Consider the following 72,089-nt stretch of genomic DNA (forward strand, 5'->3'; position numbering starts at 1 on the left):
TTCTTTATTTTTTTTTGTCAACGCAGTTATTGTTTTGCAAGCGTCATTACATTTCATATTTTCGTACTTATTTTAGAGATTTTGGCAACTGTTTTTTTTTTTCTTCAATGTGCTTAGTGATTCTTCCAGTCCGAAGATATAGTGCATCGTGTGGCCACAACTTATCTGGCCGTTGAGTGCTTTATTCCGAGTGTGTCGGCCAGTTCTAGGAAGTCAAGGTTATGATCATCAAATGTTCCTATAATTCTTTTTCTGTCTTCTTGAGAAATACGTCTGTATCTAACTTGTGCTGTCATGACTGTAAGAAGATGAAGTTAATCTGTAGTATTGGTACATGTAGGCCTAAAATGACATGTATGAAAGAAAAGGGGCGTTACAGAACAACAAACTCGAGTTATATATGGTAAAAAATATGATACTTTTACTGCTTAACAGTGCGTGGATGAAACAAAAAGTCACATAGAAATACGCGTTTAAATGTTATCACCTTTTCAAAAGAGAAATAACATGACGTTAATTTGAATGAACATGTTAGGAATTTGACTGCCCATACGCGAAATTGAATGACTGAAATACCCCTTTCGGCCAGTGTTGGCGAATTTGAATGACTGAAGAGCACGTGCCAATTTGAATGCTCGTTTTACGAATTCGAAAGGCACATGTGCAAATTTCATTGATCGAAATGCTAAATTGAACGACCAACTTGCAATTTCGAATGACAGAATGTGCAGTGACGACGATTTTCGCTAAATTGAATGAACCTTTTATCAAATGGACTGACAAAAGTGAGAAATTGGCCGGGAAAACCTATACTAAAGAAGAATGATGAATGGAAAAGAAAATGTCACAAGACAGTAACGTGATCAAACGATTTTTTTTTTTATATACACACTAAGAAATACGGATTTAAATTTGAACCCCAAAATTGTCGCCATACAACCTTCTTCTTCTTCTTTTCCTCCCTCCGTTTATGTCGGAGATTGACGAGCGTGGATGGTTCATGAGGTTCATGAGGTCATTGAGTTTGGGTATAGGTTGTATTAGATAAGGTGGTCTTCAGAGTAGAGATGATTGGGATGTTGTACTGCATGGAGAAAGGAACGCCGCTCAAACCTTGTGTGGTCCAGGTTGAGGGTTTGACCAAGCAGTAAGAGTGTTTCATGATCAATACCTCGTGATATTGGTTGTGCAAGCGTGGATGGTAGAGAGGTGTTCAGGAGTAGGTACCTTCCTGTTTAGATTGGTGATATCAGGGGACAGGGTTGGAAAGATTGCAGTTCAATCGCTTAATATGGAGTTTGTATATAAAGTGAAGGAAGCATAGCAGGATTTTGTCATTGGCAGATCGACTGTGGGAGGTTAGAGTCATTATGGTAAGAGTGTGGTGCATGTAAACTGGAGCGCAGTCTGGGTGTTATTGGAAGGAAAGGGATATTCCAGCAGGCGCACTTTCTGTTCTGTTTAATAAGTCAATGGCGGATTCCAGTGGTGTGACGGCAGGTAGACACGTAGTGTACGGTGGTTTCATCTTCCTCATTGCATAGGATGCATGTGGGGTCCATCTGCTTCTTTATCTTGAGGAGTCTTGTTTGTAGTAGGTACATGACACATGTGGATGTTAAGAGTTGAGCTCTTGCTGTCAGGGCCTGACGGATGATATGGGATGGAGGATTTGTGGGGTAGAGAATCATCGGGTTAATGTGATTCCAGTGTGTCCAAAATTCAAGTGAGGGTATGAGGTTAATCTTTTTTTGTGAGGTCCTTATGTGTTGCTGTAGAGATCACATTTCTTATGAGGCGCTTCCAGCGGGGATATGGCATGAAACGGTTCATGAGGTCATTGAGTTTGGGTATAGGTTGTATTAGATAAGGTGGTCTTCAGAGTAGAGATGATTGGGGTGTTGCAGCTTACTGCATGGAGAAAGGAACGCCACTCAAACCTTGTGTGGTCCAGGTTGAGGGTTTGGCCAAGCAGTAAGAGTGTTTCATGATCAATACCTCGTGATATTGGTTGTAGGCCGGTGAGGAGATATATACTTTCATCTGCAGCAGACAGGGGTAGACCGATGATCCGTTTGAAAAGATGTGTTTGCGTCTGATCGAGTTTGGCTATCATGCTTTTTGTTAGGTGGTATATGGAAACTCCATAAAGCATGCGGGGGAGGCAGAAAGTATTCCATAAGTGTGCGGATAGTGTGGGAATAGGACCTACGGTGTGGGCTCCAACTCCAGAGAGGGCATAAAAGGTTTTGAGTCCTCAGTTTTGCAATATGTAAGATGTCTGTTACTGGGTCGAGCCGGGTTCTAGATTTCATAATTCCGAGATGCTCATGGGAGGTCTTCTGTACTATGGAAGTGCCGCTCATTGTCCATTGCATTTGACTGTCTGATCTTTTCCCGTTTGTTACCACTATTGCGCTCTTTGAGGGGTCAATCTTGTAGTGCCGCCTGTCTGCATACGTCTGTGTAACATTAAGCATCTCCTGAAGTTCGTTGGGTGAAGAGCTCAGTAATGCGACGTCGTCTGCCAAAATGATGACCCCTGAGTATCTGTTCAGGAAGGTGCATCCAAGATTTCTATTACGTAGTTCTTTGCTCAGGTCATCAATGAATAGGGTATATAGGGAGGGCGATAGGACTCCACCTTGTCGTACTCCCTGGGTGATATGGAAGGGTGGTGAGGTTCTCTCTTGCCAGAATACTCTGCTTGTCCTGCCATCATACATGTCTTGGACGATACTGTACGTGCTAACATCCAAGTGGGCAGCTCTGAGTTTTCCTAGAAGCCCCTCATAATCATGTCACACTTTGTCGAAGGGTTTTTCTACGTCAAGAAAGGCGATGAAGGTAGGTTTCTTTGCGGCATTGTTAATTTCGATGGGGAGTTCCAGGGAGAGAGAGGTAAGTTGACAGGAGAATCCCTTGCGAAATCCAAACTGAAGTTCATCCGATATGATCTGTGTTGTGAGCTGTCTTTCGAGGCGTGGCTTTATGCATTGTTCCAGGAGTTTGCTAAAGACGGAGGTGAGTGTGATTCTTCGGTAGTTTTTTATGGTCCATTGTGTCTTTATACCTTTCCCTTTATATGAGAAGGGAGGATGATGCCTTCCTTGAGGGATTGTGGGCAGAGTCCGTATCTGATGATGGCATTCAATACGCGGAGGTGGCAGAATGTATTCCATAAGACGTGTGCTGATATATGTGGGGATAAGACCTAAAGTGTGGGCTCTGACTCCAGAGAGGGCATAAAAGTTTTGAGCCCTTTTGCAGCTAGTGATAGTTTCTGTTGGGTCGAGCCGGGTTCAAGGTTTCATAATTCCGAGATGCTCATGGGAGGTCTTCTGTTCGATGGAAGTGCCGCTCATTGTCCATTGCATTTGGCTGTGTGATCTTTTCCCGTTTGTTACCACTATTGCACTCTTTGAGGGTCAATCTTGTGTCATCTGTCTGCATACGTCTGTGTAACATTTAGCATCTCCTGAAATTCGTTGGGTGAAGAGCTCAGTATAATGTTACGTCGTCTGCCAAAATGAAGATCCCTGAGTATCTGTTCAGGAATGGGCATCCAAGATTTCTATTACGTAGTTCTTTGATGAGGTCATCAATAAAGGGTATATAGGGAGGGCGATAGGACTCCACCTTGTCGTACTCCCTGGGTGATATGGAAGGGTGGTGAGGTTCTCTCTTGCCAGAATACTCTGCTTGTCCTGCCATCATAACATGTCTTGGAGGATATTGTACGTGCTAACATCCAAGTGGGCAGCTCTGAGTTTTCCTAGAAGCCCATCATGTCACACTTTGTCGAAGGGTTTTTCTGCGTCAAGAAAGGCGATGAAGGTAGGTTTCTTTGCGGCAATGTAAATTTCGATGGGGAGTTCCAGGGAGAGAGAGGTAAGTTGACAGGAGAATCCCTTGCGAAATCCAAACTGAAGTTCATCCGATATGATCTGTGTGAGCTGTCTTTCGAGGCGTGGCTTTATGCATTGTTCCAGGAGTTTGCTAAAGACGGAGGTGAGTGTGATTCTTCGGTAGTGTTTTAGGGTCCATTGTGTCTTTACCTTTCCCTTTATGAAAAGTCGAAAAGGGAGGATGATGCCTTCCTTGAGGGATCGTGGGCAGAGTCCGTATCTGATGATGGCATTCAACACGATTAATAGTACAGTAATCTCCGTGCGCCCATCCCCAGGTTTTTTTAAACCATCCCATAGGGTACAACTTTGCACCCCAGTAAGCAATTTGCACCCTTAGAGGTTTAAAGCTGCAGGGGTGCGAATTTTTACACACTGTTTTGTGTTAACCAAGGGTGCAAACATGCACCATAAACATCAATACACTGTGAATAAAAAAATTGGACCATGAGTACCAAGGTTTTACTCGTAAGATCAAACTTACACTCTGATGAGTATGTCTGCATATTTGTATAGGTGATAGGAATAAATTGTCTACTTGCAAAATAAAAGGTGCAAATGTGCACCCCAGGGTGCTGCTATATGGACTTGAATAGTGTGCAAATTTGAACCTTTGTTTCTTTTAGTGTGTACACTTATATCAGCAACCACTCACTTTTTTTGACCATGATAAAGAATCAACAAAATAGACATATTGTAAGAATTGAAAACGATCATGGTAGCAAGATCCACCCTGGGTCTCTAAATCAGCTGAGCTGTCCCAGCCACGAGAGCTTCCTATCAGTGCCGAATGTGCAGTTCCTCACAGTGCGCATGTGCATGAAGAGAGGCCAAAAGAGCCACGCGTCTTCTGGCCTCTCTCCTCCAATTACCGCAGCTCGCGGTCACAATGTTTGTGTATGATGCGTACACACACACACACACACACACACGTGCCTCGGTGTTATAGCACTGTCCCTCGCAGATTAAAAAAAAGAAGAAAGAAATGTAAATAGCAAACTTACAACACCACTGTAAAAATAAATTATTCGGGTCACACTAAACTTGAGTTGGTATGGATAAGAATAATACATGAAGTCACGTAAACGTATTATCTTGTACACTGATTAATAACCTAATTTATCCAATAAGTGCATTTCATTTTGAAAATTCCAAAATGATTGAGTTGTCACGATTTAGGCCTAGATAGGGTCTAATTCTTATAGGCCTACATAATTATCACGTGTTCAATGCGGGTCTTATTTCATTTTCCTCATGATGTGGTCTCTTCGAGAACCATATGAGAACAGGATTGTATTGTTAAAATTGATTTTCTGATAACTATACAATAAGCTTCTATCTTTTCCCCCTTTTTTATTCAATTCATTCCCAGAGCCTGAGAGCAGGGAGGTGCATAGAGATCTTGAAGTATGGCGACGGTAAGGTTAGGTGTTTGTTTTTTTCTAATAACACCCGGAAATGGGAGGGGAGAGAACTAACTGAGGACCTTTTTTGTCAGCTGAAGAAACCCGGAAGTGAACGGGGAGAGATGAGCTGAAAACCATTTTTTTTTTTTGCTTGTTAGCTTATGAAACCCGGAAGTGGGCCCACACACTTTTGAAAACACTGCGCCGGCCCTGCTTTCAGCTTAGAAAGATAGGAAATAAACAACAACAGAATGTAGTGATGGACAAACGTATAGGCCAACACACAACTCATGAAAATCATGTTAAATAGTGGACAAGATTTGAATGATAATAAAATGATGAAATTAATCAAACCGCCTGTACAAATTAGCTCTTACATGGACAGTGCATCACCACCTTAAAAAGTCGTTCACTCGCACCCAAAACATCAATATTTTTTCCTGTCGTCATAATGAATTAGAATGTTTGCAACAAAATAGGCCTATCATTGTGATAACGTAGCTGTGATCAGTTATGATAAGAGTGGTTTTTAGTCGCTGACTATGTCAGTCAAAAACGATTTTAAAGGACAAGTTCACCTTCATAGACATGTGGGTTGAGTACTATGCAGCAATATTAGAAGAACACATCAATGAGAGTTTGAGGAAAATTGGACAATCCCTTCAAAAGTCATGAATTTTTGAAGTTTCTGCTCACTCACGGCTGAATGAGAAAACTACTATAGCTTGTGATGTCACATGAGTACAACGGTATAAAGAAAGAATAAAGAAAATTCAACATATTTTCACTTTTCTCGCATAACAAAAGAACACTTGTTTTAATTCTCTCTTTCAGAAGGCAGCGGAACGATATTAGGCCTATACTTAACATATATGTCAGTGACAAGTCAAAGAAATGTGCACTTTAATAAAAAAAGTAAAGTTTTGTGAAATTCTCTTTTTATTTTCTTATTATAGTTGTATACGCATATGACATTAAACGCTGTAGTAGTCTTCTCATTCAGCAGTGACAACGCAGATACTTTAGAAATTCATAACTTTTGAACAGAATGTCCTATTTTCCCAAAACTTTCACTAATGTATTCTACTAATATTGCTGCATGCACTCAATCCACATGTCTATGAAGGTGGATATTGTCCTTTAATGAAATTAAAATTCTGCTTACAACCGATGTGTCCTCCAACTACACTTCGTATTACATATTGTAATCGCTTTCACTTGAAACTTTGTGAAAAAAAATAAAATGCAAATTTGGGAAGTCCCATCCCTTTACTTATAAAATTACAGATGTAGTTTTTATTGATCCTTTCACCATGCTGCTCGTTTATGTTGATTTTGCCATATTCATAAGTCCCTATTTTGTACATTTTCAGTTTCCTACCCATCAACAGGTCAAAGCATATACTAGTATGTATTTGGTATGCGCACATAATATCCAAATAAAAGGAATAGGGGTCTTATTGAGAATAGAGGTTAGGTGGGATGCGAGGCACATTCTTTTTCTTGTACTTTGCATGCAAAGTTTTGGATACAGATTATTCATTTTAAGAAAGTTGAAACGTCTCGGCAGCCGACGGATATGTTTCTTGCACCGGGGTTTTTCGGTTCGGATTTTGTAGTGGCGGTGCGCTGAAAAGCTGGTTTTGCCCATTTTCTTCTCTTCGTGATAGCGCCCTCAACGCCATTAGGAGGAAAATGATTCGGAAACAGAACAGTGGAACAGCCACAGAACCAAAACCCGCAACACGCCACGTGCAGCCTCCGATCGACAGCCTAAGTCGCCAGTACGTACATACGTTGTACGTACATCAAAGTACAGTGGTACAGTATCAACGTGTAACAGTGTGTGGTACCATATACTGCGAATGCTGTCAGCGAAGGCAAACAGAGTCTAACTCTTGACCTAGACTTCAGTCAGTACGGTACAGTACTGCGAAATGACTTTCAGATGAAACATTTCCCATTCGTTACCGCCTTCAGTGATGTGAATTTTGACACTTGAACCATTGAATTACCGGTATCTTTGCAGAATTATTGAAAAAAAAAAAATCGAGTTATCAGTCATCTAAATCATCATGGCTTCATTGCCATCAGAAACGACCAGCGCCAGCACGGCGGCCACGGGGAATGGCCGTAGGCGTAGTGATGTCGAAGGTGGAGCTGGAGGGTCAAGGGAAGAGGTGTTTCCTGGCTTTTCTACTGTCGACGACTTTGCGAAGGTAAGCTAGTCTAGATTCGTCTAGAGATTCGAGATCTAATCTGCTGACATGGTGGCAATGACTGATGAGTGATGTAGTGTACATAATTAAATGTATTAAGTCATAACTTGGTAAACAGTTACAAACTTGATGACAAACAAAAATACAATTTACAAATAACTGTTACTAGTTTCTATAAATTTACAGTTAGTCACAAAAACATTCAAAAACTGAAAGTCAGAAGTAAATTTGTCAACAGCGCAGCGATCAAATCAAGTTGATAGCAATGAACTGTGCTCGCAGATTCAGGACAGAAGTAAATTTGTCAACATTGATCAAGTTAACATCAACGTCAATGAATTGTGCTGGCTTTCATCTAACTGCGGAGCCCCAACGTGCAGCGTTGGGGCTGTGACGTTTTCGCATTCAGATCGAGGAGTTGTACAAAACGGTGCCGTTTCGGCGCTATATTTCCTTAATTTTTCAACAAAAACTACCTGGTACTAGGAATACTTACATGGGTCGATTAAACCTAAATAATAAATGATTAATTTCGGCGACTGTTTGATGCATTTCATCGCTTATGATGCAGAAAATGTTGTCTTATAACTCGAATATCTTCAGCTCACCGATGCTCACTGAAACTCACAATCACTCGCACAGCTCCCAGGCGCGCGCACAGCATGCATGCAGTGCAGTGCATTGACAGCATGCATAATGTGTACTAATGGATATAGCAGCAAGTCTCTCTACTACTGTTGCACTAGGGCAGGCTGCTTATTACTCCTAAAAAATGTAGAAAATTTTGCAGTTTCTAGATAAATGGGTGAGAAAAACCAAGTCGAAAAGGTAATGTATATTTCATTTTTTATTGTCACTGTGTTTATGATGGAAATTTAGCCGTGCTTTATTTGTGAAGTCGCCGTGAAAGTGGCAATGGAGTTATTCGTGATTTTTGCCCCTGCTCAGCTGCGACTCGCAACTGAGCAGGGGCAATTGCGAGGTAGCTGCCAGGACTGCGCCTTGTGGCGCGGTCTTCGGGGCTAGCTTTCATCTTGCTTGGGGGGGGGTATCTACTGTAAAATCACCTACATTTTTAACCTCAACTTGATTGATCCACAAAAAGGGTTTGATATTTTGTAGGCATATCATGGTGGCCATATCATAATTATTCAATCTGACAAAACTAGTTTGATCTATTTTCTCTTAATCACTAACATTACAGATCATATTTTGATATTCTTTTTTTAATCCAAAAGATCTGTCTAAGCTGCAGTCGCAGAGTTTAATAGCGATGGGGCAGTCCACAGATCATGACAAGGGGTTTGCTTGTGACTGCACACAGATTGGACTATTTTGAGCTTTAATTGACCTCATTGTCAGAATTAATCCAAAGTCCAATTGATAGTTTGGATTACATCAAAACATGATTTTAGAATTGTACAATGTATTCTCACATCATGTTTCATCAGTTTTTCTGCAATGCCACCTATTACAAATATATTCTTTGTGTGACATTCTGTTGAAACTATTGAGCACTGCATTTCGATTTCATCACCAGGTCGGAATGTCATATTCTTTCTACTTTCAAATTGTACCTTACTTTACTTTCGTGATCCTCATTGGCAGAAAGCGTTGGGAAAGTTGATGCTGGCTACGAGAGCAGCCAATGAACTACCTGCTGGAGGTGATGACTATGACTTCTACTCCAGCTACGAAGGCTTCAGACATTTCTGTAACTCACAAGGAGACCGTCTACTCAGAAAGTAATTCCACAGTCTGTGATTTTCTTTTCTTTTTTTGGATGTAATTAATAGCAACTCTGCTAAAGAATAAATGCTTCTTATAGCAAGAACCAATCAGGAAGCTGAATTCTTATCATTTTCATGCTAATTACCATTCCAGCAAGACTTGCCATTGGATCATAGCAACTTGTGGAAGCATTGTACATCTTTTTTTTAATGGACCCCAGGTGTTATAATTAGACTCATAATTGGTTTTGGCTTTTGTGTATTATTACCTTTCATATCTTATCACAGAAACTGTTGTAGAAACTCTTTTGGTTTACAGCAGTTACAGATGTACCTTGATAATTGATATGTCATGTTCTACTGGGATTCTGTACTTAATACTAATTGTGTACAAATAGTTACATCTCACCATAATTTCATTCTAGCACAACAGGTGTTGACATGAAATATCTTCTTTTTTTTGTCCTTCGTTGGGTTGAGCAAGTAAAAGTTCTGATAAAAGAAACAGTTTGTACGTGTATGGTACCTTTTATACACTTTAACAGTGCACTGCTTTCGTGCTTTCTTTATGCCTTTCCGTTAACATTCCCCAAAGTGATACAATGAAGAAAGGGTTTCATACTTTGCATCCAAATAAGCCGGCTGTCCCACAGCTGTGGCATTGTGGGACGGTGGTGTAGCGGTGCATAAATCAACATGTCTGTCTCCTTCCTCTTGTACCCTGACTTCAATCCTAGCTGAGGTGCAATGATATGACAGACACAGGAAGCACAAACTTTACACATGATACTGATCGATGGCTTTGATGGTTGTATGCATAACGTTGATATACATCTTGACTAGCTCAATCTTATCACTGTGGTATTATCACTGAATTATCATATTTTATGTTGTTATGTCATCAAGCTACTGCTGGAAGGAATTGTGTTGATCCTCTACAGAGTACAGTTGAACCTCTCGTATCCGGACAAGTCGGGACCGGGGCTCATCCGGATAAGGGATTTGGCCGGATATGGGAGACTCAATGCTTTATACATGTACATATACATACACATGTACTGATGTAGCCCATTGTAGTACCACATGTAGTAATGTGTATACTGCAACCTTTTCATTGTTACACTCAGTAACAGACCCCAAAATAGAGGTTCGTGTTTGCAAGAATGAAATCATTTTCTTTTATAAATTCTTGGGATGATTTACCTAAATAATTATTAAGAAATGTATCAAGTATATGTAATTCATGTGTGTTTGTGTAGGAGTTCTCAAGGAGTTGGGAATCCCCCTTTCCTCCCGTAATTATTAAGAAAAGATAAAAAAATCACGGCGAGATTGCGTCCGGATAATAGAGAGATCCGGATAAAGGGAGGCCGGATAATAGAGGTTCAACTGTATAATGGGACTAAAAATCTAGTACTTAGAGAACTGGTTAAAGGTAAAAGCTAGAGTTCCCATATTTGCGTGCAGAAACTGTCAATTATCTAGTAGACACACTGTATCTATAGATGCATTATAAAGCGATTTGCGACATAATGCTATGATTAAACTATTTCACTTGAAAAGGTAATAACAAAAAATTCAAAATATTGGCCAAAAAGGTACACAGACAGTATTGCGATCTCAGAGCATATCTCTCATGGTTGCTGTGTAATGTTTTATAAAATTAATTACAAATGGAGCCATATCAATATCCATCGATCCTTCACTTTAATGAATCATATGCAGCTTGTTGAGAAAGTACTACTGCTACGGCTTGATGGATCATTATTTTATGTTCCGCCTTCCCCCCACTGAATGGGGAGGACGCTCAAATGTAAAAATTATTTACTATGGTGGGAAACTGTTTTGCAATTTAAACACTTTTTATACGTGTATTAAAAATATTCCAAAACAAGTCCTTATCCTGACAAATTGCAACAGCCAGACAAGTTTCTTGGTAGACCTTTTCAGTACCATTGCAAGGAAATTCCAAAAGGTGGATGATGAATTTTGAGCCCTTCTGAGAATTGTGGTTTACCGTCAATGACATTCCTATTATGTGTGTGTATTTTTGTCATTGTGCCGTAGCATCCGGCAGCTAGCGGGCCAGCAGGGAGTGAAGGGAAGTCAGATTGGTATCAGTCGCACCTTGGAGCTGGAGGACCGAATGGATGCCCTGATTGAAACCAACGACACCCTCCTCGAGAGCGTGGTAAACAAAAATCGGGCAATATTGGATACTGTTTAGGCTTGCCACTGTTTGTAATTGTAACTGGAATAAGCCGTCTGAGCATTTCTTTGTTAGGACAAGGTCACAGTAATATTTCTCAGGACATTTTTCACAGGTATAACGGGTGACTGACAAGTTCAAAAATTCAATATGAATAGAAGATATAAACTTTAGATAAATCTCAGCGTACTGGTGGAAGAAATTCAATCGAAGTGTGCATGACATAATGTAGCCAAGAATGTTTTGTATTTTCTTTTGATACCAGTCATGGAAACAAAGAATTATTCAACACTAGCTTTGGATTTTACATATGATGTAAGATATTGTACAATAATTATAATGAGTTGTCTCATGTATTGGCATTCTTGAAGTTTGCAAAGTTACACTCTTTTGTGATCAGTGCCTTTTCTGTAGGGGGACAATAAATTAGTACAAAACCTAATCGAGCAGTGGCACCTACACGTAGATAAATATCTGCATTTATGTGTTGTCGTAAGGCTCCCCATACATAGGTCTGCCCTCCTCCAGCTGTGTCTGTGTGTGTGGATGAATGTATGAGGTTACAAACTATATGTACAGATACCTGAGAGTGGTCACTAGTTGCTCGTACAGCAAGGTTTATGGACTGAAAATCCCTTCCTCTTTCCTACTCCAACTTATATGTGGCTGGTATAGGCTGTCCTACTAAAGAAACAGGTCATATAATACAAGTAATTTTGTTATTGGGGGCATTTTTTTTTTCCAAAACACCAGTTGAAGCCTTGATCCATATATTCATAGAAAGGGCCATCACGTTGTGAATTTTGATGGTTATTAGACAGGAGCAACCATTGCCGCTGGCTCTTAGAAGCTGAAAAATTAGTGCTTCCACTAGGATTAGGCTTGAGAATCCAACATTTCCCCTTACTGTCACTATTCTGTTACAGCAAGGCACACAAGCCGTTATGTTAGCTTTCAGCTTGTGTGCTGCATAGATAAAAATGCTCCTGCACATTATATTTCACTGCACTATTATATTCTCATTTTCACTGTTTTAGTTTTGCTTTGATTACATCATGTACATGCTTTAATATTGCATGATTTTAAGAGGGTGTATTGCCATTCATCTACTAGTTCAGTCATATGTACATGTACTGCATCAATCCATGCTGCCATATCACATGTCTTTCGCTGTGATGATGACTTTTACCATGATGCACATAGAAGGACTGTCTCCCTCTTGTGTCTTGGCCAGTACAATGCCGTGAACACTATCAGGGACAGTGACATTACCAATCATCTCAACTTTCGGTTTTTTGCTCGTTGCATGAAATGATTGTTGCCATGACATTAGATATTTGCAGCCCAAGAATTTGTGATTTTGAGTGGAACAAGAAAGCAGGTAAAATGCTCAGTGATGCCATTCAGCAATTTCTTTTCCACACCCTCTCAATCTTTAGCATATGGTATAAGCCAGATATTTAGCCAGATTAATTTTTTTCGCGAATCGGGACTTCCCAATAATTTTGTGAGTGGTTGAATTTGTTATTGTGGAGTAAAGTCCTGAATGAAGGAATGTATGCATGCTTGTCACATTTATGTCAGGAATAAGGATAATACTTTCATATGTTTCTAATTTTGCGAATAGCACCAAGCTCTTGAAATTTGTGAAAATTAATACCTTGCGAAATATTTGGCATGCACAGTATGTTATCAGAAGATCCAACTTGGAATTTGTTTTTACTTGGAATTGTGTGATTCATCCATCCTTTTTTCTCTTTCTATACCTTTGAAATGACTTTTCTGTATCTTTGAGGCTACTTTATTGGGAGACAAACTGTGATCATTACAGTAACATTTTTTCTCACCACTTTCTCTCCTGTCATCTTTTTATTTCCTGAAGGGCGCCCTCTTGGACGAAGCAGCAGGCGTCAGCAAACCTCATCAAACTTTCCCCCCAGACCCAGTCAAGCCTCAGCTCGTTGTCACCAGCTGGAACCAAAAGGTGAGCCTTCCCTGCCCTCCGTGAATTAGTAAGCAGTATTTTAGAAACAGATGATATACTATTAGTTAGCAAATTCACTGTACAGGTTGAAGATCACCTTTAGCTTCTTTAACTCTTTATGTGCCATGTTCGCACATTCCACTCAGTCGACGGCGTGCCAACTTCGCAAATTCTGCTCAAATCCTCTAATCCGCTTAAACCGATCAATAAATTGCCTAATCCCGCAGTACAATGAATGCTTTTCTTGCACTTTTGTTCCTTTTACATACAGCTTGCATTCTATGTGGCGATTGACTATCAAGCGGTGTTCCAAACTAAATTTTCGTGTAAATTCTAAGTTTCTCTCACGGTTTCATGTGCAAAAGTCATGTCTTTACAGTATTGTGTAGCAACTGGTCATTGAAAAAATAAATACAAATAGATTTGTTATACACTTTATATCAAAGCAAAGCTTGGCATTCCTCTTCAACTTTGCTCACTATTATATCCAGCTTAACAGAAATTTGTAGAAGTTATATAGATTAGAAAACAGAATTCTTTTTCAAACCATGACTGCCTTTGTGTCTCAGAATAATGTGGTACACAGGGGGTTTCAACCATGGCAAATAAAGAGTTAAATCCGTCTACACCAAAACGTACATGTACGAAGAGGTATATAGGTACACATATGAAGAACTGCATTTTGTATATTAAATCTTTGCTGTTTCACATCCAAATGCACTTTTAAAGTATCTAGTTCAGTAGAATTGCATCAAATTTGGCTGTACAGCAACATTTAGTCTTGCCTATTTCTGCTTAAGTGCTACACTGCGTGTAATGTGTAGAATTCTTTATTGTTTTATGATAAAAGCAAGAATTTTCGCATTTTCTTGTGAGTTCTACAATTCAAGTTTTTTTTTTAAAAAACTACACATAGGCCTTGATACTTATCTAAATATAGAAGGGTATTTTAATTTTACCTCTTTATTTTGTGCTGACAGTCTCTAGAGTATTTCTTCAGTTTTTCACAGAAAAAAAATGTTTATGTATGCTGGATGTGTTTTTGTTGTCTTTCCCATTGTATATGACAAGTTAATATTTCATTTCACAGAAAGCAGATGAAAAGATGCAGAAATCAAAGAACTTTCGCCTGATGCATGCTAAGAACATCACACGCCCACAGCTCAAGTTTCAAGACAAAGTAGACAACTCCAATACACCCTTCATCCCCATCATCAGTCATAAACCCAACGCACTCAAGCCATTATCAGAAGGTGAGAATTTTTGATGTACATATTCAAGATTATCCTACTTGATTTGATAAGACAACATCCAATCCATAGCGTGGAAATGGCCTCGGCATGATAATTGTGTTTAACCCGTTGAGGACGAGCTGATTTTGTGACAACATGCATTTCCCATAGACCCCTGCCTGAGTATGCTTGGGACTTGTCCTCAACGGGATAATGAAATGCTTCAAAAATGTGTTCCTTTGTAATGGACGATAAGATGATTTGCAAGAAGACTCCTGTATTGAAAATAACATTTAATTGTAGCCCATGAATAGTGCATGATCAGTACATTACATGGGTCTATACCATGACCTGTTAGATGTAGAATTGTCAATGGCAATAATTACTGTTGCTTTAGCAGTGACTACCCCCCCCCCCCCCCCATCTGATTGGTTGCTTTGTTGAATGTTGCTACAGAAACTTCAGTTATTAAAACTCGAGTGATTTATAACATTTTATGAAATTACTCCATGTTTGTCTGTGCCTGTGATGTAAGGAAAGCATTTATTTGATAAAATGTTTTGGTAGTTCTGCATTATGTCAGAAGATACACACCCTGGAGCAAAAGCACAAGAATCGAGTCGTAGACTAAAAATTGTATCTGTCTGCTACTGAACAGAACGTAACATTCACATCAACAAGCATGAAGCCATTCCTACTCAAATTTCCACAAGTGATAGCAAAATGTCTTCAAATTAACACACATTATGCTTTATAAGGCATATACCTCTCTAATACATGTAATTATGATCTTATAATAATATATAAATTCATTCAAAATGCTATTGTACGTAAAACTTCTAGTTCTAAATGCTTTAAATAATGATGTTATGTTTATTTCTCTTTTAAGCTCTAGAATTGGAGAAAAAATCAACTGAGCAAGATGGTGCCAAACCTTCAAAGCAAGATGAAGAGACGCAAACAGACCTGTGAGTGTTACTTGTCTTAAAGGGAACCTCCACTTACATGTTTTAACTCTCTATGTGGCATGGTGCAAACCCCCTGTGTGCCACAGTATTCTGAGACAGCAATGTAATCAGGCTTCGGGAAAACATTCTGGTTTTCAAATCTATGTAACTTTTGTAGATTTTTGATCATGCTGGACATGTATATGAGCACAGTTGTCAAGAAAATGTGAAACTTTTCTTTTATGTAAGTTGTATGACAAATCTATGATTGTTTTTCTTTCAAATGACCAATAACTACGTTACTGTAGAGCCATGACTTTTGCACACAAAACAGTGACAGAAACTTAGAATTTACTTGCCAATCCAGTAGGGAACACCGCTTGATATTCAGTCACTATGAAATTTGCAGGCTACATGTGACAGGAATGGAACCGTGAGAAACACTTTCATGGTACTGTGGCCTTTGGCGACTTATCGATCGGTTTGGGCGGGTTTTTACATTCGAGCAGAATATGCGAACTTGGCACGCCGTTGACTATAAAGTCAGGCAAGGGAACGTGGCACATAAAGAGTTAAGTCAAATGGATAGGAGAGTGAAGAAGCCAAGTGATAATTGGTGGTACGTCGCAACAAGTGAATTCATTTTTTTTTTTTTTTTTTTTTTAAGATTCAAATAATAGTTGTTCTTATGTTGATTGACTAAGGACTTAATGTTGTCCTTGCTGCCTGCCAACCCAGGTACCCACATCCGTACCAATACGAGCTGGATCATTTTGAGCCTGACCCCACCCAACTGGAACCGGTGGAGAACCCTAGCTACCTCCCTCTTGAGGCCACACCCCTCACTCTTGTGAATGACTCTAAGACCCTAGGAGAATTGCTGCAAGATCTGAAGAAAGTCAAGGAATTTGCTGTGGACTTAGAGGTAAACCTATCAGGCAGTGGATTTGAAGTGGATGACCAATGCCATAGATTTGTTACTGATATTTCAAGTTAATGCTCTTTTCTATTTCCACCCTTCATCAGCTTGAAAACTTGACATAGCTTATATCTTTCATCAGTATGTTACTCACAAAGTTTGACATTGAATATTGCCCAGAATTCACAATGATCATTACAGATACTTTATTTTCTTTTAAGGTGAGATCCTAGCGTAACTTGACAATTTGTCTAATTGTCCACGTGAAATGGCAAAACAATCACACACCAAATAATCTTTCTGCCTACATCCACATGTACATCTTAGCATACGATAATGTGGCTTTTATTGTGATGTATCCAGCCCATCACACAGATCTGACTCAATTTCCAGGGTCCTGGCAAAGTCACATTCTTATAATTCAAACAAATTCCTTCTACACTACTTCCTGGTGTAAAGGTCAGACATATATTCATTTCTAATATCAGTTTTATTGTTTTGTGAGATGATTGTGTTCTTTGTGAATTTGGCACAACAGGAACAACACTAAAGTTATGGACATTATTACTGCAATTGCTATCAAATTTCAGCTGAATTTGTCACTGTTTAAATATATTCATGTTTCTGTGTCTTGGCTTTGCATCCAAATAAGCCGGCTGTCCCACAGCTGTGGCATTGTGGGACGGTGGTATAGCGGTGCATAAATCAACATGTCTGTCTCCTTCCTCTTGTACCCTGACTTCACTCCTAGCTGAGGTGCAATGATATGACAGATACATTTTTTTTTGTTTGTTTCTTTTTAAGTCCCATCATGGGCATTTCAATGTAATTGATATTGTACCAAAGTGATGATTTCACAGTGTTCTGTTATACACCTGTAGCTTGATTTTGAACAAGGTAGAAGTATCTGTATACTCGGTCAGGTAAGGTTGTTTAGAAGTAGTCTCAATGGCAGTGAATAGCTATGACATCACAATTTGTACTGTACACAAGTCCAGGCCCTTTTTGTTTGTTGATTGGGGCTGGGGGTGGGGGAATGAAGAGGTGGAAAAATTAATTATAGTTCTTCTTAACCTTTTCGTTCATCAAAATACTCCTCGAGAAACTCTTGTTATTCCATATAGTCAAAATAGATTAAGATTTGTATTTAGTTCCTATTTCATACCGTTTTCGCCTTTTGTTTGTTTGCCTTGCTTTATTGTTTGGAAACTGACATTTCTTGGACTTTGTTTTAGGGTCAATCCACGTCAAATCATCCAATTTTCAGAAAAGTTGTCACCCGACCCCCTCCGATTTTCTTTAAAATCGCACCAAATGTTCCCCAAAGTGTCTGACGGAAAATCCCAAAATATTTTGCCCCAAGGTCAATTGGTTGCTAAGATACAGCCTCACATAGCAACCAATGCGCATTCCAAAATATTGGTTAAAAGAAAATTATGCATTTTTGATCGATTGTGATAGCATAGATATTTATGCAAAAGTGTTCATTATCTGGAAATTGAGAGAACTTTATAGTCTTTGCAAGAAAAAGTGACTGTGACGCGAAATTGACTTTTCGTTAACGTGCATGAGGTCACCGAAAATGGTGTTAAATGTTAATTTTGAAAATTTCAATGCATATTTAGAGGCCAATATCTTCCACATTTCATCGCCTCAGGTTCTAAGATATTATGCTGTTGAAGGCTTTGACTTGCTCAGTAATTTTGAAAAAAATCAGCGGATTCATGCTCACCGTTTTTACGGAGAGCGCCCTCAGAGTTGACAAAAATGAAAAATGTGTCAAATTCAAGGTCACGGATCACCCTTCGTCCCACCTAGGAATGGCATCAATATTTGTGTATTCATAGACATTTACCTATATTATCTTGGGTTACCAAAGAAATTTTGCTACCGAAATGTTAATTGGTAAATTTCCCCCACTGAAAATGGTCGTAGACGGCCAAATTTCCATGTAATATCACATATTGGGTTTAGAGGACATTTCAAATGTCCATGCTTTCAAGATGAAAAACCGTAGCCCTGTGATATTTGCTGTAGGGGTAGTCTGTAATACCTACCTGTTGTGCGTGTAATTTGTAGTTAACAAATTTACAGCTATTTTTAGAAGCACTTCAAGGTCAAGGGTATAACATTCATGATCAAATTGACACTAAATCTGAAAGAAGAGCACAAATAGTTTAGAACCTTAATATGGTAGGCTGTCAGCTTTCATAATTCTTGAAATATTGCTCTGTGAAAAGTCATTAAAAACACATATTACATGCAGTGCAATGAGGAAAATAGAGCGACTTATTGTTTTTATCAAATTTTGGATTAAATTCCAAGGTCATTATTATGTAATAAAAGTGTTTTGTGGTATATATTACTAAAATAGGTATTACAGACTACCCCTACAGCAAACATCACAGGGCTATGGCTTTTCATCTTGAAAGCATGGACATTTGAAATGTCCTCTAAACCCAATATATGATATTACATGGAAATTTGGCCATTTATGACCATTTTCAGTGGGGTAAATTTACCATTTAGCATTTCGGTAGCAAAATTTCTTTTGTAACCCAAGATAATATAGGTAAATGTCCATGAATACACAAAAATTGATGCCATTCCTAGGTGGGACGAAGGGTGATCCGTGACCTTGAATTTGACACATTTTTCATTTTTGTCAACTCTGAGGGCGCTCTCCGTAAAAATGGTGAGCATGAATCCCCTGATTTTTTTCAAAATTACTGAGCAAGTCAAAGCCTTCAACAGCATAACATCTTAGAACCTGAGGTGATGAAATGTGGAAGATATTAGACTCTAAATATGCATTGAAATTTTCAAAATTAACATTTAACACCATTTTCGGTGACCTCATGCACGTTAACGAAAAGTCAATTTCGCGTCACAGTCACTTTTTCTTGCAAAGACTATAAAGTTCTCTCAATTTCCAGATAATGAACACTTTTGCATAAATATCCATGCTACCACAATCGATCAAAAATGCATAATTTTCTTTTAACTAATATTTTGGAATGCGCATTGGTTGCTATGTGAGGCTGTATCTTAGCAACCAATTGACCTTGGGGCAAAATATTTTGGGATTTTCCGTCGGACACTGGGGGGAACATTTGGTGCGATTTTAAAGAAAATCGGAGGGGGTCGGGTGACAAGCACTGGATGATTTGACATGGATTGACCCTTTAACCCTTTCTAGTCTCAGAAACAACATTTCTGTCGTTCTATGTTCTTTTTTAATGTCTACATTGTAATTCAATAATACTTTATCTACTGAAAAGTGAAGTATTTCTGTGTTACTGTGTTTAATGTTATGACAGATCTCTAGCTATATGTATTGATTGCGTTTCATTAGGAAGGAGAGTGACTTTTATTTCATTTGAACCCTATTTTGGTCATATATCAGCACTTAATTTGATTGCATACACATAATTACCAAAGTCTCTAAATCACAACACTCACAATTGTGTAATGGTCCTAAAATTGGCTACTTATTCTAAAATGCTACAGTTCACATTTCTTTCACAGATTGAAAAAAAGAATTGGAATTTCTTACCTGATCTTATGCAGATTGACTGAGGATGAACTAGTTTCAACAATTTCTTTTTTTTTTCTGTTATAGGATATGCATGAAAATTCAGTTCTACTACTCTGATGACAACAAAATTATAATTTCTACAGGAAAATTACCCTAGTACTCAATTTGTCAATACTAGAGAAGTCACTCTTCCATTTTTTTCTTTTTATTGATAGTTTTCTAGTAAACCTTCAGCTGTAGAAGATGTCTATTGCTTTTCTTCCTCCGTAGCACCATTCCTACCGGTCATACCAGGGATTTACCTGCCTGATGCAGATATCCACGGCCGATCAGGATTACATCGTTGACACCCTGGAGCTCAGGAGTGACCTCCACATCCTGAACGACGTCTTCACGGATCCAAAGATTGTTAAGGTATGCAAGCACTTTAGATTAGTTAAGTCTTTACAGTAGCAATGCAATGGGGTGGAGGCAATCCACCAAGCTTCTCTTAATAACATAAACAATTTTGTTCTTTGCTGGATTAGTCAAGTGATAGCATCATGACCAATCTCCGAACAGTATTTATGGAGACAATGTAATACAAATGGGCTTGGGATTTTTCAAATTCACGAAACTCTTCAGTTGAGTTGTTTTTATTGCACGTGATTGACAAATTGCCCTACATTGAATTTATGAGTGTTTTAGTAGTGGCCATGACAAAAGAAATTATGGCAAACGTTGTGCATACTCAAGTAGGATTCGAACCTACGACCTCCTGATCTTTGGACAGGTGTCTACCCATGAGACCATCAAGCTTCCACTCCACAACCAGTGCTGCTTTTATTCCTTGTAATTTACAATGAGTAACTGCATAATTATTCAAATTTATGGAAATTCTTGCATTGGGTTGTTTTTAATGCAACTGATGAACAAAATGCCTTACATAGATTTTTATGTTGATGTAGGTCAATTTGTTAATCAGTTGCAGGGCTTTTGGTTGTCTTCATTTCTAAGACTGTTGCTTCCCCCCAAAGGTTCTTCATGGGGCCAACATGGATATCCTATGGCTGCAGCGAGACCTGGGTCTCTACGTGGTCAACATGTTTGACACAGGTCAAGCCTCCAGGACACTGGGCTTCCCTCACCATGGATTGGCCACCCTGCTGGCCAGGTACTGTCAGGTGGAGGCTGACAAACAGTACCAGCTGGCTGACTGGAGGATCAGGTAAGACCTCGCTCCTTAAAACCACCCATAATGTCCTCAGAGAATTTTTTTTCTTTTATCTTTTGTGCAAAAGCATAATGTTATCATGAAATTGGTGTGTCTGAATTTGAGTGGGTATCATGTTTTGAAGGAAGATTAGATTCACAGGCTAATTGATAATTTTCCCCAAATGTAGAAAGAAAACAATGCTCAGATTTGCAAATTTGAAGGAGAAATAAGACAGTTTAAGAATCACATATAAATCAAACAATTCAGAGGATTGTGAAAAATGTGGCAGATGAAACAAATATTATTCAATTCACAAAGTTCTTCTGTTGAGATGTTTTGAATGCAACTGATTGACAAATTGCTCTACATCGACGTAAATAAGCACTGAATTCATCAGTGTTTTACTATTTGCATCGACAAAGGAAATCATGGGCATTGTATACTCAAGCAGAGTTTGAACCTACGACCTCCTGGTCTCTGGACAGGTGTCTTGTCCACAAGACCACCGAGCTTTCGCCCAAAAGCAAGTGTTGGCTCTAATCCCCCATAGCATGCAGCGGGTACTGCATAATTATTCAAATTCATGAAATTCTTCCGTTGAGATGCTCGAGTGCTTATGCGATGATTTCTTTTTTCATGCCTACAAAACACTTATCAATTCAGTGCTTATTTACGTCAATGTAAGGATATTTGTCAATCAGTTGCAAAACAAACATTGGCATATGAAGAACAGAGAGCGTGAATTATGGACTTTTGTTTTCTTGTATACTTTTGGTTGAGTTTACTTTGTGGAAAGCATCTTAAGATGTAGATTGTAAACAAGTCTGTCATTTGAAGCTATCGTTGATAAGGAGTCTATCATTGTGCTAAAGAAATTTCAACGCATTCATTGGATCTTGATCTGCCAGGGTTGTGTGAGGTAAGAAGAGGTTGCTTTTAATCTCATTTCCATTAGACCTCTTCCTGAGGAGATGCTGCATTATGCCAGGGAGGATACCCACTACCTCCTCTACATCTACCACGAGATGAAGAATGAGCTCATTCGCCGTGGCAACGAGACCTCCAACCTTCTCCGAGCCGTCCTGGACAGCAGCACCAGGATTTGTCTCCAGGTCAGCTCAGAGTGAACCTCCCTTTTTTTTCCCCTCACTGCAAGTTGGTATGCATGCTGTCTCGGGGGATCTAGCACATTTGTGACCCGCGACAACGGTTTCAGGCAAAAGTCGCAAGAGCAAATTCCCTCCTAGGCGGGGTACAAAGATTTTGACCATTATTTTTGTCGATTTAGGTTTTTTGCAGAAATCGAATCTTTGATATGTTTTCTACATCTACACTAAATTTCATAGCATAAGACTAAGTTTTTCCTATCAAAAATGGAATTTTAAGCACCCTATGTTGGATCGCACTCGTCAGTTTCGTGCTTCTTTCGAACGCCGCGCCAATATCCCCAGTGTTGCTACGGCGCACGGTCTCGCATGCGATTGGCTGGTGCGTCACATACATTTACATAATTCGGCTTTCGGAGACACCAGTTGCAGCGTGTGGGGAATGCTTTGTCCACGCGTGCACGATTACATGCTCCGTTGTTCTTGCACGCTCGCTCTGTAGTGCATGCTCTTCGTGTGGCTTTCTGTCCAAACTATTCTACCGCAATGTTCGACAATGGAAGTGAAACAAAAATCGTGTAGCATGACATAATCGTGTGAAAAGAAAACTAAATATTCTCAAATGTGTCTACTTGTACATGTAGTAAAGATTATGACAGCAGACTGACTCAATGGAAGGCAGATAAGAGGAAAGGAGCAGTCACATGTGACCAGTTATATTCAAATACTACACGTCAAAATCGCACCAAACTAACGAGTCATGTTTTTTTTATTTTTTTATTTAAGCATGACCCTTGCCAGCACTAGCAATTCTGCTTTCAAAGGGGTCGCCAATGATAAAGACTAATCAACCACTATGAAAACGCGATTTGTAAGTATGTGTGGATTCGCCACCGCTCCTGTTACATATGCACACAATCATGGCGTGTAGATGCCATTGCGTAATACGTGCACCATACACGTCATGTACATGTACACCATACGTGCAATTATCGTATTCGCCATCTTGAAAGACATACTGGTAAACAAACCCGAGCGAAACGCATTGTTTTTTCGGCTCCATACGCTAACCTCCAAGGAAGGTGCCCGGGAAATTTGACTCTCTCAGTGAGCCAATCAGAAGGCGATGTGGTTGCTAGAGGCGGGGCTTAACATCGATTGGCACCATCGTACGGATGGGTGATTCTCCCCTCGCATCGCCGCTCGGACATTGTCTTTGAGAAAGAGGTGAATCTGCAAAGCCTGTTTTCTCGCAATTTTGTCAGGCTAACAACTTAAAAAGTGCATTTTATTTCTCTTTCTATGCCCACTTATGGTGCCGAAGAATACAAGTGTTTTATATCAATGCAAAGCTTAGGAAATAGGCAATGTGATTCAGTGAAAAAATCAATTTTCAAAATTCCCGACTTTTGCCTGAAACCGTTGTCGCCGGTCACATTTCATATGCAGATATTTGTTTGTTTGTGTGTTTGTTTGTTATTTCATACTTACATGTAATTTTTTGATATGTCACAAGTGACGTTTTAGGAATATTTGCTTGTGTGTCTGTAATATTTGTGAATAATGTTCTCATCCCTGATTGAAAGGCACCATTCAGGTGACCTTTTTGTATGTAACAAAAGAGTTTGTGAGCCCATCAGTGTATGCTCTATTCATATCTTGTGCCCAATCGATATTTTCATTGTTTGTTGACACACTTAGTTGACCGTGGAAAGGGGTTACAGGTACCGCTCGACTGCTTTCGCACAGGTGGATTACCACCCTGTCCATTCTCTGTCAACCTGTACGAAGAATCTTGTTTTGGGGCATTGGGGGCTCGTAGAGTTACGGGAGGAACGGGTTAAATGAAAAGTAATGTCTTGGTTAAGTACTGGGTGGTTATATCAGTCATTATGAGATGGTTACTGTTTGGCATTATGTAATTTATATTTTGCTGAATATAAATCCATTTCAGGTAGCAAACAGTTCCATATGTCACAATCCTTGCTCAAAGTCATGACTGTGCCTCACTATGCTGAAGTTTTCGAGATGAGTTTCATTTACTGCCACAATACCAGTTATGTTTCCTTGTATGTGAAAGAAAAGATATGTTGATGTGAATCATGGCTTGACTTTTTACTAGCATTTCAAGGTTGCACACTCTCTGCTGGCCTTTTTCTGTGATTTTGTCTCTTTTATGCTGATGTTTGTCCTCTTTCTGTGATTTTGTCCAACTTCTTTTTATTTGCAGAGATATGAAAAGCCACTCTTCAACAGTGGATCTCACATAGCTGCTCTCAAGAAGAACAGGAAAGTGTTCAACAAGAAACAGGTGATTTCTCCTTCTTTGTGACAATTCTTCTTTCTTTTTTTTTGATACTTCGAGTTCACTGGTGTGAAAATGTGTTATGTTTTATGTTCTAGTTGATTGCATTCTACAGTAGATTTGGCATTTATTAGCTCACCTGAGCCGAGGGCTCAAGTGAGCTATCGCGATCGCTCTTCGTCCGGCGTCCGTCGTGCGTCGTGCGTCGTGCGTTGTCCGTCGTCCGTCGTGCGTAAACTTTTTACATTTTCATCTTCTTCTTGAGAACCCCATGACCGATTTTCACCAAACTTGGCAGGTAGCATCCCTAGGGGGATAGGATCTCAATTTGTTCAAATGGGCACCATGGCCCACCTGGGGGGCCCCAGGGGGGCCCAAACACCCTAAAATTAAGGAATCTTTAAAAATCTTCTTCTCTAGAACCAGAAGTGATAGGGCTTAATTGATACTATGAGTAAGTACATTGAAGACTGTAGTTTCAAGTTTGTTCATGGGGGAATCAGGGGTGCCCCCTTTGGGACCCAGGGGAGGAGGGTGGGGAGGGGTCCTAATGGGGCCTAAATTGTACATTTTCATCTTCACTTTGAGATCGCCATGTCTGATTTTCACCAAACTTGGTAGTTAGCATCCCTAGGGGGACAGGATCTCAATTTGTTCAAATGGGCACCATGGCCTACCTGGGGGGTCCCCAGGGGGCCCAAACTCCCTAAAATTAAGGAACCTTTAATAATCTTCTCTAGAACCAGAAGTGATAGGGCTTGGATGATACTATGAGTTAGTATATTGATGACACACATAGTTTCAAGTTTGTTCATGGCGGAATCAGGGGTGCGCCCCCCCCCCCCCCCCCCCCCCCCCCCCCCCCCCCCCCGGATCCAGGAGACGGATGGGAAGAAGTCCTACAGTTGTATTGGAGCCTGAATTGTACACGTTCATCTTCTTCTTGAAAACCTCATGATGAATTTTGACCAAACTTAGCAGGTAGCATCCCTAGGGGGGTAGAATCTCAATTCCTTCAAATGGGCACCATGTCCCTCTTGGGGGGGGGGGGGGGGGGGGGCCCTAGGGGGCCCATCCCCCCCCCCCACATTTTAAAGGAATATTTAAAATCTTCTGCTCTAGAACCAGAAATGATAAAGCAAAGTTAATATCATGAGTTTGTACATGATGACTTTAGTTCCAAGTTTGTTAATTGCAGATCCAGGGCTGCCTCCCCCCGAGTTGAGGGGGGGGGGGGGATCCATATGCAGACCTAAAATTTCCAATGTTCTCAGGTAAGAGTGTGCAAGAATGCATGGAAGGTGAAATTGCGATACTCAGGTGAGCGCGTGACCCGCGGGTCTCTTGTTTCTTTTGTTTTGTTGATGTTTATAGATGTGTCCATATTTTGTCATGAAAGTCATGGTATACATTAAAAAACAAAATTCATGTACATGTAGCAAAGGACAGCAGCTCATGTCAATGAGTCACAAAGAATTGACTCATTTTTCATGTATCTTGCCAAAGTGACATACTTGTAGTTTGACTTCATTTATTCTTTGACACAGCTTCCTAGTATGAAGGTCAGATATTTACCCATATTTCTAAAAAAAGATTTTTTTTTTTTTTTTAAAATACGGAAATTGACACCGTTATTAGTTATCACTGTGATTCTGGCGCAAAAGTAATAGCATTAATGGACACAGTTACTGTGTTTGCTACCCAATTTTAGCTCCATTTGTCACAATTTCATGAATATTCATATGTCTGTGTCTTGGCTTTGCATCCAAATAAGCCGGCTGTCCCACAGCTGTGGCATTGTGGGACGGTGGTATAGCGGTGCATAAATCAACATGTCTGTCTCCTTCCTCTTGTACCCTGACTTCACTCCTAGCTGAGGTGCAATGATATGACAGATACAAATCAAATGTCTTTGTATAAAGCTAAACCAACCCAAAAAGCATATGCAGTGGCGATATGCGACATTCTTTAACATGCATCCTCACTTGAACTGAAAGATGCTGTTGTGTGTAGTGCAAATATTGTGTTCTTTACATCTTGCTAACACCATAGTATGACTTTGAGCTCCTGAATAGGCCCTTAACTTCTAAACACCTACTCTGTGAAATAACATTCATTAATGTTTAATATTTTATCATTTGTAAAGTGGTGAGAAACAGCAGGTTTTGTTGAATTGTTTAATGTTTTAGTGATGACAATATCTTCTAGAGAATTAAACCAAAACTGTACAATCTTCAGTATCTCCTGTAAAGCCAGAAATTTTTGTGTGCATTTAGTTTTGCAAATTTTGTGAGGACCAAGATTCACGAAATCAAAACTGTGACACACTGAATGCCAGTAAACAATTTGCGAAAATTTCATGCTGCAAAACAGGCCATTGGCTCCAATTTGCAAAAATTTCATGCCTCCTGATATTTCTTGCTTTACAGTGTACTATGAAGAAATTATTGTGCAGTTGTCAACCCCTGAGAAAGCAACATTCTCTATGCCATTATTGAAAAAAAAAAAAAAGTTTCCATCCAAGGTCTTTACTTGTCTTCTCTGAATTAGTAACCTTCACCAACTTTAATATCATATCGTGCTTTTAAAAAAAAAAATAGAAGTTGAGTGTTGTTTTTTTTTTGTAATACAAAATATGCATCATTGATACTGTTACAAAGTCAAGGTCTGAAAATTAGATAAAAATAGTAATCATGTCGGATCAGTCATGCTTTTCCTGTTGCTGCAGACTTCATAAAATTGATTGAAGCACCCAAAACAAACACGAAATTCAACAAGTCAATGCACTTTTTGTAATGTCACAAGTCTCCATTTATAAAACATGTGAGTCATCTCTTTTTGCAGCACCCCATATTTAGAGCTAAAGATGTATGAGTGTATATCATCAGCTGAGACCCAGAAAGGCGTTATTGCAGTTTTGGGGGAATTGAGTTAAATTGGTATCATGTTGCAGAGTGTGATCTCCTCTTACATCGTGCTGTCAAATTTACATTATTTTAATTTTCAGTAAAATTTTGAAAATCAAAACTTCAAGGGTACTATATTACCTGATATTTGGAACAATTTTTATAAATCTACCTTCTTTTGATTAAGTAAACTTTTTATTTCATGAAAATTTATTCATTTTGGATTCATTCATAATCAAATCTTTGAATGCCAAAGTGCCCTTCTTTTTATGAGGTGACGATATCAACTGTTTTGTGCGTTTATGTGAGTGCAGGGGTGCACTTTTGTGTTTACCTGTGTGAACAAGTTCTATGTGTATTAATGTTTGTGAAGAGTGTATGTGTGTGTATTTGATGCGTGTCTGTCTGTTCGCCTTTGTGTGTCTGCATCTTTGTGTACAATGTACTATACAACTGTATTGACTCATGCACCGTATGCGCAGGCCCTGAGACAGTTCTGGCCAATCCATTAGTGTGTTGACACCTGTTGATCTGTTTTCCTGCTGCTCTGGGAGGACGTAATTGTGCCAGCTAATAGTCCAACAATTACTCATCCACTACAACACTCTAAAATAGTTTCTTTTTTTTTTAGAGTTAAAGAGCTCTGTATGCATGAACAATGCATATCATCTTCTAACTGTTTTGTTCATGAGTTGATGCTTGACATTTGCCGCAGTGAGGCATCAAATTCTAGACCAGATCAGATCCAGTATTTGAAAACAGTTGATTGTGTCCAACAATAATGAAGTTAAGAAATCTTTCTATGTGCTTTTTTTTTCTTTTCATCTTGAATCAGTTGACCATGGCAAAATTTTAATGTCACCCAACTGAGATTTTGGGTCAAAATGCTTTGTCAGTTTGGGTATTGAAATTTGTGCAAATCCATGGTACACGTATACAGTGTCTTATGAAATTTTTCTTTTCATTTTGAATCACATCTTTGCAGTAAATTTCCCTTCAATATTTTCAACATTTTTATATCCTTGCCTTTAAATGCAGCATCATGGTGAAGAATTCAGAGCATGTGTCTAAACACACGATATCTAATGAGATTAAAAGCAGCTGCAGATGTAAATAGACTACTTCTCCGTAGCACGCGTATCATGAGATGAAGGAGTCTGCTATTGAGATATTTATAGATCGCCAGGCCCAGTTGTCGCTCACAAGTCTGGTCGGGGCAGTGATTCACAGGGACCATCCATTGTATCAAGCGTTTTGTCTGCTTTGCCTCACAAAAAATGTGAAATAGCATCACCAAACCATTGAATTTGTGAGCCTGTTTTTATTGGTCAGATTTTGAAAATGGAAGTTTTCAGCTCTTCACTGATGTATAGCTCATTGTTGCTTGACGAGAATTAACCTCCATTAAAGGAGAGTCTGCAAAAACGCTTAATCCTGTATTGGAGCACAGGTATAAGTTTTGGAGATGAGTTGGATGTATATTATTCATTCTTTTTGTGATTCTCTTTATCTTGGAGGTAATACTTTCAATTACAAAAGCTCCAGAGATGAGATATTTCTATTTATAATGTTCTTGTTGTGTTTGAAAATGTTGAAATATCTGCATGGTAGACTCCAGCCCTCCCGGCATTATGCATTTTTGTGCTATCATATGAATGGCATGTGTAATACTGTAAAGTACATTTAATACAATGTATGTATCTTCCTTTCTCCCTCATCAAGGCCTACTGTCAAAGCTGTTATTTTTGTGAGGGTTTACACCTAAATTCTAAAAGTTTTGCAAATCAATGTTGGGATGGGAATCTAATAACATGCAAAAACATCACCATTGTGAAGTGATGGAGTGAACAATAGCCTCAAAATAAATTTGCTGAAACAACATCAAGCAAAAGCGTCTGTGGTGACCTCATTCACAAAAATATTTGTATGTGAAAATAATGCATTTTACAGTATTGTATACCACTTTCACACTTTGCATATTCCACCTGAATGTACAATATGCTTTACCAGACAAATCCAAGAGATCTTGTAGTATGAAAGGTATTGCTGATGAAATGGCAGGTAAAATGGCGGGTGAATTTTCAGAAATTTTACTCTCAAACCATCCCCTAGAACTCCCGAACTCCAAAATGACATGAAGTGCAAAAGCCATGATGGTTAAAGTCCCCTGTGAAAAGCAAAGTCCAGAATGCCAACAGCATCTGCGGGCAGTTTCGCACATTGACCATAGCATGTACTTCTACTGCAGAAGAGTGGATTAGGGAAATTCTGTTGGGAGCTCATTAGCTACTTTGAAAGAGATCTTCCCAGGTAATCAATACTGTAAAATGAGGAATGTTCGCAGCCATTTTAATTTCACAAATTCTGTGAGAGCCAAGATTCGCAAAATTAAAATGCTTGCGAAGGCTCTTGTTCACACTATATACATGTCATTGAATGCCAGAAGCACTTCGTGAGAATTTCGTTCCTTGAAAAAGGCCGTCGGCTCCAATTCGCAAAAATTTCATGCTGCTGAAATTTCATGTTTTACAGTACTTGATTCCCCTTGAATCTTGTGGGTGATCCCCTTAATAGCGAAAGAGATAAATGCTATGCTGATATCGAATGAAGCCTACTCTCTTCTAATTTTTTTTTTTTTTTTTTTAGCTGAACTAATGATGTGTTTGCATATATTTCTTGTGTCTTCTTACCAGCTGTATGCCTTCAAGAAGCTGTTTGCCTGGAGGGACAGCGTTGCTAGGCAGGAGGATGAGAGTACGGGATACGTCCTCCCTCTTCACATGATGTATCAGATCGCTGAAATACTCCCCAAGTAAGTAGAAAAACAAAACAAAACAGGATGCTTCATGCTTTGATAGTGATTCCTAAGTGTAAATGGAAACTGCCTGGTAGAGACCAAGTCCTGGTCAAAGATGATGATGTAGAGTGCACTCATGTTGTAACGGACATTGTTATAACTAAATTTTGAAAGAACAAATAGAAAATTGAGGCCACAAAATTATTTCAATCTTTATAAACTTTATTTGTTCGGCTGTTAAAAAAAAAAGAAAAAAAAAGAAGAAAAAACAAAAATCAGTTTAATTAAAGATACTGCCAGTCCCAAGGACTTCATTAAAATGAGAGTTGCCTGTACTCTTATCACTTGGATCAATGCAATATTATTAATTTAGAAGTTGTGAGACCTTTTTTAGTTTGAGAATGCAGTGGAAGAGCACTTTTGGAAAACTTTTATTTTCAAACAATACTTGGAACCATTTCTATTTTGCTTGAAATGCAGTACAGCGAAGTGTTAGAGTAAATTGCAAGTGTTCTAAATTTTATGACCAAGCTGTGGCATATTACAATTTATCAATCAGTTCATGCATGGTTGTGCTTTTGGGCAAAATATGCAAAGTTTTCATGCCCTTGACTGAGTCTGGCATGCAAACATGATGCACAAAGAGTTTAATGATTATGAGATGAGATCTCCTCAAGGCCAAGCTGGTTCCAGCTGCCATGTAGGAATAAATCTTGTCATGAAGATTGAAGTGGCTGCCTTTCATGACCTATTAGCATGAGAAAACATGGATGGTCTAATTGAATGAATCTTCATTCTCTGCCTGCCAAGTTACTTTAAAAACCATGAATAGCACACATCAGCCACTCGTCAGTATAAAGTACAGTGTATGTGCGTTGAAGTGTATGCTCATTGGTAAATTTAAAGGGATTGTACAGTTATGGTTGAGACCTAATTTCAGGTTTCTAACATTTGTTGGTGAGATAATGAGAAACCTCTTATAAAATGTGAAAGAGCATGTAATTCTATGAGGAATTCAACGTTTATTTGATGAAAATTGGTTTTGAAATGGCTGAGATATCAAAAAAGAGCGATTCTAATAAAGTGTGGGACCCACACTTTATTACGATCGCTTTGTTTACTTTGTTTTTTGATGTTTCAGTCATTCCAAACCCGATCTTCATCAAATAAACTTTGAATTCCTCTTAAAATGGTATGTTCTGTACTAAATCATAAGTGTTTTCTTGGTATCTCGCAAAAAGTTAAAAACCCAATTCTCATCTCCACCAAAACTGTACTATCCCTTTAAACTCTTATCGAGAGTTTTCGGCTGTGCATATACTGTCATACAGAACAGTGATAAAGGTGTTAAAAATTAGTTACAGGGATTCTCAAATATATTTGAGCTAGGCCAGCCCTACTCCATGGTATCCCCATGCTACCTCATCTTTAATGTTTATGTGACAACAGGTACAGTTAGGTGACTGATAGTAGTCAAGTTTTCTTTATTCTTCCCTTTGCAGAGACCAGGGCGGGGTCCTAGCGTGTTGCAACCCCGTCCCACCTCTCATCAAGCAGAACATCAATGAGATTCATCACTTCATTATGGAAGCCAGGGGCATGCATGCTCCCAAGGTGGGTTGTTGTCTCTTTAACTGCCACATGGAGCTGCTGAAAACTTTGCACTGAGCAATTTACACCCTTCGTGATATCATATCCTGCATTACAGAGTTAAACGTAGGAGTTAGACATGAAGTAAAAAAATAGAGGCTTTCAGAAAATGAGCTAGAGTTATTGGGATTGTGAATGCATCAAGATGAGAACAATCTGCAAGTTTATGAAGTGCATAGTGATAAGGTCTAAGAAAATGTGAAAAGCACTTCTGTAAATGGTTCGTAATTGGGCATCCATACTAAATTAATGTCCATCCTACATGAACATCCATACTTCAAAAATATGCTCGGCAAAAAAAGAAAGTAAACACTTTTTCCTTTGCATATTTTTCAGAGAAGATTTCGGTACAAATCTTTGTGCCATATACCATATTAAAGGTTATTTAATTGGCTATAAACCCAGTAGGTTAGTATACGCATGAGTGAACACATTCGATTTTATCTTCTAAGGCACGAAAGTAAAAATTGCAGAAATTGACATTTTGTCTTTCATTTACAAATGCCATTCACGATAGCATTGATAGCAAAAGATCAATTTAACACAAAGAGAGGAATGAATGAATGAATAACAAAAATACGAGGCAAATTCAAGAACCGATTATAATTTTTTAATTTTCTTAATTTTGAATAACATTTCAAATTTTTACCATTTTTGTTATTATTGTCTTTTCTCGGATGTCATTTGAATTTGGATTTGACAGAAGATTTTTCAACTTCTGCATTAATTTTTGCCTTTCTTCATCTTTGAGGGCTACAAAGACATAATAGAGATCAGTGGGTGATTTTTGCAAAATGGTTGGTGTTTCTTGTGTTAAATTTATTTTTTGTTCTCATTGTTGAATGGAAGAGCGCATACGCATGAATGAGAACTTTGGAAATGTAATACTTAAAACTACATGCTACATGAACTTACATGCTCATGTGCATGTAAACCTATCAAGAATTATATTCTTACTTGACAAACGACAGTGTTCATGAGACAGCTGCAGTGTCAAAAGTTACTCACAGTCAGGAGTTTCTGATGGTGCTGATTTCTGAAAATTATGATAAAATGAAAATTTGTACAGTCTGTGTTTCAAAATGTTTCTTAGTGATATACAGTTCTAGATATATAAAGCCGACTGAATATTGACAATTACAATACAAACACACAAGTCAATTACAAGTTCAGATAATTAATGAATCACATAATCATATTTTTCTTCAGATACATTGAGGGTGCATCTTGAGTTTCTCTTTGAAAGCATCAATGGGCTTTGAGTCCTTAATATGGGTAGGGAGATGGGGGGGGGGGCGATAGAACTTATAGTAAAAGCTCAATCACTAGCTAATTGCTGTACATTGAGGACCACATTTGAGTCTTGGTCCCTCGATGATGGTCAGAGATTTATGCATGTAGCATGTTTGGATTTGGGCAAGATAAGTCCAGTTAAGTACAGGTGTGTATGGTTGTGGATGTGCCTCGTATTTCTCAATGCACTGCCGTTTTGAGTGCATTTAGAAATGCATTTCAGAAGCATAATTACAAGTGAGTTCTTTCATAAGTATGAAACCCCCTGTGGATCTGAATAAAATAGGATTGAATTACATTACAACTGTAATGTCTCCGTACCTTTGTATGGGAATATTCCGAGAAGACATAGTTTTCAAAAAGAAATTGGCTCTACTTCTGAATTCAAGGAAATAATATCTGAAAGATGCTTATAGCGTTTCACTCTTGAGTTCTTTTATAAGTTTGAAACCCCTATTGATCTGAATGAAATGTGATTGAATTAGTACATTGCAACAGTACTGTCTCCATATCTTTGTATTGGAATATTCTCAGAAGGCATAGTTTTCATAAAAAAATTGACGTTACTTCTGAATTCTAGAAAATAATGTTTCAAAGGCGCTTATTGTGTTTTACTCTAATTGCATTTCTCCAGGCCAAAGAGAGTGAAGTCTTTGTTTCCAAGACCAACACTTTCTCTGCTCCTCTCCTGGACCCTCTCGACAGTTTGCTGCACTGTCCACATGACGATGTCCATGACGAAGGTCAAAGGTCGCTGGAGAAGTCCAAGCCAGGTAGATGACCAATGATGTGTGTAGTGTTCACAAGTGCAGGATGTTGATCACAAGTGCAAAAGTACAGAATTTGCGCACAGTGAAATATTGGATGGTGTATGTGATAAGGCAAGGCCGTGTTGATAATCTTGAGCTGATTCCACTTTTCTACCACAATTAGCATGAAATCAATCAATCAAAGTGATGAATTAGAATAGGAAAAGTAGGTCTTTATGAGTTTCATGACATGACATGGACATTGTGAATGTGCTCTCAAAAGTTGGGCGAGACTTGAAAGAAAAAAAGTCAACAAGTCTCATGATGAGGTCTTCTTGCGTTGCAGAATTTTTGTGTGAACGTCAAGGGGGAGGATTCCGACCCCTGCCCCTTTTAGGGTTAAAGGGAATTCTATCCTGTTATTATGTTACATTATGTTTTAAAAAAAAAGAAAAAGAAGAAAAGAAGATCTCTGAAAATGTTGGGGAAAAAATTAGACTCACATAAGAAAAGGTATGAACCAATTAAGTGTAGATAGTAAGATAAATTGGCATGCTGTGTGAGTCGTACGTGTTTAGTAGTTCCTCTCCATTCCAGTTGTACACAAAAGTTACAAATTTTCATTTTTCTCGAAGGAAAAATTGTCATTAGATCTGTTCTTGATATATGATAGGAGGAAAATGTTTTTACATATTAAACTCTCCTCCTCTGGGGATAGGATTTATATGTGCAAAAATATTTTAGAAAAATGAGAACTACTGAAAATTTGTTTGCAGAACAAATCGAGGGCTGCTCAACACCTACAATTGTATGCACATACAGTTGTAGACTTTCCAATTTGCCTTACACTCTAAACTTTATCAGTTCATAGCTCTCTTTATGTGTCTGAATTTGTAATGATCTTCTTCTCTGATTTTGTTTTGTTTTGTTTTCATACAAAGCAACATAATGTCAGAAATCACATTCATATTCTCATAATATACAAAGTACACAGGATAAGTTGCTTCTAAAGCAACCTCACTGAAAAGCAAAAGTGACTTTGGGGGATTGTGCCTTCAGTTGTGCTGCTCCAAAACTTTTGAATAGATTACCTGAGAAAATGAGGAAGGCGCCATCACTTGCTGTCTTCAAATCTTTGTTGAAGACTTACCTTTTTTTAGAAGCCTTTGATTGATTTGTTACCTATTTTTTGTGTGTCTAATCAGTAAACAATGTCAGGAGCTCTGTTACATTACAGCGCAGTAGAGTATATTTACATAGTAGCTGCGCTATACAAATTTGTCTAATTATTATTATTATTGCAGGGTGGTCCACGAGGGGTTTTAGCATGTCGCTGCAACATGCTAAAATTCTTGTGCAACATCCTAAAAAGCCAGCAACATGCTATGCAACATCCTCAAGAATTTGCAACAAGCTCAAAGTAAAAGTATTCAAAAATGTGCAAAACATGTGCATAACATAAGAAACATCAAACTACCAGGTAAACACGAGAGAGAACATTGAATGTAAGCAGCACAAAGAGAGATAAGCAGCAAAATATTGCGTACTATGTACTTATCGTGTGCGCTCCGCGCATATTCAATTTCTGCAATATTCTCAGATTCTGAGCTTGCAACATGCTAAAATTTCAAGTTGTGGACCACCCTGTATTAATGAAATTCCCCCTTTTAAAGTACCCTGTATGTCATCAATTCAAAATCTCTGGTTTTCTTGTTATTTTAACTGAGTGTGTTTGTCAATAGAGATAAACAAATCCCTAACCTGAGACAGCTGATGATGCGTAAAGTGTAGAAGGATGTGAACATGCCCCATATTGATTCCCCTCGCATTGCCCTTCCCTCAAAAAAAAAAAAAAGTTATTATTTCAATAGTTACGTTCAGACGGCAGGCCCTAACCTCGAGGTTAGGAAACCTCGAGGTTTAGCTCTTGCCCCCTAACTACGACGTGTGTCCACACGACGAATCTTAACCTCGAGGTTAAGCTTCTGCCGCCCCCCCCCCCCTCCCCCCCGTAACTAAGAGTGGGTCCCACTCGATGTTAAAACCACAAAACCGGAAGTTTCAGCCCACACTGCTAACAAGACGTCTATTTATTCTTTAGTCCAACCTTGTCGGACTCGCTTACAGGTACTCTTTTTCTCTGTCATGGTATGCAGAGATAACACTGCACTGATGACTTTATGCCTTTATGAAGATATTCGTCGAAAACATTTTTTTTTAGCGTCGGAGAAGAATATAGAATACAGTAGCGAGTTTGACGTGTTCAGTTTCAGAGATCAAGCGCATGGGAAGAAAAGATCAATGTTGTTGTGTCGTGCGTCATAGGTTTTTCACGTGTAATGTATTTGTGGTGTACGTTTGGGAGGTTGACCCAGAAGCAGAGGGAAATTGTGGGGGCTAGAGTTTACGGCAAGGTCACTCTTAACTTCGAGTTCGTTGTTTTTTGCGTCCACACGGTGCTTAACTACGAGTGGGGACACCCCGCGGCTCGTGGGTAGAGCGCTAACCATAAGATTTCTCGTGGCTCGAAACATCGAGCAAACTACTACGAGTGCGTCTTCACGGTCCCTAACTACAAGCTCTAACCTCGAAGTTTCCTAACTTCGAGGTTAAGGGCTCCTGTCTGAACGTAACTAATGTAATCTGTATTAGGAAGTTCACGTTTTGACAACACATCCATATGTAGTTTCTCTCTGCCTTTTTCTCGTTTTCTTAGGAAAGTTGGAGATATGAAATATATTGCATACCCTATACTGTTAAAGTGACAATTTTCGCACATTTTGCGCAACCAGGAAGTAGCATGTAAAGAAAAGGATAAGAATATTTTTGCTTGCCCTACGATTGTATGTTCCAGAAATTATTCTCTTGCTTCTGCAGAATTAGAAACATGCAAAATTCATCTTTCTCGCCCTTGTGCAAAAAATTACTTGTGCAAAAATATCCACTTTTAAAGTATGCTTTCGAGTCATGCGTAACAGCCTTTCACATTTTGCAGTGGCAGAGACTCCAACCCAAAGCACCTTCTGATCTGGAGATTCTCCCGCCTGAAACCCCTAGCAAACGGGAGACTCCAAATTGATGTGTGCGAAGCGCGAAGTTCCTAGGGTTCTAGATGCTCTCTTGTACTATCTAAGGCTTATTTTTTTCAACACACGATAGTAATAAAGTAAGAAATCCTTTCCAACGGGAGACAGAGAGCCAGGGCGGGAGAAATTAAATCTCAAACGGGAGAACGGGAGATTTTGCAAAAATGGGTTTTCGGCGGGAGATCTCCCGTCGAAAACGGGAGAGTTGGAGTCTCTGCAGTGGTTGTGAGGCTACTGGCAGCGTAGTGTAAAACTTTATTTCATTTGATGAAAAGTGTCGGCGCAATCATCCAAGCTTGCGGTAAAGCAAAGAGTACACATACAATAGGAAGTGAAAGGCACTATTAAAACTCAAGTGGTGTATCAGTTTACACAGGTTAAGTGATTTGACCCACTTTGAATCGATCGCTTTCTTTGAAATATTACTTTACCATTGCAACTCGGCATGAAACCTGATCCAACAATGGATGAATCCACAGCGCTTTGCATCCAAATAAGCCGGCTGTCCCACAGCTGTGGCATTGTGGGACGGTGGTATAGCGGTGCATAAATCAACATGTCTGTCTCCTTCCTCTTGTACCCTGACTTCACTCCTAGCTGAGGTGCAATGATATGACAGATACACAAAGCTGGTATATAAAGAAACAACAAAAACAAAAGAAAGTGACAATACCCGAGTTAGTTCTGGAATATGACTTTACTGTGAAATTATAACATCCCCACGGTAACAAACACATTGCATGTCTAAGATGTGTTCTCATGAAATATGACGTGACTGATTTCACAATTTGACAAAAAAAACAATTATGCATTGGGTGATTTAGATTGTTCCCTCTGAATCTGTTTTTGTTTTGATCATTTGACGTTGTTGATGTACATATACGTACTAAATATTTTGTCATTGCTTTGTGCACAGATATAGACACCATGTAGGCATTGGGCTTTTGCTCATTGATGTGGCAACTAGAACCCTTTCTTCCTTGAAATTTGTCGTTATGGTGAAAATTCATGTGAACGATTTCTAAGTCTGTTCTTTTTATGTCATTTCAGAAGGAAATTAATTTAGTGAAGATTTTTGTGTAGATCAGTGGAGAACTAGTTCATTTCATTTCATTTCATTTCATTTATTTCCACATCCTGATAAAAAGCATTAACACAAAGGATACTAGGAACGATACATACACAGTATAACATTGGAACAAAAGAGGAAATGTTGAACCTATTACAATTACACAACAGACAAACACAACATAAAGCAATCATTTCAGTTTTTCGGGGGATCAACATAGACCATTGGTCTTTCTCCGGCTGATCCCAAATATTACAGCTAAAATAGATTACATTAATGCAATAACAACAGAAAGCTATACAACAGAGAGAATACTATACATATAAGAAGGCAGGAGTCATCAAAGTGTGGTGCTTATACAATGAATAAAACTTGAAATTTATCTAATATCTTTATGAACAAGAAAGAATTTATAACTGCTTTTAAATATTGAAAGTCTATTAGACAACTTTATTGCATTTGGTAAATCATTCCATAAAACAGGTCCCATATATTTGAAAGTGTATCTTGAAATACAGTACTTAAAATTGGGGATATACAATCTATCTAAACTAGTTAGGTCATGACATCACTCCTTCCAAGTTTGATTGCCCCCAAAATCACCCTTTATCAAAAACATGTGGAACTCTAAAATTCCATAACTTTCTAAACTGCAATTGTAAGTTCTGCTCTAATGAAACCTCTACTGCTTGGATAACATCTCCACTTTTCTTGTTAAAGCAGAATAGATCTTTGTGTTGTAATTGCACTCTGTGTGTTTGTTTCCTTGTTTTTTGTTTGTTTGTTTGTTTGTTTTTGTCTTTTAAATCACTTTTATTGTTGTAAAGCTCTTTGAATACTCTGTTCAGTTTTCATGAATTGGTTCCTAGGTCCCCCAGTCACTGCATCTTCAACCTCAGCTCTTCTTCCCGAGGGGACCACACCCTCTCATCCACCGGTATCACTTGCCACGCCCACCATCACGCTATTTGACGTGCCAGAGAGTGATGCCAGCCAATCAGAGATGACTGCTGCCCAGAAGAAGGTTCAAGCTATGAAAGCATCCTTTGCTAATCCATTTGAAATGGTGAGTGAACCTTGCAGGTTTCCTTTCAAAGATGGACAGTTGATAATTCTCCCTTTCGCATATAGCCGATATCAAGCGATATCACCGTGTGATACCAATATCTGATCGATCGCTTTTGGGAAGTACACTTCCGGTTTTGCGGTTCTCGAAATGGTACCAAAGATCCTACGTAGTGTAGGATCTTTGATCATATGTTCCTTTCTGGAAATGTCTCGAACAAATGTGCGAGTTTGACTCCAGGTCAAAGTGGTCTTCCGCGAAGCAGATTTTTCCACGTTCTCTGCTGAACTTTGTCTGTTGGGAACTTCACCCATGTCACGTCCTTCATCTATAGATATTTTCCATAATTTCGTCGTTTGGCATCATCGCCCAGCGTTGGGTTGCTTCGCAGAAGAATCCCATACATCAAATGTGAAGTTACCGATTAGAAAATAACTCTATTATTTGCGAGATTATAAGACAGAATTTGATACGATCTATGAATACAAGCTAGTACTTCGGCATTCAATGTGCATAAAAGTGTACGTTTACACGTCACATGTTCATTATCGGAAGTTTGTGTCCCACGAACTAAAGGTAAAAAAATTAGAGCGCCACACGCATTCAGATTCGGAGAGCTACGATGTACAATGTATATGCGACAGGGAGAATTGATCAGTGAAATCAATGCTAGCTGTTGTAGTGTCAATTTGAATGTATCCCTGCCAATCACACCTTGCATACTGTATACGCCGAATATTTCGCGAGGTTTTTATTTTTGCGAATTTCGTGAGTCAGGTGCTATGCGCAAAATTACACACATGCGAAAATATTGACTCTGATCCCGATGTGGATGTGACATACGCGTGTACATTCTCCGTTCAGTACATGACTCCACGATCGCGAATTTAACCACTCGTGAAATCGTCGGGAATTCCCGATTTGCGAAAATTTAGACTCGCAAAATATATGGCGTATACAGTACCTTGTCTTATTTTGTAGATTGTTGAACATCAGTCACTAAAATGCATAATGCCTGTATTCGCCGTAGGACAGTGAAGTGTGTTGTATGATATTGGAAAAGTTTTAGAAGTTTACTTAATACTGAATTCTGGGCTATTTGAATAGTCATTATTTGGTGTGTAGATCATTAAACAGCTAGAGGCCAAAAGGGCAACACAGGACAAGGTGACTATACATTATCTGCTGCTTTGCTCTTATCCATCACACAAACATTTACTCCCATCAAAGGCATTTTACTGGATTTGCGAGAAGAGTTATATACTTTGAGGCTGTTGGAACTACATGTAGTACATCAAGATGTAGGGTACTTGATATGCCAGGGCTTTGCTTCGTTGCTTATGACCAGTCAGATCAGAGCCCCGCGTCAATTAAAGTTGATATGATAGCAACTCTGTGTGTGTTGTGTGTATTTGTGTTTTTAACGTTTTAGATGTCAGACTTTTCCACTAGGTTGTTTATAATTCTTTCTTTTTTTTTTTTTTTCTACCCAAATTCAGGGTCTGGAAAAATGAAAATTTCACATTCCTGGCTTAGATGATGAGGATATTGTCTCATTCTTTATGTCTAGAGAACAGGCTTTTTTTTCTGTGAACTGTCAGAAAGTAAATTTCAGTGACAATTTGAGTGAGTACACACACACACATACATGCACACACACAAACACAAACACACATGAAAAAAAATGAAAAGAAATTGAGTTCAGTGTTGATTAATAAGCTAACATTGAATTCTGTGATTACCTAAACTCATTTGTCAGCATTTTAGATTTGAGGTCTGTGTCATGAATGCCATGTCATAATGTTTTTACTTTTTTTTTTGATTGCTGCAAGTCTTTCCAATATTGAATTTTTCTGAAGGACATTTTGTTTTGGAATCTTCCTGGAATGTATCAAGGATAAAGTACATTGTGTACTGAAACACATCCTGTAGTACAAATTAATTCTTTCTTACAAAATCAAGAGAAAATCAACATTGTTTGTACATGTATGTATGTGTACAAAGAAGTAAAAAACAAAACAAAACATTCAAACAAAAAACAAAAAACCCTCGAACAGTGAAGAATGTCATTTTGTGTTAGCCATGTTGAGCCGTTATCTTCTGATCTGATCAGCAGTGTTTTCACAAGTTTTTTATCATTTTTGCTTTTTTTGTGGAAACAGTATACATTTGCTGAGAAATGTCATATTGTATTAGTCACTAATGGCACTAACTTTATTAGTGCAATGAAACCTGTAGTAAATTTCCTGGCTCAGATATTGTTTTGTGTTGAGTTTGTGATAAATGCAGCGATAACAGATACCCCCAATTCAACTTCTCACAAATTTCTTGCCTCATGAAAGGACGCTGAGACAAACAGTCTTGTTTATTTGAAGTGGTGCTTCAAGCTGAATAATTAAACAGAATATAGCTTTAAGTACATGTCACCTGAATACCTCTGCCAGATGTACATGACCCATATGAAAGTGAAACAAGTTTCACAATATCAATTTTTGACCTCATATTGTTTTGCGGTGAAGAGATAGCTGTTGAGAGACGTTGTTTTCATGGCATTGTTAGAGGGCCTCGGGAGAGAGCATTGCACTTTTTGATCATCACTATCTGAAGTAACTATCAGCATGTCAAACTTGATAAAGCAACTTTTGTGGTTACAACTGTGATCACTTGTTTAGTGTACCTGTTTTTTTCCCCCAGAATAGAATTTGAAGAAAACAAAGGGCATCCGATACAGTAACATGATGAATCACAACTTGCTGGTTTAATTTGGAAGTATTTTTTTTTCTTGTGAAGAGTTCATGTGATACTTAAGCTGACTGCAGTAAAGGCAAACTGATAAATCATGAAGATACACAGGTTTTAATAGATAAGCTTGATTTTTGTCAAAGAAGGTTATTGCCTGAACTGCTGTGTAAGTGCTGTGACACTTTTTGTAAAACCAGAAAATGCTTCTGCAGCCTTTTGCATTTAAAAAAATAGTTGCCAATATTCATGAAATTCACTTGTTATTTTGTGAATGAGAGTATTTCTGTACATATTTCAATATCCTTAAAATGTTGCATGTTGTGTTAGCATTACTTTAGTGAGCATGGAATTGGCAAAGATTTCCACATTGCAAAATATTGGGCATTTACAGGACGTTTACTGTGGTGAAGATGGAAAGAGCTGAAATGAGGGGTTTGGTAGGCACAAACTGCTACCATGAACCTTGGCTTCTGCAATACAAGACAGACATTCAGTACTTGTTGTGTGTAATGCCTGGCATTATGGCCAAAGAATGTATTGAGTGTTGACTTATCTGAACAGTGACCAAGAGTAAGACCCAAATGCCATACATGATCAAATACTACTGAGAGCAAAGAATGATCTCACAGGAATACACTGTATAATATGCTGCATGTTGACTGTTAACTTCATTTTTGCAGTGAAGATATATGATTTTTTTTTCGTCAGTGAAAGTTTTGCTGTTATAGTGGTGAAATTTTGACCGTCTGAGACGAAGTCTCCTGTTTTCTCACGAGTGCCTGTTTGATATCATTGAACAAGTGCTCTTATTGACTCTAGATGTACATGTATAAAATAAAAGGTGTAGTATAAATTTGTACTTTTTATACTCCAAATCAGGCTTGCAAAATTTGAATAAGAGAACCCAAAATCATGTGACATATTACAGTGCAGGGTGCTACAACTGTACATAAGCACTTGACTGATTGCCCAGGGCAAGTGAAAATCAAATTCAGGCAAGTCTTTTTTAACAGTAATAACAAAAAAATTTGAAGCCACCTTTTCTTCGCTTATTCCCCCAACATTCCCACAAAATCAACCATACAGAAGCCCAAAGATAATGGCTGTTTAGTGATGCAGCACACTTTATATTTAATTCCAGCAACTTTCCAACACTTCACGTGAAGAAGTCCCAATGCAATGCAACGGCAACACTAGATCGGACCAAGTTTGTAACTCTATTGTGTTTAAGCATACCAATCAAAGTGTGCTGTTTATTCAAATAATTGTGTTTTATTAAGCCCTTGACTGACACATGATTTTCTTTATTATTTCCTTATATTTTGGACTTTCTTTTTGGGCAAGTGGTTTGTAGCAGCATTGAAAATCTGCTTGCCCGACCGGGCAAGTGGTCAATTTAAGTTACATTTATGTACACCCTGCAGTGTACATGTGTTTGTGGTTGATGCTGACTTTGAGCTTACACACTATGGCAATAGTAATAGGAGCGAAATGACTTGGTCAGTAAAGTGTTTGTCTTGTATTCCAGAAGCCAATGTTTATTCCCAGTGAATATATCTGTAGCTGACCAAATTAGTCTGTTTTTATCATACTGCACTACCAGTGAAGGAGTGAATGAATGAATGAATGAAAGAATGAATGACTGAATGAATGAATGAATGACTGACTGACTGACTGACTGAGTGAATGAATGAATGAATGAATGAATGAATGAATGAATGAATGAATGAATGAATGAGTGAATGAATGAATTTAATCCATGCGTGAATGAATGACTGAGTGAATGAATAAATGAATGAATGAGTAACTGATCAAGAGTAAATGAATGAATGAATGAATGAATGAAGGGAGAAATGCAGTGACTGAATTTAGTGATTGTATGAAGGAATTAGTGAGTAAATTAGTTGTAGTAAGTAAATTAATGAATGACCGACGGAGTGAGTGAGAGTGAGTGAGTGCGATGGGACAATTTGAATTTGATTTTGTTCATCTTGTGACAGCAATGTGCAGTGGGAAGAGACGACGACATAAAATTTTAATACCACTTTCATCTGACCAGGGACAAAAATCCCCAACCTTTGATGGCTTAATTGGCAGGATCAGTTGGCCAATTTCCTGAGGGGATTTCCCCCAGTCAAGTGAGCACTTTGGAGAGGTGATGGTTTTTATGTGTGGGCTCTTCATCTAGCATTTATGATGGAACAGGTGCCGGCTCTTTTGAGGAAGCCTTTATTCTGACCACTTTGCAACACGACATCAAAAGCTTGCATTAAACATATGTGACCTATATTGTAGTTTGGTTGTTGCACTGCAGTTATTGTGTAATGGAAGTGCTTCCTAAAAGATTCACATGTTGCCATGGTAACCTTATCAAGTAGACAGGTTTATTGTGAGACTCAAATTTATGCATACCATTATAACAACAGACCAGTTCGTAATTCCACTTTGCACATTATGAGCAGAAAAAGCTCATTTGTACCAACAGGCATTTTGGTTTGTAAATTCACTGAGATAAGCATCTGTGATGCGATGATTATTCATGTGATCCTTATGGTGCTTGCCTGCACATCCACCTGATAGCAAGAATGGTATTTTGCAATATAAAAGGAAATAGGCTGTTATTGCGTTCAATACAAAACAATGAAATGGATGCCTGCTAAATTGTCAACTGATGGAGTATTCTGATCACCTGCTCTATGCACGCTCATTCTTTGTTTGGACATGAATTCCATAAATTGTTATGTCAGGCTAGCTTATGCATTATGCTGCTTTGAAAACAAGTGAAGTGCCTAAGCAACTGAGAAAAAAGAACGGTCATTTGTACCAATGTGTACATGAGCTATGAACTGGCTTATTAACACACAGCTTGTCAGACAGGCAATGACTGACTATTCCAACTGGATCCCAAGTAATCAAATGTATTGCAGTAGATATGTCTAGGCAGAAGGAATAACTGTAGCTTGTTACTGGGTTTTCATAAAAATGATATCCATAAATTTGAATGTACATTAAAGTAAGCTGGCCTGTTCCATGACCTTATGTGCAATGTCGTAGACCTCTGCCATTTGTGTATTGTGTGTGTGTTTTATTGCCATGCACTTTTAATGTAGTTGAAGTTTCAATGTTGCAATTCTCTTTGCCCAGTATAAAATTTTCTCTTAGTATTGTTTTATGTGATGGCTTGCTTGATTTGAATTATCTAAGGTATGCTAGATTGAGAATTTATCCCAACCATTCCATGCCTGTGTACACACTGCAACGACAAATCACATGGTGGTCAAAATAGATTTTTATTCTTCTCTCCTGAAATTGCCCGGGCATTGTGTTTGGGGTTTTTCTTTACCTATTTTTAAAACACTTGGCCATGACTGGGCGGCTTCCAAAGTCAGAAGAAGAGATGATTCAATGGGTAATGCAAGGAATCAGGCGCAACGCTATGTCAATTCATACATTAAAGGAAACCTCCGGACGATTTTCATACTGAACATCTATAAATTGGTTATACCAGGTACAGAGTTTCAGAATTCATAGTGACTGGGATGAGAAATAGGAATGTTTTCAAAATTTAAAACAAATTGCAATGAACAAGGATGATGACACGCAGCCTCACCATTAAGAATGCATGCATGAGTTGGGGCTCAAGGAAGCAGAACAAAAAAAGGCATGCATAGATTTTACACAGGTGATATTGTTTTCACAAGCCGTATTGTAATGGAATTACTTGCCACATTTCTGAAATATGTAAGGCTCCCATGTCATGAACACTGTTCGGTGTAATTTGTTTATTTCCAAAAATTGGTTTCTCTGCTCAAGGACCACAATAAATTCCACAAATCTATACATGGAAGAACTGTCGATTTATGTACTATATGATATTGAATTATAAAAATCGTCCGGAATACCCCTTTAACTATAATTGTTAATAGACACACTGAAGCCCCCCAGTTTTGGTTGATAAAGACATTAACATTAAAAAAATTAAAAAACAAAACAGCGCCCAAACCACATGGGTCTATACTGCCAGCATACAGTGTGGAATGTGTTGATTTTGGCAAGGATAGGTGACAGATACATTGGTTTGACATTTCTCTGGGTCCTGCAAAGTATTTTCATTTGGGGATGAGGTTGTTATAAAATCAAGGTCATGTGCCTTGTTAGTGGGAAGAGCTAATGACCAGTTTGCTGACCTTTCTTGTATTGGTCAAAAAAAGATGACTGGCTCTAGAGCTGTTAATGATGAGTGGAGGTTCGTTAGCATCAGCTGGCCTTGCTTATGGCAGGCAGATGGAATTCTCTGGTGGACATTTTGCCATCGATCTGAAATTTAAATAAAGTCTTGAGAGCATTCTGAGCACCATGCCAAGAAATGATGACATGCTGCAGACAAGGAACTTGCAAATGCACAGAATGTATCTGAACTTTATAAAGGCAGTTGGCTTCATATCTCAATCCTTTGATCACAGTCCCATTGGTAGTGGTCAAGCAATAAAGAACAAACATGAATAAGGTATCGCCAAGCGTGTAGAACCATCAGCTGCATAGGACATTACACTACCGTCATGCTCAATATCAAGATTTTTACATAAACAAATTGTATGGGAGACTTAAATTTCACATTGTGGACTGCCCTGTAATTGTTAAAACAAGAAAATGTATTTAGGCTGTTGACATAAAATATATTCTCCTTGTAGTGGGAAGAAAAATAAAACAAAAACAATCCCTCACTTATTGGACTTTGTAGACACTTGTTCTGGGTTGTCAGTCATTCCATAAAAAGCTGATTAGGTCTAAATGGGATAGATTTGTTCTTTGTCTTTTAAATATTCACATAGTGGACATGTGTACATTGTGTGTGCATGTACATTTCAGTAGGTATGTATTTACGGTATGTTCTACGCATCTGTATGTTGATTGTATATCAGGTCATCTGTAGTCAGCTATTTTTTTTTGTTGTTGTTCATTCTCCCTGTTCTTAATTTACTGAAATCTTGTTTCCTCTCACAAGCAAAGTTAACTTGTAATTGTGCGTAACTACTGTACAGTTTAATCTGTTCATACAAAAATTGTAGGTAGAATTGCGTTTGCACATGTGTAATCATGTTTGTTCATTCCGAATAGTTCTGTTCTCTCACCATTGCTAGAGTCACAGCTTTAAGACTTCTACTCAATTTTCTACTGAAAAAAAAAGAAGAAAAATCTGTTGCAACAATGTCCATCTAATCTTTCTTCAATATGACAAGGTGAATGTAATAAGATTTAGAACTTTTGATTCAAAAACCTGGTAGAGTGGAAGAAACAAGGGTGACAACTTGAATTGATTTTCATTTACCTGCCCACCAAGGTACTACAATGTACATCGAAAAACCATGACAAGTGTAGGCCTGCTAGTCAATAGAAATTGCAAGTCTGCGAATATATGCAGCGATGCGTATGCTTATCAGTAACGATTGATTCTAGTCAATATTCTTTAGTGATCTATCACTTGGTCTACTACCATTTCGTCTCATAGGCATTTAGTCTCAACCCATTTGGTCTAATCCCATTTCGTCTACAACCAGTTCGTCTAGTGACCATTTAGTCCAATTGTCACTTAGCCTCATTACTAGTTGGTCTACTTCCATATATGGGCTATGCCCATTTTGTCTAATACCATGGTTTATTAGACAAAATGACAAAAAAATTCAGGGATGCAAAATTGCAGTTAGACCATCCGGTTATTAGATGAAACGATAATTAGCCAACCTGGGCATTAGACCAAGTGAAAATAAATGGGCATTAGACGAAATTGGTGGTGGACCAAATGAGTTTAGCCTTAGTGGTGTTAGACGAACTGGAAAGTAGACCATCCGATATTAGACCAAGTGGCAATAAACCGATTCTTTGACTATTAGTGTACTTTACATAGAAATCAGTGATAAAGCTGTACATAATTCCTTATAGTGATTCTTGAATACTTAATGTCTGAGCTTGGCCAACCTTCCCGCTCCGTGGCATCCCCACACTGCTCCGTCTTTAGCCCATTGAAGACTAGTCCTGAGTATACTCAAGCAGGTGCCTATTGGAAATGTGTGTTGTAGCAAAATCAGCTCATCCTCAATGGCTTAATTAATTGCAATAGGAAGAGATGATCATTTCTACATTGAATCTCCCAGGACCTGGGCCCTGTTTTATCAAAAGATAAAATGGATTTTAAATTTCCGTACCACACAGGCTGCCATAGACTTACATTTGAAATCAACTTTAAAATCAGTTTTAATTCTTCATAAAACAAGGCCCAGATGGTGAAACCTTGTGACTCTGGTATTATTTTACTGATTCTTGTCTTCTCTCTTCCATTCTTTGCACCTGTTTCTACAGTACATGCCCCTCTCAAAACCCAGGCAGATTTCACCCAACATCCTGGAGGCAGACAAGATCACAGTAAACGACAAGACTAAAGCATCGCAACAGGTATATATACATGTACATGTACGTGGGAATAAATTCTGAGAAGGAATGTTGTATAAGCTGTTATTTTCGTGTACACTTGACAGATATTTGCGCGAATCAGGAGGTCACAGACATTTTCACGAGGTGTTGTTTTCGCGAATTGACACCGAGGCTATCGTAGGCGCACTATTAAACTACATGTAGTGCATGGTGACATTTTCGCGTGCTGTTAAATTTGCAGTTCAACAGTAATTCGCAAAATTCGTGAAAGTTAAACCCTCGCGAAAATAACAGCTTATACAGTACTTACTGTTTGGGAAGGAAATCTTCTGATAAGGGGCGAGGCTGATGCAAGTACATGACAGTATGCTGAAGGGATAAGTGCGAGTACCAGGTGTGACCAAATGTGACCGTGCATCTCAAAACGAACAAAAAGTTGCACACAGTGATTTTGTTTGAGGACTGAAAATAAGTGAAATGAGTCAACCATGCCAATTTTTAGCTTTCCATATTTTCTGAAAGAGCAAGTCTTTTTCTATATCATATTAAAAGTTTGGGATCATAAAACAAACAGGAACTTGTGTTTTCAGCAGTTTTTCCCAAACACTTTTTGGTGGAATAGTGTGATTAGTTGTTTCTCATAGAACCCTCTTCCCGTTTCTCAAAAAACCCTGTCAATACACTTCACTTTCAACTCCAATAACTTTAAAAAGAATGATGCTACTGCATTGAAAGTTGGCATTTGTCATGTACAGAATGTGCTAATGAAGCATGCTTAATTTCAGCTTAATCTGATAACCCCTTCATTGTTGTTGCTCCAGTGGTCAACATCCTGTTTTTTTGTTCCATTCATCCCACAGCCAGTATAGCTTGTTAAAGATTAAGCTCTTGAATACACCCTGTACTTCAGAGCCTGTTTTCTCAGTTCACACTTTTCAGAGTGTGTCCTTTCTCTCCAATATTTAGATAGGTTAGGAGGGTCCATTTGAATTGAGTTATACGTCATTTTAAAGCTTAGAGTCTGCTCTTTCAGAATCTACTCTTAACTAAAAATCCATGTCTGGTGACTTTTTGTTTGTTTTGGGGTGCAGGGTCACAAATGACCTCTATTAGCCGCAATTATGGATTTGTAAGAGACACACATCCACCCAACACAAACACACAATATGCAAAACGATGGTCTGTAGCCCTCGCCTGACCAAAAATCACATTCCACAATGGGACATTAACATTATAAAGCTACTTCATTGATATTATAGATCTTTTCACATAACCACAAAATAAACTCCACTTTAATATCTGCTCTCCATATTGAAATTTCATGACAGTTTTCTAGATATTTATCATATGTGTAATAAGTACGTACATTTCTTGGTTGATAGTAATTTTGATTCACTTTTGTTGACTCTGCTGGCATGTTTTTTGCTATTTTACTCCACTATTAAAACTTGTTTACATGAATATCAGGAGTAATGCGAACCGAATGAAAAGTAAAGCATGCATTGTGAATTGGCAAAAGAAAAAAAAATGATAATGATAATGATAATGATAAGGATAATGATAATGATAATGATAATGATAATGATGATTATAATAATGATAATAAATAATAGCAGTGGTTATTTGTATAGCTTGCAGGCCGCCTTTCAGTGCTCGTGGCCCTTCAAAAAAGAAAAGAAAAAAAATATATATGCATGTATGCGTTGTAGACATGACAACAGGAAAGAAAATAACAAACAACAAGCAAACACAATTTTTCCTAAAATTGTGTTTTGCAATTATGTAATCCTCGATGTGAAAAGAACAAATACATTTTCAGATTGGATTTGAATGTTTCCGTAGATGACAATTGGCGTAACTGAATAGGTAAATATGAAGGTACGATAGAAAGAAATGAAATCTCTCCCTCCAGTCTTCTTCTGTCCAGCCTCTGTCTGTCTGGATCATGAAGAGAGCCACCAAGAGGCCAAAGCCGGAGAAGGAGGAGCCCGAGACGTATGAGACGCGTGTAGTGTTTAACCCAGACGCTGCCAAGAAGAAGAAAGAGGAGAATAAAAAGGAAGAAGGGCCAGGAAGGAGCTCTGAGCTGCCGCTGCCAGTCAGACAAATGGTAAAGTCCCCCCCCCCCCTTCCCCCTCTCCCTCTCCCCCTCCCCCCTCTCCCTCTCCCCTCCTCTCTCCCCTCCCCTCCTCTCTCCTCTCCCCTCCCCCTTTCCCCCTTTCCCCCTCTCCCCCTCTCCCCTCTCCCCTCTCCCCCTCTCCCCCTCTCCCCCTCTCCCCCTCTCCCCTCTCTCCCACCCCTTTCCCCCTCTCCCCTCTACCCTCCCCTCTCCCCCTCCCCTCTCCCCTCCCCTCCCCTCTCTCCCCCTCCCCTCTCCCCCTCTCCCTTCCCCCTCTCCCCTCCCCTCTACCCTGCCCTCTCCCCTCCCCCTTTTCCCCTTTCCCCTTCATCCCTCTCCCCCTCCCCTCTCCCCTCTCCCTCTCCCCCTCTACCCTCGCCCTCTCCCCCTCTCCCTCTTCCCCCATCATTTTCAATGTGGTATTTTAGTTTGGGGAACAAGTGCAGTACAAGGTAGACTTCAGCGTCCGCAAGACAGGGGCCCATTTTGTGCAGTACACTGCATGCCTTATTCACCCTGTTCCGTTTGTGCTAAACTGTCAGTCGACACACTGGACACTTTATTTCTACTCAAAGTTAATGTTGGAAGAGAATAAACTTTTGAAAATAAAAGTTCCATGTTTTGGGGTGAGCTACATTGATCTTTCTTGACTGAGTATGGTCTTGAAGAGGGCCTACTTTGATCCTTTTGATAAGCAAATCCTGATCATGGTCCAGATGAAATCAGAGTAGTTTGGACAAATCATTGAAGAAATGTTTGTGATTCACCACAAACTATTGTAACTTGAGCCTCTCATCATGCAAACCCTTAGAGAATATTCATCGAATCTACTCTAAACTATTCTGGTTATATCTCCTCTTCTTTGTATGATCTTGAAACAGTCAACCTGGGGCCTCTCTGGATGTGCACATGCCCACTTTTGATTTGGCTCGCACCCAAATCATACTTAAATCTGCTTGTTCATATATCTTGCAGTAACACTATCGATGAATCAGTTTCAAATGTGCTGAAGATCGCTACGGCGGTATCCGAGATTGAATGCGAAATATTTTATTGCCACTTCATACAGAGAATATTGCCTTTCTCTTTCAATATCACAGTTAGGGTGACAATGCTCTAGCTTTAAAAGAAAACGGCGTGATTGGAGTGATGTTATTCTGAATTAAGAATGTCTGGCCAAGTTTGATAGATATTGTGTGAATCGCATTTGATATCATGTGAGATAATCCCTCCTTGTACCGTGCCAATTAAAGGCATTTCTTTCCTCATTTCCCGTGTCCTGTTTTCCTGCATTTTTGTGCTGGTCCGTGAGCTGTGCCATAAATCATCCAGTGACTAATGAAGTACATGGATTGATTGTATGAAGGTTGAGTCCTTCCGTTCCCCCGGCAGACAATGGGTGTCTGGCTAAAATAGCAGCAAGGTGCCTCACCCCGTCACGTCAGAGATCGGAGTGAAATATTTTTGGCTGCTGCTCGGCTCTTGGTTGGCCTTGCTTGTCTCTGGCAGACCTTCAAACGGAGCAGCCAAACAAGAGAGGCACACTCGTGGACTCTTGTCGCGAGAGATTAGAATCATTCAATGATGCCTCCTCACTTGGCTGATGCATCATTTGTACTCTTTCTTCATACTTTATGAATCTCTTCCCCTCCCCCCCCCCCCACGTAGCGTAAAAGAGAATTGTCCAATGACTTCAGTTGTGTTTATGCTATAGACTTTTCTATTCGTCCTTGTCACTGTTTTATGTTCACCCTAAGTACCCATTCACAGTCACCATTCCCTTCATGAGAATTTCTTAACAAAAAAAGCAGGGGAAGAGCTTTTTAGCAGAAATCTGTGGGTGTAGAAGGATAACGATTTAAAACCCGCAGATACATTAATGTAAGTACAATATTGCTTATGAAACTAATTCAATTTGACCCTTTGTCATGTTGTTAACTTAATGTCAAATACAGTGATTAGGGAAAGCTAGAGTGTTATATGATTTATGTATATATATATTTTTTTTTAAGAAGAGCAACCTTCATTAGTAAATGTGAAGGTTGGAAGGGGGAGGGAGTCAATGAAAGGAGTCATTAGGGGCGTACAATGACAACCTGTGCGAAGGGTCGATGGATTCCAGTCAATGGTCACACCATTAAATTTTGTTGAATCCCTATATTTGTAGAAAGGGGAAAATCTCATGGTTTTTAGAGGTATATTTGTTGTGTGTCCGGCAGAAGGGCTCTTGCATGGCAACATTGATATTATGCTATTAAAGACCCTTCTGCCAGGCACACAACACAATTACATACATGAAAATTCATCAGAACATGCTGAAGTATGGTATTAGTAGAATACCACACTAGTAGAAGTACATGTAGATAGTTGATTGTTGATAATGATCAGTGGCGGATCCAGAGGGGGGCGCAAGAGGCGCACGCCCTCCTTTATTTATCTTTAAAAACAAAAGAAAAAAAAAGAAAAAAAAATGAAACCCGGAAGTGGCACCAGAAATATTAGCTGCGCCCCCCCCCCTTCTTTACAGAATTCCTAGATCCGCCCCTGGTGATGATGCTCACAAATGCACCTATAGCATAGATAGCACTTGGTTCATATTGCATTACTGCATACGCCATTTATTTAGTGAGCCAATTTTTTTTTTGCGAATCAAGGCTTTCTGATAATTTGGTGAGTGGTTGAATTCGAAAAAACTCTGGGAGTACAGTGATGAAAGGAGAAATACATATGCATACCTGTTGCATCATGGTCAGGATCAGCGCATTATTAGTTTTACAAATAGCATCCAACTCGCAAAATTTCTGTACAAAAATAAGAACTTTTCGAAATATATAGCATATGCAGTATCTGACTTGTTAACATCTGTAGAATCAGCTAGTGTGATAGCCTCTGTCACAGTTGACATATCGGCCATCTTTTTGTCTGGACTAGGGTGGGACACAGTCCAAGAAAAGAAAGCACTCGGACAACCCAACCGGTGAGACTCCGAGGCCAAAGAAGGATCGCCGTGGAGAGCACGCAGAGAGGAGAGGGGCGGAGAAACATGGGCGGGGCGAGGATAAGAGACACCACAGGGCGGAGTCAAGGGAGGAGGGAGACCAGTGGGCGGAGTCAAGGGGAGAGAGAGGAGAGAGACGGGTCACGCCCTATGATTACAGTCAGGCAGACTACACTGTGTTCCAAGGTTAGTATTTACTTCCATCATTTCTCTTTGAGGACAAAAATGACCTGAACTTTTACTTCATTTCTGTCAACCTCTTTCGGAGTACACTGAGAAATGTGTTAGTACAGGGGTATGACGGCTACAAGACATAAACTATGTCAAAATATACACTGTACGTAGGCCTATGCCATATGACAGAAGTAGCAGGTAGCATAGATATGTTTAAATTAGTGCTTGGATGATTATAGAATGCACACTTTGAATGTAGAATACATTTATCAGAGCTATATTAGATATAGTGCAGAAAACTTCGCAAAAATTATCTTGGCAAACTTGGCAAGTCTAGACAGAGATTGAACATCCTACTGTTGAACAAATCAGACTTATTGAGAATACTTAAAGCATGTGATGAGTATCACATATCTGCCTATCCTCTGAGAAAACAGGACATTCAGAAGAATATGATGCCTGTCACCTACTCACCCCGATGAAGTCACAAACATGAAAGCTGAGAAAAATGGAAATTAATTTGACTGGACTGAATAATTAGAAACTTGATTATTTGTACAAATATCAAAAGTTTGCCATCCTTTGTATCTCCTGTCTGAAATTTGATGTCTGAGACAGATATGAAATCTAATCTGGTTGCTGGTTTTCTTACCAAGTCTGTAGTTTAGGTCTTCAGGTACTAAAGGCAGCAAGTATACAAATTGTATAGTACTTTATATAAAGTATAGGGATCTGTCGTGGATTAAAGATGCCATGATTGGGAAAAAAATTGTGTGTTAGGCAAGTCTTTATCAGATGTACCATTAAGGATGATAATGTTCTACATGTGTGAAAATAATTCTGTCCACTAATAGTCCCATTACCCTTTTCCACAAAAGACAGCTGTTGCCCCTAGCAACACTTTTCTAATTCTTTTTACGAGTTTGTGACTTGCCGAGTGAGAGATGTCTTATCAGAGATTGGAGGACAATTTCCTCATTTGTGAACTGCTAGTATTGGTACAGAGATACCAACCAAGACGATTTCATAGTATGAAGTACGATAAAAAGAGTGAAATACGATAATATCGCCTCTTGAAAGTACGACTTTTCATCTTTTGAATAAAACAAAAAATGAAACCAATATAAACTTCTTCTCATCGGTCACTCATCGAAGGCAAAGTTTGTTGCTTCTGGTCTCCCACCAGAGTGTATCGGATCACAGTCTGATGAATCAGACTTGTGTTGGTTGACTGTCGGGTCAGTGTCAGATATGTTGCGTGTGATCCTCATCAGACGATCTTGCCTCATCGGATCATGCCTGGCATGTCTGACACTGACCTGATGGTTGACCAACACAAGTTGGATTCATCCGAATGCCATCCGATACACTTCGGTGGGTGGCCGGAAGCAGTAGATTTTGCCTCCGATGAGTGACCAATGAGAACAAATCTCTGTGTTATGGGGGTATAAAGGAGGTTCCTGAAGCAGTTAAATTTAGCCTTCTCCTTCATGGAACCTGACACCTAGAGAAGTTCAGGGTTTGTGGGAAGTCCATCAAATGTTGGCATCGAATAGTTGAAAAACTCATCTTGAAATCTCTGTGCAGGAAATGTTGATAGAAATAGAAAGACTGTATTATGCAGCATAATACTGTATACGCCATATATTTCACGAGTCTAAATTTTTGCGAATCGGAAATTCTTGATGATTTTGAGAGTGGTTAAATTTGCGATCATGGAGTCCTGTACTGAATGGAGAAGTGTACAGGCGTATGTCACATTCACATTGGGATCAGAGTCAATATTTTCGCACATCTTTAATTTCACGAATAGCTCCTGACTCGCGAAATTCGCGTATTTCAGTAGTGAGTCAAATTTTTTTGCAAAGTGGGACTTCCTGACATTTATTAAGTGAGTTGTTAAATTTTCAATCATACTGCGTCCAGCTGTGAATGAAGAAATGTATGTGTGCATGTTGCATTCATGTCAGGATCAGAGTCGGGATCGGAGTTAACAATTTTTTGTGTATTACATGTATTTCATTCACGAATAACACCCAGCTCGCAAAATATGCGAAAATAAAAACCCCGCGAAATGTATGTCGCATACAGTGACCATGTTTATGTGTCTGACTGTGCAGGACTCAAAGGCTTTCATCATGCTTTCTTTGTTTGTCTTCCTTGACATTCTTTTTTTTATTATCCTTTACACTTTGTTGTACTTTTCATTAGGTTGGCTTGATGTTGCTCATATCGAATTACATGTGTATGAAGTTTGAAGTAAAAAAGAACAAGATTTTTTTCTTAGGTTGCTATACTCCGAAGTTTCCATGCCATGCATCGTTTCACTTTTATGCAATATTTATGTAGCCAGGTATCAAAGTGCAGTGACATGTGCTCCTTATTTGGGTGCAGTGCACTTTAGGAATATAAAATTTGTCATTTATGAGTACCAGGACTTAAATTTTCTTTACAAACCAGAACAAAACAGAAAGAGAAATGGAGCAAAAAAATAAAAAGAAAAGAAAAATGATGATGTCAGTAGTATTTAACTTATTTGTTGTTTTTTATGAAGACTTGCGGCCCGTTTCATAAAACTTGTCATCAGTGACAAGTTGTCATAGATGTGACAAGCTACTGAAATCATTGCATCTGATTGGCTGAGAGCAGATTTGTCATAGAAATGTGGCAGTTGTTCCTGATGACAAGTTTTATGAAATGGGCCCTTGGTTGGATTCATATGCAGGCATTTTATCTCTAGTCTTGTGTTTAAAGTAACTGCAAGCATGATATTAGTGTTACTTTTGCTCCTCCCCCCTCCCATCAAAAAGAAAGTGAGTCATCAAGAAAATGCTGTATAATGTACTGTATGCTGTCTGTCAGGTAATATAAAGTGGCGTGCCAAATGGTGACCTCGCAATGAGTTTGGAAGCATATTTATTTGCTTTAATTGAGCGCAATTTGTCAGTTGAATTCAGACTGACACTATATCAGGTATGATGATTCTGCTAAGTGTTTCACAATCGTGATATTGAATCAATAAAGTTGACAAGTAGTTGTCTGTGACATTGGCATACAAATTGTAGGAATCGTTTTCTGTCTTTGAAAGATCATCTTATTTTCCGTTGTCAGAATCCCGGCGTTCCAGGGGAAGAGGGAGAGGTCATCGTGATCAGAGAGGTCGTGGCAGAGGTCAATTTAAGGTCAGAGTTTATCTGTTTGTTTGTCTTTTTATTTTGCGAATATAAAATGTTTTGCGAATATAAAATATTTTGCTACTAATTTTGATAAGTAAATGAACAAACTTTTTGGTGGTTTCTGTTTTCTTTTATGTGATGATTAAATATGAATCAGCTGTGGTAATATGCAAGATATTTATAACTGTCTGTATATTTATCCATTATTTTTGTCAACTTTCTCATTTTTTTTCTTACAATTCTGTGGCTGGAGTATAAAATTGTGGTTTTTATTTGTGAACTGTCTTGGTGAACATTCAGTTCACTTGCAAAGGGCACTTTAAATACTACTTCCAGAGTGAAAATTGTAAGGTAGGTCCTTCGTGCTTCTAGAATCCCTGATGTTGTGTAACTATGAAGCTACATGTATGAACAAATTAGTGGTGTAAATAGTGACTAAATGCTTTAAAGGGACTGTACAGTACTGGTTGGGGTGGGGATTCATGTTTTGAACATTCTTAAGTGAGATAATGAGAAACCTCATATGAAATATGAAAGAGCAATGTAATTTCAAGAAGGATTCAACGTTTATTTGATGAAAATTGGTTTTCAAATCGCTGAGATATCCAAAAGAGTGATAATAATAAAAGGCGACATGCCACAACTTTATTAGGATCTCTTTGTTTCACCTTGTTTTTGGATATCTCAGCCATTTCAAAACCGATTTTCATCAAATAAACTTTTGATACCCCTTAGAATTGCATGCTCCTTGACATCTCATACGGTGGTTTCTGAATATCTCGCAAAACGTTAAAAGCTAAATCCTCACCTCGACCAGAACTGTACACACCCTTTAGAAAGCTATAATCTACAACAGCAAGCAGTTACATTGGTTGCCTGTAAAGAAAAGAGTCATATAGAATATGTTTGCTGGTTTTTCATTACCTACAAAACCTTGCTCCTCAATCTTATCATGAATGTTAGAACCTCCCCACTGTTCAACTTACAGATTGTGACCTGTCATACAATGTAAATACGGTCAAACCTGTCTTGAATAGTAGCCACCTGTCTATAGCAGCCACCTTCTGTATACGGTGACTTTAAAAGCGGCCGCCTTTTTATAATGGCAGAGACTCCAACTCTCCCGTTTTCGACGGGAGATCTCCCGCTGAAAGTCCATTTTTGCAAAATCTCCCATTCTCCCGCTTGAGATTTAATTTCTTCTGCCCTGGCTCTGTGTCTCCCGCTTGAAATGATTTCTTACTTAATATCATCGTATGTTGAAAAATAAGCCTTAGATAGCACGAGAGAGCATCTAGAACCCCGGTCGCAATGAACTTCGCGCTTTGCGCTCGTGATGTGCGCAAAGCGCACATCAAATTGGAGTCTCCCGTTTGCTATGGGGTTCAGGCGGGAGAAACTCCCGATCAGAAGGTGCTTGGGGTTGGAGTCTCTGTAATGGCCACTCTTTTTTGTCTTCCTTGGGTGATCGCTATAGACAGGTTCGACTGGAATATCTTTCTCCACATACTATGTGTAAAAACTAAGGCTGGTGAGCATAGTTCCTCATTTCATGGACCATTGACATGGAAAACCTTGCTGAAGGAACTTTTGCTTGTCACCCGTAGTGTCTATTTACAAAAAGAATCTCAAAAAATTAATGTATTCAATGTGACCTTTGCCATTGATAGAGTTTTGCCTTGTAAAGTACATTGATCAATTTGATTTCTACCATTTGAAACCAACTCTACAAAAGACTTATTATTCTTTTGTTAGTAACATAAAAACGATGTAACGATGTAGATGAAATAATGAAGCGATGACATCACCAATTCACTATTTGCATATTGATATTGACTGCTCAATATTTGGTTTGAAAAATTAGTGACATGTCCTAATATCTTTGCTTCTGTAATCTTTATAAGATTTTTTTGAGCATAACTAAAGAGCACTTTGCTTACATCTTTAAGAAAGCATGGGGAATGATATTACCTTCAACATTACTTTTTTTCTAACAAATGGAAGGAATGTGTGCCTATCAGGAAAAGCTAAATTTTGTTGAATTTTCTTATTTTTTTTTCTTTACAGAGTATCATTGTCCTACTATGATGTCACAAATTGTTCCAGTGTATTTTTTTTAATTCTGCATTGGCAATACCAAAACTTGCACAAATTTATTACTTTTGAATGGATTGTGTAATTTTCCTCAAACTTCACTGATGTATTCTTTTAACCCGTTGAGGACGGACTGATTTTGCTACAACATGCATTTCCCATAGACATTTGCCCAAGTGAACTCCGGTCTTGTCCTCAATGGTTTAATATCTTTTCATTCACTCAATCCACATACAGTTGAGTTTCATTCCCATTTAAGAAACTATTGGACGTTTAAGTGAATGTAGGCATTTGTTACGGTATCGTGTAGGATTGATGAAAGAATGTCCAGGAAAAGGTTGACCCCGAACCTTGCTATCTTACACAAATCAATGGTCGGATGATGGATGTTGGGGAAAGAAATCTCCATTGTGCGGCGGATGGAGCAATTAGTCGTGGCGAGATAGCGCCGGGAGGCAGCTGTGTGCGCTGTAAATAAATGATGAGGACACAATGCCACTTCCATTATGGCAGAGCGGGGGAAACCCTTCAAGTGTCAGTTACCTGCCCGGAGTACCTGATGCTCGGAGAACAAAGAAGAGCGCACCGGAAAAATTGGAAGCTCACACCACATATTTATGGGACCTCATTAACCCAGAAGTCTGCCGAAGTTGAAGGACCTTTTCCGTGGGTATGATGTTCAATTCTGCAGACAGCAAGCCACATTGTACTCTGAATTATCCGAGATGCTTGGATTGTTGTTCCCTTTTCAACTCAACTGAGCCACGACCTCTAGTGAACTATTGCATTCCCTCTTTATTAGTCGAGTGTCTGACGTCTTCTGCAATACATTCCACATTTTCATCTCCATTTTTAACCCATCAAAGACTAGTCTTAAGAATACTTCAGCAGGTATGTAGGAGATATGCGTGTTATCGCACAATCATCCTCGATGGGATTGGACAAATGAGCAGAGTTTATGAAAACTTTCAGGAATCATTTTTTAAGGACAAGTAATGCAAGAGCTCATCAAATTGTTAACCCATTGAGGACATGCTGATTTTGCTGTAACATGCATTTCCCATAGACACCTGCCTGAGTACCCTTGGGACTCATCCTCAATGGGTTAAAATGGCCATCATTGGGACCCAAGTGTGGGGCCCAAACTAGGGAAATTTCAAAGACTGTCTTCCCCAGATCCAGACGTAGTACAACCAAGCAAAACTGTGTATGATGGTGATTATACTACTGCTACACAAACAGTTATGTCTGAAAAACAATTGGTTCAAAGGAAAGAAAACTAAATTTATACTCTACCTCATGAAAGACTAAGGAATGCAGTGTAATAGTACAAGCTGTTGGCTGAGAATTAGAAGGGCGTTAAGGTGCCTTGAACACTATGGCTTTAGGGGCAACTTGGATAACACCCTTATTCTCACCTGACGGAATGATAAAAGATACAGTGCTAAATCATTGAAGTATACAAGTAGGTTTTAGTTTTGGATGGGTTTCAGGTAACAGGCTTTTTCACCATATGAATTCTCTTCTATTTGAGCAGAACTTAAGGCAACATTGACTGACCTCATACTGACTCAGTTAGTGTTCCTCGATCACAAATATACAGGATTAGGACTTAAAGGGATTGTATAGTATTGGTGGAGATGAGGATTAGCCTTTTAACTTTTTATGAGATACCAAGAAATCACTTATGAAATAATACAGGGAATCACTATTCCAAGAGGAATTCAAAGTTTATTTGCTGAAAATTAGTTTTGGAATGACTGAGACATCCAAAAACAAAGCAAAACAAAGCAATTGTAATAACAGATGGGTCCCATATTTTATAAGGATTGCTCTGTTTTAGATATGTAGCAGCCATTTCAAAACATTTTCATCAAATAAACATTCAACTCCTCTCAAAATTACATGCTCTTTCACATTTCATGAGAGGTTTCTCATTATCTCACCAAAAAATGTTACAAACCTGAAGTTTAGGTCTCAACCAAAACTATACGACCCCTTTAAGAAGAATAAAGGAGTGGCACAGAAGAAAAGCTGCACATCCCTGTCTTTTCCCATCCCAATATTCACATTCTGAAGTTGGAGAGAACTATTAATAAAAAACAAAATGCTTAAACTGTTAAGGTCTCGAGAGAGGCCTCCACAGCCAAGATTTTATGGGCCAACTGTCACTTCCCCACTAGGTCATATCTTGTTTTATAACATTAGCCACTACTTGTTTGTTTGTACATGTATTATGCATGACTTCATTTCATTCTTTTGTGCCTTTGAGGTCAAGGCACTTTTACCTCATTGACCAGTTCTTACAGAGGGGCCTTTAATCTGGTGGTTCTACAACGTGGCTAGCCCCTAAACAGTTGAATGTTTCCATTGTGGCCAGGTTGGAAAAACTAACAAAGAAGTCATGTTTGTTTGTTTGGTTTTTGTTTTTTCAATTTTCCCTATGGCATATAAAATGTTTCAAACATTTCATCGCTAGCAGTGAGGTCTGTACACTGGCCTTCTACATGCTATGTATGCTGGCCTTGATAACATGCTATGTATATTACAGGGAGAATTCTATCCTTATGTTCAGCCCACATTGTGACTAATGATTTTTCTACTTTTGTAACTTTATCCCTACATTGTATTTGTCCTTATTGCAAACACCAACAATAGTTCTTACCCTGCATTTCAGTGACTGAGGTTTATACAGTGATTTGATGTACGTATTTCCATGCTACTTTTCATCTCTTTGTTTTTAGACCATGCTTGCAATAATTAGAAACCGATACCTGAAGGATTTTGAATGTTTGTTTTAGTTCCAAATAGTTTGTGGTGAGAGGAAAGTTCATAATTTGATCCTGAACTATTTGTAACCATGGCTTGATAAGTAAAGACTACCAGCTAGTATTTGTAGTCAAGAATGACTTGCTGATGATGCCAGAGTTGGACTGCACTTTTTGCCATTATCCATGAGATAGTTAATTAGATAATGTTCCACTTTAACCTTGTCACTCTAGCAATGTGTGAAAGGGCTGCTATGGTTAAAGCAATTATCCGCCAGCATCCCGTAGGCTGAAAGGAAGATATCAAGGTGAAATGACATTGGAACAAAGTCAAGGTTTTGCCACATTCAATGAATAATCAATGTCCAATTACGCATTTCCAGAAATTGATTATTCTCACGTCGGTGCTAATTTGCTCAGAAGTAATCAGTATTACTGCAATTTGTACGTGTACATGTGTTCATGAGTTGACTGCTGCACCGATGAATGTTTTGCAGTATTCTCAACATTTCAAATTCATGGCCATGTGAAATCAGTTGATGGCAGGATTCTTCCATGTTATGGGCTCTGCACAGGTTGGGGAAGGACATAACTCTCTGTATCTTTGAACAAGTTGTTCGAAACAGTACTTTTAACACTGTCAAGCGATGGTGTTAAGTGATTTTAGAATCATATTCAAAAGAATACCAGTACCAGAGATATTCACATCATATAGTATCTGACAGTAGTGTAGTAATGGAACTATGTTTTATATGTGCTTTCCGCAATTTATTTTTATATCATACTTGTATTATAATCATTTTGTGACCACCTAGCTCAAAACCCACAAAAAGTAGGCCGAAATGGATGGTTCCAATTTTCTACATGGTTTAAAATGGCAAGTTGTAGGCCTAAAATTGGACCAAATCAAATCATTCAAAAAGTGATTGAATCTTGAGAGTAAGGTGCAGTTTCATAGAAATGGTAGAACAGAGGATTGAAAGAGTGGGGTCACTCAGGGTCATTTGCCCATCAGCACACGCTCTTTTTGGACCTCATTTCCCTTCAATATTTTGCATCGTCTGATGGCATATGCAGTTGACCCTGGGAAGGGGATACGTACATGTACCACGTGACTTTCGCACAGGTGGATTACCGACCTGCCCGTTATGTGTTGACGAGCAAAACGAATCTCGTTTGGGGGCATAAGGGACTCGCAAGGAATTGCAGTTACTGAGAAATGGGTTCAAGGCAAAACGTAGTTCTCACATGCCTGCAGATTTTTTTTTTTTCAATTTTTGTTCTTAGAAGATGTTCACTATGGTGATGAGGTGATTTTGTTCTGTAAACAGTTTGTGTTGCTGGTTTATGAAACATTACGTAGGTTTCTGTTTTCTGAGCCCACTGAAAAACAAGCAATCGTTGCCAGTTTATGAAAAGTGCTGCATGCATATATCTGACACCAACTGAAGTTGAAGTACAAGGAAACAGGCTTCTCATTTGACAGATGAGCCTTTTGGATCAGGTTTACTTCTGGAGCGAGGCATGCCTGACCAGGCAAAATATTATCTATCAAAACAATGGATGATCGTGGGAGATTTCGATACCCTCGTATTGAATCTGGTGTTTCAAGGAAATCCGAAAGCATTGAATACTTCAACCAGCATTGTCCTGATTCTCATTGGTGGTTCTTTTTAACCAGTCTACATTGATGTATATTTTAACAGGGTAGTCTGTAACAGAGCAATGCTACACTTCAATATTCTAATTCAGAGTAAATTCTGAAATTTTTTGTGTGTACTTTCTTCAGTTCTATGCACCTTATGATTTCCAGTGAAAATGGAGGATTCAACCAGATACTGGATGTAACAAGCATGCAGTAGTGCAAGAACTCTTTGTGTGGACTTCCCCGTAGATTATTTCTATGGTATTTACATGTAACAATGGAATTGCATTAATAAGCCATTATGAATAAAAAAAAAGAACATGCAAATGAGAGCAAAGAAAAAAAAATGTGTGGAGTTCTGTGAGAGTATCCTTGTAATAACTGATGGAAACAATTTTATCTTTTCTTCTTTTTTTTTCAAGCAAGGTTTTTATGAGATCACATACAAGTACCTTGGAATGGTGTTGGTATTGATTTTTGTTATTCTTGTTTTCCCTATTTATGGCCATGACAGCAGATGAAGGAATACACACACGCACACACACACACACACACACACACACACACACACACACACACACACACACACACACACACTCACACACACACACATACATGCAAATACAAATATACTCAAAGAAACAGGCAAACAAAAACAAAAAAAAAACAATAAATATTTCCTTTATTATAACAGATGCATACAATGTAGTATTGGGTAAAAGGAAGAGCATTTGATGTGTGAGAATTACATGAAGCTGAACAGTTGCAGTCAACCTCTCTTGATTACCTTGCATTAGTTGAAAAATTGGTGAAGTGGAAGAAAAATTTTACCCATCTGGAAATGAACATGTGTTAATTTTACTATGGATGTTGAATCAATATACAACATATACATAAAGTTGAAAGATGTTTTTCAGTCCTTTTTTTTTTTATAGATGTGACTTAGATTAAAGTCATTCTACTTGTGCAATATCCCACACAACCATCACTTTTGACTGTTACAGACAACTTCTTCGAATGCGCTTAGACCCACCTGTCTTTTGGCAACAACCTGTCCATATGGACCACCTGCTTTCTACCTGCTACTATAAACTCTCATTGACTGTACCCATATCCACCACCTGTCTTTTAACACTCTGTGCAGCAACCAGCACATAATTTTGTGCTCTGTAGGAAATACAACAGTGTGTATAGCAAAAGATGCTGCAAATATTAGCCCTATTGCTTGGAATGCAAATCAAATGATATTCCTTTTGCATAGTTTCTGCATATCACATAATTGTTTTTTTTTTCCTCTGATTTCTAGCAAATTAATAGGTGTGTGGAACAGAAACTGAAGCAAAGCACTGCTTTTTTGAGCCAATTTATTTTAAGAGATCACATAGGTCACTTGGCTATGTCCCATGTCTTTTTTTTTATGCCTCCGCCACAAAGTGGTGCCGGAGGCATTATGTTTTTTTTTTTTTTTCTTTTTTCCAGACTTGTTTCTTGCAAGATATTGAAGTCTCCCTAGAATTTGCACAAGCTCTGCCAGTTTTCCCTTGTCTGTATGTTCACAGGTTTGCTTTCTAGTACAGATCTTACATGAGCATTTCCAGCAGGTCTCAAACCTGTGTACAATGGTCACCTCTCTGGAAAGACCACCATTTTTACGGTTAAATGGAGTGGATGCTTAATATAATGCAGGTTTAGCTGTACTTGTGAGGGAGGACAAAAGAATACACGCAGTAAAGAAAAACTGGGAGCAGATCATTTTATTACGGAGTTAGAATATGCTGAAAGGGGAAAATGTGGTTTCCGCTGTAATAACCTGGGGATTTTATGATATTATGGCATGGATATTATTTCACTATTTATTTTTTTTTTTCAAAAGTACCTTCACTTTCGCATCACCATTTATTCTGAAGTGGGAGGAAACATGTTGTTCTTTTTCCAGAGATTCTAGACGTGTTTACTGTCTCACTGAGAGGTCTGACGTTACGAGACGGAGATGAGTTTCACATCGATGTACTGAAAAAAAAAAGTAAAGTGGGGGGAAAAAACCCCAACTCATTAAAGAGACATAGTGCAGTAACAAGGAGTCATGTTTACAAGAACATACCTCAAAAAGAGTTTGGTTTGTGGTAAGAGGACGTGATTTGAGTCATGTTCATGGTCAGATATCTCAATAATGCAGAGATCTCAATAGTACATCTCTGGAAATTAATCATGATAGCACATCAGCACGTGGCGTTTTTTTTGCAATGTCAATCTCTACTTGCTAAATGAAGCAGTCAAATTTTAATTCCACATGTTGTCTTGGGTTATAGGCAATTAGTAATCTTTTTTTATTCATTCATTTTTTTTTTTTTTGGTATGCCGCCAATATCCTTTGAATTCAGTTTTTTCGTCCATCTGTCTGGTTGTCATTCCCAGATCTTGTTACTGTGATTGAATGGTCAAAGGTCAAATGCAAGGGTCATTGCACTTTAATTTTTAAAATGTCAGCTTTCATCTATGCCCTCATCTAGGAATGGCTGGTGGGTAGTTCATCAGAACAGAAAAGAATGATAGATTGGTTGCCCGAAGTGACATGGTTGAAAGGTCACCAAAATATAGCAAAAAATGTAATCTTCCGGCAGTATCCAATTGTGATGTTATTTCCTTTGTGCAGAGAGTGCTTCTGCTGCATAATTTTCAGAATCGCTTTGATTTCTTAAATTGGCAACAAATTTAAGAACATTAAAGTTCCTGTTTTTTTCACAAATTGGCAACTATTGTAACTTTCTTCTTTGTTTAGTGCAGCTTCAGTGGATTAAACAGTTCATTCTAGTACTGTATACGCTATATATTTCGCGGGGGTTTTATTTTCGCGAATTTCGCGAGTCGGGAGCTATTCGCGAAATTAACAACACGCGAAAATATTACCTTCCAAAATGAATCCCTTGCCTTGATGATACGAACATTTCAGTACTAGTATGCCATGTCACGGCTTACCAAACAGACCATACTGGCTAAGCTTGTTTAGGCACGTCTACGTCTACTTACGAATACTAGTATCATTCTTATTAGCTAGTAAGTTGAAAATTCACACTTTCTTTGCCACTTCATATTTTCTCTGGTCCCCTAATCGCGAATTTAACCACTCGCGGAAATATGTGACAGCGACAATTCGCGAAAATATATGTACGCGAAAATTATAGCGTATACAGTACTTCTCCTTTGTATGAAATGGAGTGAAATTCAGAGGTTTTATTTTAATGGTGTCACAGACAAGAGGATATTTTCTACAGCAACTGACAGTACTACAGGAGTGGATGATTAACCCTGTATGTGCTTTGAGTGCTGATAGGCTCAGAAAACTCCGTAACATTTTACACTCTGCCATGGAGAGAGGTTAAGCCTAGCCTAGAGTGCATGTATGTACATGTACAGTCAAACCTGTCTATAGCGGCCACCCAAGGGAGATGAAAAAAAAAATTGGCCATTATAGACAGGTAGCCGCTACAGACAGGTTTGTTAACATGCTTTTTCTCTTGAGGCGAATTTGTTGTAGTGGTTGTATGCAGCAAGTGGTCACTATAGGCTGGTGGTCACTAGGATAGGTTTAACTGTCTTTGTACTGTACCAGCTCTCAGTTCGATTCAGGAACTGTTTCAGCTTCAACCCCGTGTGTGCTTTGGAGTGCCACTCAGCACAGAAATCCTTACAGCGCTGTACGCACCATCAGAGTTCCTGGCACAGAAAGTTTAAGTGGCACTCGCTTTCCCTTCTCAGTCTCTTAGCACTATTCTCAGATCGTACTCAACAGCATCTCACTTTTCATATCCACTTTGATGGTTTCAAGTATCAAAAGGTGTTTTTTGTCTGTTTTCCCAAGAGCAAGGGTAAATATATCTGTAGCCAAGGGAAATGTTAGAAATGTTTGGGAAGGCCTGAGAGCAGGAAATAACGAGACTTCTGAAACAAAAGGAGGTCATTGCCCCAATGGTATCGTGGGAGAACTTGACATGTTGCGTGCTCACATCTGTAGATAGACACATTATTTAACACACATACTCACATACACACACACACACACACAAACACACACAGATTGATTATTAAAAATGTATGAAATACACAAAGATTACATAAAGTTGTAAATTTCACTGTTGGTATCCTAGTGGATATAACATGTACTGCTTTCATGTCATTTATGAAAATGTGAATGTGTTTATTTATTTTTTGTTTATAAACTCTACACAGAGGTACTTAAAGGAAGGCTACATGTTGTATAGATCGTAACACCACTCCATTAAGTGTACATGCTGTGTGAATCTAGCTGATAGAATGTATAGTTCCTCAATATTGAATTGAAAGCATTATCAGCCTCCATTTTGTAGAGGAAAGAGCTCCACTGGTGATTATACCTCGGCAAGATGACACACACAGAGATACCAGCTGTTACTTTTTGCAGTATTTTATACTTATTTTGTTGTTGTTTTTGTCAAGAGTACTGCAGGTTCTTGGGAAATAATTTTTTTCTCTCCAAATTTGTGGTACTACACATAGCATATCTACTGCAGGGAAGTAAAAATAGTTTCTTCCCCCCCCCCCCCCCCCACTAAGAAGACACCTTTTCACCTTCAGAATACTAAGTACTACAGTGCTGTTTATGAAGTTGGCACCCCTGCATCCATTAACTTTTTTTCTTTCTCTCTCACTGATTATGGCAATTTTTATGTGACAAAATGATAGACTCACCATGATCATTTTACATTGTGCGAAACCTTAAAGCCCAAATGCATTTTATTTGCAAAGGTAAATCTGCAGTTTTTTTTTTGTTTCATCTGTAGCCTAAAACAAACGTGAAATAGGTGTACCTATTGTATACATTATGGTGAGTGCATGCCAGCATGTTGGTGTCTGTTGGTACATGGTTTGTAATCTGTCACACAAACTTATTGTTGCTGGGGCGACAAGACCTCGTATCTAAAAAATGTCAAATGTTCAGGAGAGCCAAAAAAAAAAACATGGCAGCCAAAGCACTGCGTCAAATGGGAGAGCCTTTCCTTTGACATGCCGTGGTGGCTTTATTTTTGGGGTATTTCGTTAACAGAACGGTCATTTTGTTGACGAAATGACCATTTTTGTAACGAAAGATTCCTTGCGGCACTTGGCGTTCCATGGTTTTTGTCCATCTTAAAGACAGCCAGGATTTGGACAGGACATCACTTATTAAACTGATTATCTGACCATTAAGCCAAAAAAGTCATTTTCACCAATTTCAGATACAAGGTCTTGTCGCCCCAGTGATGTTATGCAGTTGAAATGTGCATAATCTGTGGAGTATATTTTAACTATTTTTGTTTTGGTGGAAGACTTGGACTTGGCAAGGCATTATGGGAAAGAAGAAGATGAAGGGCTCGCTATGGACTGCGTAAATTCTTTAAAGGACAAGTCCAGCTTCACAGACATGTGGGTTGAGTGAATGCAGCAATATGAATAGAACACATCAGCAAGAGTTTGAGGAAAATCGGACAATCCGTTCAAAAGTTATGAATTTATTGAAGTTTCTGCTTATTCACTGCTGGATGAGAAGACTACTAGAGCTTGTTTTGTCACATGTGTACAAGGATATAAGGAAAAATATAACAAAAATTCAAGATATTTTTACTTTTCTCGCATTATAAAAGAAAACATGACTTCCCTATTTCACAAGGCAAGGGGGAATAATATTGCCCTTTACATACGTCAGTGACGAGTTAAGGAAATGTGCACTTTTTTTCAAAACGTAAAATGTTGTGAAATTCTCTTTATATTTTCCTTATATTGTTGTACGCATGCGACATCATACACTGTAGTAGTCTTCTAATCCAGCAGTGACTGTGCAGATACTTTAAAAATTCATAACTTATGAACGAATTGTTCAGTTTCTCCCAAACTTTCACTCTTGTGTTCTACTGATATTGCTGCATTTACTCAATCCACATGGAAATGAAGGTGGACTTGTCCTTAAATTAATTTGTGAAACCTTCCAGGAATGAAGGCTAGCCCACTGTACAGGGGCAAACAGGATTGTGCATTGGGCAACCAAATCTTCATGTGTAGTGTAATGCAAGGCTGTCTATTAGGAACCGTTTAAAAGCATCTTACAGGATGAAAAAACAAAACGGAGTGTCTGACAATCCGGCTATTTGTGTACGTGACAATGTGCTCTCTGTATTTCCGCATGTTTTTGTTTTTTTTTCCCTAGCCTTGCCAGCACCCTTGTGTGGGCTGAGCAAGTATGTAAAGGTGGAAAAAAATGGCATTTATTGAAAAGGATTTTGAACCTTGCATTGAGCATGTGGCAGCATTGGATTCATGGCAAAACAGGATGAAAAACAGAATGAGAAGTTAGAAACCTAGACTAATATCTCTAAGGAATACTGAAATATTTCTTGAGTATTTCCAGAAGTAAAAAAAAAAAATGATTGCATGATACCCACATGCACAAAAATTGAAAAGGAATACGAGTAATATAAAGATGGAATATCAGTACCTGGGAAATGTCAGAGGTATAGCTGAATGAAATTATAGTGTAAAAGGTGGACTGTAACAAATGATATGTGATCATTTAATTGGATACTACATGTTTTTGAAATTTTGTGAAAATTTGGATGGCTATGTTAGGGGCAGTGATTTTCCGTTTCAAAAAATTGCCTTTTCCGTTTCACAAAATCATGAATTCCGTTTCAAAATGGTGAAAAAATGGAAATTCCGTTTTCCCATATGAATTGTACATACAAAAAATGCAAATTCCGTTTACATGTATTTGCATGCAAAAATGAACAAAAATTAAAAGATTGCTATTTGAAGTTTGTGTGCCTGTGTAATCGTGTATACATTCATACATGTTATGCATAGTGTATACCTGATGATTTCCAACCTCTGTACATACCACACACCCATGAAGACAAATGAAATGAAACATCAGTACGACAATTTATTTATTTCGACTGTCAAAACATGCACAGGGCTGTCACTTAACTTTTTTCCTTGGTTGCCAGCCGGGCAACCTATAGAGTTTTTTAGGTTGCCAAATGGCGGTTTAACAAATAGGTTGCCACAGTGATAATGTTCGAAGAGTATTGCATAATGTGTAAATCTGCAAGGTTAATTATGGCGATGATAAAGAGGGCTGTTTACACTGCTGTTTACACGACTGTTTACACTGCTGTCTACAAATTAGAAAAAAAATATACAAAGTAAAATATGTCTCTGAGTCTCAGCTAGTGACTTTACAGAGACTCCAACTCTCCCGTTTTCGACGGGAGATCTCCCGCCGAATACCCATTTTTTCAAAATCTCCCGTTCTCCCGTTTGAGATTTAATTTCTCCCGCCCTGGCTCAATGTCTCCCGTTGGATCGGATTTTTTACTTATTGCTATCGTATGTTGCAAAAATAAGCCTTAGATAGCACCAGAGAGCATCTATAAACCAAGGAACTTCGCGCTTCGCCCACATAAACTTGGAGTCTCCCGTTTGCTAGGGGTTTCAGGCGGGAGAATCTCCAGATCAGAAGGTGCTTCGGGTTGGAGTCTCTGACTTTATGCTAGTCAAGTGTTTTTATTCCTTTGATTAGAAGCTGCAAACAGAATACATGATAATCAGTTTAATAAGCAGTGTTGATAAAAACTTCAGCACTAAAAGAACGATCAATCTACCTGAATCTTTCTTCAGTCAATACATTGTAATCCAGTTAATCATGCCGTGGGACAGTACATATTTGTGTATCACTATCAAAGCCTGGCCTGCAGTATCAACAACTATCATTATGAATGTCCTCTTTCTTGACTTGCTAGTCAAGTGACTTACAGTGTACTACTGTCTAGTCAAGTCTTTATATTCCTTCAGGTCTAAACAGATGAAAAATTTCAGCACTAAAGGAACAACCAATTTATCTTTCTTCAGTCAATAATCCAGACAAGAAACTAGCACTCATCTCACTCTGATCTTTCCCCATTCTGGCCTCGGCCCCCCCCCCCCCCCCCAAAAAAAAAAAAACAAAAACAAAAACAAAACAAAACAAAACAAAACAAAAAAAAACAAAAAAAAACGAGGAAAACACACACACATTGCAACACAACAAAAACCTCTCCCCTACACCTTCCCGATTTCCGTGTTTCTGTCAGGTGAAACGACATGTTCAAATACAAAAATAAAACAGCAGTAGATATTGATTGAAACTCAACACCCATTCATGCCAGCCAGGCCAGGCTGCCATAAACTTCAAAGCACATTCCGACAGCTGGCTGGTTGGCAGAAGAATTTGCGCGCGCGTGTCAATTTCTTGACTGGAGAGAGGGCCTGGGAACAGCCCCTTTCCCTGTTCATCTCCAACACCCCAGACAGTTCATGACCTCCAAGAATGCGCCAGTACGCGCGGTTTCTTCTGTTGATTGGTCTCTCTCTCTCTCCACCCCACCCATGCCAGTCTGGCATGGCACCTTGGCATCGTGGGATTTTTCTTTTTTCTGCGTGAACTTGGAGTTTGATCACTCTTCTCTCCTGAAATTGTGCGCTGTGCTCTACACACGACATAGCAGGCTAGGCTAGGCAGGCATAGCTACATAGCAAGTCACCACTCCACTCACCTGCTGACAGCTTACCGCGAGCAGATAACA

General features: G+C 38.7%; 1 protein-coding gene across 1 annotated transcript; it reads left to right on the top strand.

Annotated features, from left to right (window-relative positions):
- Positions 1-7,193: 7,193 nt before the first annotated feature.
- On the top strand, positions 7,194-57,003 carry LOC139732925 (exosome complex component 10-like). Its single transcript, XM_071643763.1, has 20 exons — positions 7,194-7,533; positions 9,142-9,278; positions 11,331-11,454; positions 13,355-13,456; positions 14,547-14,709; positions 15,578-15,656; positions 16,374-16,560; positions 20,363-20,506; positions 21,109-21,299; positions 22,243-22,399; positions 24,624-24,704; positions 30,298-30,416; positions 31,904-32,015; positions 33,979-34,117; positions 39,118-39,314; positions 48,414-48,506; positions 50,398-50,595; positions 51,057-51,068; positions 53,548-53,788; positions 56,888-57,003. Exons 1-20 carry the CDS (start codon positions 7,390-7,392, stop codon positions 57,001-57,003), a joined length of 2,736 nt encoding a protein of 911 aa, XP_071499864.1. The 5' UTR covers positions 7,194-7,389.
- Positions 57,004-72,089: the final 15,086 nt, after the last annotated feature.

This window comes from Diadema antillarum, unplaced genomic scaffold (assembly GCF_040938485.1).
Source record: "Diadema antillarum isolate AM-2024a unplaced genomic scaffold, OU_Dant_1.0 seq00000455_RagTag, whole genome shotgun sequence".
Lineage (NCBI taxonomy): Eukaryota > Metazoa > Echinodermata > Echinoidea > Diadematoida > Diadematidae > Diadema > Diadema antillarum.

What these genes read in the sequence shown, in the direction of transcription:
- LOC139732925 (XM_071643763.1), top strand. Translation starts at nt 7,390, where the DNA reads ATGGCTTCATTGCCATCAGAAACGACCAGCGCCAGCACGGCGGCCACG. An exon ending in ACACCCTCCTCGAGAGCGTG is followed by an intron (nt 11,455 to 13,354) that starts GTAAACAAAAAT and finishes TATTTCCTGAAG; the next exon opens with GGCGCCCTCTTGGACGAAGC. An exon ending in AAGTGTTCAACAAGAAACAG is followed by an intron (nt 24,705 to 30,297) that starts GTGATTTCTCCT and finishes TCTTCTTACCAG; the next exon opens with CTGTATGCCTTCAAGAAGCT.